This window comes from Kogia breviceps, chromosome 19 (genome assembly GCF_026419965.1).
Source record: "Kogia breviceps isolate mKogBre1 chromosome 19, mKogBre1 haplotype 1, whole genome shotgun sequence".
NCBI classification, from domain to species: Eukaryota; Metazoa; Chordata; class Mammalia; order Artiodactyla; family Physeteridae; genus Kogia; species Kogia breviceps.
The window spans coordinates 38191907-38262920 of NC_081328.1; the positions used below are offsets into that span (position 1 = coordinate 38191907).

General features: G+C 49.3%; 1 protein-coding gene and 1 long non-coding RNA gene across 2 annotated transcripts; one reads left to right on the forward strand and one right to left on the reverse strand.

Moving 5' to 3' along the window:
• Positions 1-17412: 17412 nt before the first annotated feature.
• LOC136793208 (uncharacterized) lies at positions 17413-21457 on the forward strand. The gene is made up of 4 exons (XR_010838187.1): positions 17413-17815; positions 17901-17989; positions 18567-18635; positions 18933-21457. It is a non-coding gene; the product is annotated as an uncharacterized lncRNA (long non-coding RNA).
• A 12181-nt stretch (positions 21458-33638) lies between these two features.
• CCR7 (C-C motif chemokine receptor 7) lies at positions 33639-44446 on the reverse strand. The gene is made up of 3 exons (XM_059046485.2): positions 44391-44446; positions 38529-38578; positions 33639-35666 (listed from the first exon to the last, which is right to left on the reverse strand). Exons 1-3 carry the CDS (start codon positions 44398-44400, stop codon positions 34587-34589), a joined length of 1140 nt encoding a protein of 379 aa, XP_058902468.1. The 5' UTR covers positions 44401-44446; the 3' UTR covers positions 33639-34586.
• Between the last annotated feature and the right edge of the window lie 26568 nt (positions 44447-71014).

A 71014-nucleotide genomic window follows, 5' to 3' on the forward strand; every position in this document is an offset into this window, starting at 1 on the left:
TTTATTCTTTTCTCCTCTGTGACTTTTGGGGTCTGTCCATCTAGAATACGCTGCTGGGGCCTGGGGACGCAGGGAGACAGCCAGTCTCACATCCTCCCCTAGTCTTTGCAACCTGATCCCGCAATCCCGCCCAGTGGTGGCGGCAGCATTGGACACAGATGGTGTGGACCCGTCCCAGGAGGATGCCCCTGTTTTGGGGTTTCCAGCTGTCTCCGGCCGGGGGGTGGGGGGGGCGCCCAGCTGAATCCATTAAAAGCTGGAGCCCTTCTCTGGTGACAATTCTGAGGTCACACGGGGTGGAGAGGCTGCTGGTGGGGGAAGGGGCACATGGCCCCGGGAGCTGAGATCGCTCAACCACTGGGGCCGCAAGGTAGTGGGAGTGCAGCCTGGCACCGGCGAAGTGGGCTCCACGCCCAAAGAGATGCTTAGATCTTCACTTGCGGGGCCTGTTTAATTCCACAGAGAAATTTAATTCCACATTGTTTGTTCTCTGCTCCGCAGACGCCTCAGCTGAGGAAACCACGGAAATCTCATTTGAAAAAGAATTTGGCCCCTGGAGACCCCTCCCCATTTGCTGGTGGGAGGGGGCCAAGACTTCGGTTGCCCTCCCACCAGCAAACTCCAAACCACAGGAATGAGGTGGGGTCACCTGGGGACAGAGGGAGGGTGGCTGGACAGTGGGTGGGCAGTGAGCCAGTGGGCCTGTGTCGCACGGGGGTCTGCTGTTTTGAGACAGGAGTTCTGGGCTCGGAGCCGCCAGACCTCAGTGTGGATCCAGGCCCTGCCACTCTGGTCTGGGATCTCGGGGGGTCAGGTCTGTGGTTGATCACGCTCACCTGGCCACTTGGGGACTCTGCCAGCCTCCGGCGAGGAGCTGAGCTTGGCGGTGAGGGAAGCCACAGATGGGATTGGGGGTGAGGCGGGGAGGGGACGAGGTGAGCTGGTCTCGGGCTCTGCACCCACAGGCGTCTTCTAGTACCAGGGGACAGAAACCGCATCGATTATGGCATCAACCAGGGGTCAAGTAGTTCAGCAGGCACGTTAACCTCGTTCAGGGCAAAGTGCGGAAGGTAAAGGGACTCACCTAGGGCAACAGGTACTGAGGGCAGAGGCTGGGAAGTGGGCAGCCCGAACACTGTGTTCTTCTACATCATGTCACTAGTCCCTGGTTTGGCCCTCAGTCTTGTTTCTTGGGGGGGGGGGGGATTACAGTCAAAATCATTGTGGTTTTGTTTTTTTTTTTTTTGACTTTTTTTGGCCGCACCACGTGGCTTGCGGGATCCTAGTTTCCTGACCAGAGATTGAACCCACGCCCTCGGCAGTAAAAGCGCAGTGTCCTAACCACTGGACTGCCAGGGAATTCCCCAAATCACAGTATTTTTGAGCGAGAATGGACCTGGTTCTAGTTGCCATTTTACAGGTGGGGAAACTGACGCCCACGAAGGGGAAGCGACTTGTCCAGAGTCACCCACCAGACAGCAGATCACAGGCCCCGATGCTCACTGGCCATTTGGGTAGAGCCCAGTGGCCCTGAAGTCAAGACCGTCTGTAGTGTCCAGTGAGATAGAAACTCCTGGCTCTGCCCAGGTTCAAAGCTTGTCTATTGGTCGGACCCTGCCTCTGGTCCTGAGAGAGCGTGGACGGCTCAGTGCAAACTGTCCCCACTGTCCTGACAACTCCGAGTCCTGCTGACGAGGTTCAGCGCCGTGCAGGGAGATGAAGGGCCACTTTGTGCTTTCTCGTCTTAACAGGTCAGTGTCACCTGTGTTGACGTGAGGGTGGGAAAGAGTCCAGCTTCCCATCTCAGCTCGGCCACTGTCCAGCAGTGTCACCTGAGCCTGGTCACTTCATTGGTTGGCCAATATTTATGGAGGGTTTTCTGGGAGCAGTCTGTGTGCTAGTTTCTGGGGAAAACAAAGATGAAATAACGCCTTGCCCTCAAAGAGCTCTCACAGGGGAGGCAGATCTGCGGTTAAACAACAATTTCACAATTTCATGACGTCCTTGCTCTGAAGGAGGACGTTTAAGATATGGTGGGAGCGTGGGGGGAATCAGGGTGGGCTTTCCAGAGGAGGCAGAGTTGAGCTGAGACTGAAAGGATTATTTGCCAGATGGACAAGGCAGAGGATGTTGAGTTTAGAGAGTGGATTTAGCAAAGGAATGGATTTGTGTCAGGGGAATTAGGAATAACTTAGAATAGTTGGAGCGTATGTGGTGGGATGGTAGTCATGATGGCGTGGGAGGTTAGGTTGGCAAGAAGGGGATGGAAAAGCCTTTCTACCACTCAGAGGTGTCTGACTTCATCCTCAGGGCAGCTGGGGAGGCATCAAGGATTTCGATCAGGGGACAAACCCAGCCAGATCTGTGTTTTGGAAAGTTCGACTGGGCTGCATCAGGGATGGCCTGTGAGGTGGGGAGCTGGGAAAGGCAGCCAGGGCGCCAATGTGTGGATCTGGGTTAAAGCAGTGGGGACCCCTCAGGCTGGGAGTGATGGAGAAGACCAAGGGGTGATGGGATTGAGGGGCTGTGATCAGCTGGTTGTAGGCAGTGGGAAGAGCGAGTTGGTTTCTGGCTTGGGTGACTGGGTAACTGGGGTTCCATTCATACCAATAGGGAAACTGGAGGTGGAGGTTTGCTGGTGGGGGTGGAGATTCACATGAATTAAGTTTAGGATCTGATGACTTGAGGTGCTCATGGGACATCCAAAGGGAGAGGTCAGTCTGATGGTTGGTTGATTTAAGGATTTGGAGGCCAGAGGAAAAGTGAAAACTGGACTTAGAGCCTTCGAGGTCCTCACCCTAAATCAAATGCAGATGAGTTAAGGGACCACAGAATGCTCTGGACACGCTACAGGTTGATTTTGGCAGAAACGGTCAGCGCCCTGTCCATATCCCCTTGGCATTGCAGCCCTGCAGCTTTTCCAGATGGCTTTTGCTGCAGTGGAAGCAGGCCCGGCCTGTGCAAGAGACAGGCCAGGAGTGTCCCCAGGAGCAGGCTCAGCCAGTGAAAGATGAGACCTAGATGATGGAAACCAGAGCTCTTCTCCCTTAGGAAGGTCTGTTCCTTGCGGTCTCCTGGAGGTCCCCGGTGGGAGGCGCTCATCAATCCATCTCTATTGGCTCCTACCCTTCTCTGTGTCATTTTCCATTTTCCTACCAGTGTTTCCTGAGATCACCCCCCAAAGTAAGTGACTGGCACGCTCATCCTTTTTTCTTTTTAATTGGAGTACAGGTGATTTACAATGTTGTGTTAGTTTCAGGTGTGCAGCAAAGTGATTCAGTTATACATATATATACGTATTCATTCTTTTTCAGATTCTTTTCCCACATAGGTTATTACAGAATATTGAGGAGAGTTCCCTGTGCTATACAGTTGGTCCTTTTTGGTTATCTATTTAATATTAGTAGTGTGTGTATGTTAATCCTAAGCTCCTAATTTATCCCCTCCCCACCCCATGTTTCCCCTTTGGTAACCATAAGTCTGTTTCCAAAAACTGTGAGTCTGTTTCTGTTTTATAAATAAGTCCATTTGTATCATTTAAAAAAAAACATTAGATTCCACACGAGTGATATCATATTTGTCTTTCTCTGTCTGACTTACTTCACTTAGTATGATAATCTCTAAATCCATCCATGTTGCTGCAAATGGCATTATTTTGTTCTTTCTTATGGCTGAGTAATATTTCACTGTATATATGTACCACATCTTCTTTATCTATTCCTCTGTCATTGGACATTTAAGTTGCTTCCATGTCTTGGCTATTGTAAATAGTGCTGCAGTGAACATTGGGGTGCATGGCATACACATTCTTTTTTTTTGTTGTTTGGCCGCACAGAGCGGCATGTGGGATCTTAGTTCCCCAACCAGGGATCGAACCCGCGCCCCCTGCAGTGGAATCGCTAAGTCTTAACCACTGGACTGCTGGGGAAGTCCCTGGCATGCACATTCTCGTTGTAGAGTCTGCCACGGGGAAACCCAGCCCAAGATACCAGTTTGCTCAACTGGGATGAGAGTCTGCCTTGACCACTTCCTACCTGTCTTGACGCCCCCGCTGGCCTGGAAGCGTCTTGCAGGTGCTTTTACCTTTGTGTCTCCAGAATCAGGACAGCCAGGTCAAGGGATGACCTGGCAAGCTTCTGTTGAATAAGGCATGACTAAACCCTTCAGTGGCTTCTTGTTGCCTTTCAGAGGCCAAACTCTCCAACAAGCCCCACAAGACTCCTTCCTGCCTCTCCATCCTCAAGTCATTCCATCCTCCTCTCTGCGCTCCAAACTGCAGGCTTCTTCTTTCCTTCCCTTAGAGTTTCCATGCTCCTTCCTCCCAGATGGCCCACATAATTCTCTCTGCCTGTCTCTCTGCCCCACACTGGGCCTCTCGAGGTAGGCCTATTTAACAGCTTCTCCCCCTCCCCCTCCTGCACCCCTTCCCTCTCCTCCTCCCTCAAGCATCTTCTCCACAGGGAAGTCTTCCCTGACCACCCTTCTCCAGCCCCGACCAGATGGGGGTTGTACCATTCCATTCTCCGTAGCACTCTGTCCCTGCAACGCTCCCTATTACAGACTTTAGTTATGGGCTTATGGAATTAGTTAAATAATATTTATTTTAGACTGGTATTTCTCAAACCTTTTTGATCATGACCAACGGTAAGAAATACATTTTATGCTGGTATCCAGTTCACATAATACATATACAACCGAAACAGTGCTTTTCCTTTTCCTTCTACTATGTGGGATACAGTGATATTTTCCATTCCATCCCATCCCATTGCCTCCCATTGAATCCCATCCCATTCCATTCCATTCTGTATTTCATTTCTAAAACTACTGGCAATGACTCACTAAATGGACTGCAACCTTGCCACTTAAAAGCTCCTCTGGAAAACTGCTTGTAAATTCAGGAGAATAGAGGTCCAATCCACTTTTACTCATCACTGTAGCCTCCGGGCATAGCACGGGGCCTGGCACAGAGAACGGTGCTCCATTAATATTTGCTGAATGACCTATGATAACGTAGGAATCTGGATGAATAAGTGAATGAATTGCCTACCCCACCCAGACAGGAAAGTGTGGCTTTGATCTGATTCTTCCGTTACTGAAAAAACCAGCCCACTTCCTGTGGCTTTGATCTGCAACCTTCACTCTAAACTGCCCTGCCTCAAACCAACAGCTCCCAGCAGCTCATTTCCTGCTTTTTGGCCACCTTATCTCCCCCTCTAAATATTCCTCAGCTTTCCCTTTCCCGTTTTGGTGAGAATGCATGCCTCTCCCGACTCCTGTTCCTCCTCCCCACACCTTTGGCACAGGGTGGGGCTCACCTCCTGGGTCAGGTACTTCCCAAATTTCAGCCCACCTAGAACATTTCTAGGTCAGGTGTGTCCCTCGGCTGGGGCTGGGCAGTGGTCTATATCCTGCTGACAGACTTTAGGGCAAGAGGGGAATAGACATTGATGAAAGTACCATGCATATGTATAATTACAAATGGTGAAAGACGCTATGAAGGAAAAGCTGTGGTTGCTTTGAGAATATGTAATGGGAAACCTGCTTCTGGGAGATCCGGGAGGGCTTCTCCAAGAAGGAGACAATTAATCTGACGTCCAAAGACAATAGGAATTAGGCAGGCAAAGAGTGTGAAGGCAGAGAGAAAGAGCTGGCAGGTGGAAGAAACTGTAAGTGCAAAGGTCCTGAGGTAGAAGTGAGAGCAGTCCACTTGAAGAGCCAGAGATGATCAGCGCAGCTGGTACACAAAGAATGGGGCTTACAGTGACGAGGCTGGAGAGGTAGCCAGGGCCCAGCCCTTGCAGACCGGGTTAGATATTTTAGATCTCTCCCAAGAACAGTGGGAACAACAGTATTCGAAGAAGCATGATGACACTGTTTTGAAAGGTCCTTTGGCTGTGGTATGGCTGAAGGATAGGACTGGTGGTCAAGAGAGGAAGCTGGAAGACTAGTTCCGAGGTTGTGGCAGGTCCGAGAGGGTGCAAGCTTTAGGGTGGTGGTGGTGGAGATGAGGGCACGTGACCGGCCTTAAGAAATACGGTACCTAGTAGGTTTTTCAACACTTGTAAACACCCATCGTGAGTCTGCTCTGAGCAAAGTGCCCTGGGGAGCCGGAGCCAGGCTGGGCTCTGCCTTCAGGCAGCTCATTGCCTGTCTTGGAAGACAGGCTGGAGGCAGACCAGGCAGGGTGAAGTGCCGAGTGCCCGGGAGAATCAGCTGGCACGTGTCCAAGGCGCATGCCCGGTGGGGAGACCAGGCACCCGCAGTGGGTGCTTTCCTGCAAACGCTCTTTGAGCTCATTTGAGCTCCGGGCAGAAAGAAGTCAGGGCTCTGGGAGAGGAGTTCGTTAAGGTCTCCTCCCGACCCTACCAGCATTTACAGGACTCTTGGCCCTGGGGATCTTCCCTGAGCCACACGGGGGCCTGTCTCCAAAGGCCCCTTTCTGGGAGTAGTGGCGCCTGAGGGTGTGCGAAGGCACAGGAGTTTCCCAGGTGCCCGGGCAGCTGAGCCCACTAGGCCAGGTGAGGGCTTCTCCTCTCTCCTTGCCTCTGAGTCACTTTCCTCGGAATCGAAGCACCCTCGGGAACCCTGCTTATTCACGAAGTCTCCACCCTCCACCCTCAGCCTCGCCCTGCCCTGGGGGAGGGAGTCGTGGTGGAGCCTTGAGGTGTCTCCGTGAGCAAGCCTGACCCAACCCCTGCTACACCCCAAGTAAGGTCTGGGTCTCCCCCTTGGAGTGGAGCTCCCTAAGGGCAGGGCTGTTTCTTTGTCTTGAAACTGGGGCCTTGAGGAATGTTTTCTCCTAGAGTCCTGGTTGCCAGGTAACTCCCTGCCACCCGCAGGCCCCCCAAGAGGCCCTGAGGAACCCTCCTGCTGTACGACTGGTGATTGCGGGGTGGGGGGGGTTGTGGGGCCGCAGCTCTGTCTCCCCGTCCATCCGTCCTCCTGGTGCCGAGGACTGTCTGTGGTTCTGGCAGGGCTCAGGGCTCAGGCTGTGGGGCACATTCACTGGCTTCGAGGTGCTTCTCCACTCATTTCATTCATAAAGCCCCAGGGCCCACTCCCTACTGTGGCTGGCGTTGGGGTCTTGGATTTATGGGGATGCTGGGGACACATGGAGTTCAGGCCTCTGATCTCGGGCTGGTTTTCCCACTGCCTTTCTTGCCTCTGGCTCCCTCCTTTGCCTCATGGGTTTGCCTCACAGACCAGTCAACGGACCTGCACAAGGAGGGGAAGAACGTCTTCCTGGAAGGTTGGAGGGAAAAGAGACTCTGCTGACCCCCACCACTGATCTTCAGCACTGAGGGCCCAAGTTCATCCAGTCCAGCCCCCTGCCTTCCTTCCAGGGTAGGATTCTCCAATGTGAGCTGTGAACTGAACAGCCTCAAATCCTTGCTCTGGTCTCACTACCTCTGGGTGTCCACTCAAAGTGCTCGGGTCACAGGGCAGGGCGCATGGGGGACTAGAACACCTGCTTCCCCTTAAGTACTCTTGGTCTTTGGATGCAGTGTCCCGGTGGGGTAGGAGATCGATAGGCCCCAGGCTGAGCAGTTGCAACTGGTCTCCTGCTGACACAAGATACCAGCAGGAGCATCGGGTCCTGATTAGGTGAAAGCCCAGCCTGACGCCTGCGCAGAAGGGGTCCTCAGTCTAGGGGAGAGACAAAAGGAGGAAGGAGTCACCAGCCCATAATATGTCCTGCCAACCTCCCAGAAACCTTTGTGCTGGCAGATGGCACGTGGCTGAGAGATGCACGTGTACACCAGGAAGGACTCTGAGTCAGAACAAATATGGAAACAAGCAAGACGATTAGCCAGAGACAACCCAGAAAACCCATATGAGCCACTTAAGCCACCCTTATTGTGAGCAGCTCACTCCAAGTTCACCCGTGTGCTCTTCCTCGTGTACTTTGCTACTAATAAACGCTGTCTCAATTGCACAATCTTGAACTCTTTGCTGAATTCTTTCTTCAAAGAAGACCAGGACCGAGGTCCTTCTTCCAGGCATTCCACCGCCAGAATCAGTGGAGCTAGAGGGCTTTAAAAGAGGCTGTGGAGTTTAACAGCTGTGCAGAGGTGACAAGAGAAGAGAAAAGGCACTTAACAGCCAACAAGCGTCATTCCGTGGCATCTTCTACCTTTGACATGGAACCGACGTGCAGGTGAAGCAAAATCCCTCCTGGAACCCAGGGATGCTCAAGCGGCTGTGAGAAGGTTCGAGGGCACGGGGGCAGCTGATGTCTTTGAGGACCTCAGAGATACCCCACACAAACTCCCTTGTAGAAGAACTGGGGAGATAACTCTTGGTAGTAGCATCTGAATCGGGCCGGGGTCGAACCACGGTGGGTAAAAGACAGAGGAGGTTCAGAAGATTCAGATACTGAGCAGGGAGAGGTGTCCAGTGGCAGAGGCTTCAAGGAGAAGCCAGATTTTCAAGACTTCTGGGGTCAAGAGTCGCGGCACCCAGGAGCAGTGAAGGGGAGAGAGCTCCCCTGGTCTATTTCATCCGCCATCTAGGCGCCTCCTGAACGGAGAGGGAAATCCCGATTTAAACACACACACACAACAGAAAAGGCTTGCAAACAAACCCTGTAAAAAGATATTCCTAAGAACGAAGGGAGGATGCCGGACCCTTTCGTCAAATGGAAGCTTGCCAGTCAGTGTAGACAAATAAGACAAAGGTAATCCAGTTAAAGGGGGCTGGGCATGGAGGAGAGGGGTGAGTGTCTCAACTGTTCAGGACCCTCCGTCCTCCTGTCCTCTCCCCTTCCCCCCACCGGGGTTCTATACCCTGTGATATGTTCCCACCTCCTCCTGGGCAGTGGAGGAAGACCGCCCTGCGTGTGGGCTTGTGGCAGAGCAGGAAGAGGTCACCAGCGGCCCCCTGCCCAGCGTTCAAATCCCCACCCCACCGTGTGGTCATTGCCGGCATCCCTCCATTCGCGGAGCCCGGGAAAGAGCCAGCTGGACAAGCTCCCTGGATCTACCCCGACGAGCCCATGTGTCCAGAGTCACTTTTGGGGCTCCCGAAAGAAAAGAGGGAGGTGTCAAAGGCCGTCTGAGGCACCATTTTGGGGTGGGTTGGGGGCGTGGGAGTGGGGGTACAGGTGTGTCTACCCCTTCCCAGCAGCCGGGGTGGCTGCAGGTTGTGGAAGGAGTCAGAAGGTCTGGGTGTCAGCCTGGCGGTGAAACTTCTTCGGGTCTCAGTTTTCTCAGTTGTAAAATTGGCAAAATTCTCTGCTGCACCAGCCTGGTGTTGCTGAAGACAGAACCTTCATGTTCTGCAACAAGACGCCCGTGAGTGAGTTATGCTTTCAGGCTGGCCCCCAGGAGCCCCCGGGCCCACTCTGACCCTGTGTATCTTCCTTAGCGTTGGAGGCAACTTCACAGGCCTCCGTGAACCTCCCCTGGATGAACGGCTCCTTGTGGAATGTCCTCCCACACTGGGAAGTGTAGGCAGTGGGCCACGGCGGAGGGGAACTCCCTGTGGTCACCTCACCGACTCCCCAGATGCACAGACACAAACACATACGTATCCTGAGGTACTGAAGAAAAATTTGCCTCACCCTGGAGATGCTTTCCACAAAGCCATGAGTCACCCGACTCCTTCACTCTGGGCACCCTGCTAGTTGATATTGGTCCTTTCAGGGGCCACATGTCCCCTTGCACAGAAGCCAGAAGGCGTGGGTTCCTCGCCTCTGGAGGTTCCTCGCCAAGTCCCTCTCGCCCCATGGATCAGTGGCATGCCACTGGTCACGTGTTACTTGCTAAACTCAGTTTTTTCAACTATAGAATAAGGACAGATGTGTCCACCAATATATATATATGACAGGATGGAAATTATTAGCGTCTGAGTGTTCTCTCCGAGGCATTCCCTTCCCCCTGCCCGTTGGAGAAAATTCTGGCTTGGCTGACTCGGTGTCTTTGCCTCCGTTGGCCTCTAAGGAAGGGGCTGATTTGTCAGAAAAACCCTTGGGCTAAGGTGGTAGAGGGTTGGCAGGATAGAGGGAGGAAAGAAGGAACAGGGGCAAGACTAGGAGAGCGGGGAGGTTGGGGTGCAGCTGCAGTGTGTGGGTGAAAAGAGCAGATAAGAGCAAGAAGACTGAAGAAGCATCGCTGTGATCTATGAAGCCCTTTTGTTCGGGTTCAGGCACTTCAAGTCAACAAACCGAGTTACTTTGAAATTGTTATTTTTCGGTTGCCACCTTTGGTGATAGCACAGCTTTGAGACCGCACCCCTGGGGTATGACCTTGTACGTGATCCATACGTCAAATGCTTGGTACACAGTAGGTGCCATGACTGGGGCTGTATCTACTGAACTTTGGATGATGCTTGTGTGCGCCTGCGCAGTCTCCCACTCTGGACGGGGTATTCCCTAGTGTGGGTGTGACCGCATCAGCTGGGGAGCAACTCGAGGGCTGGGACTATACTATATCTCCCTACCCCACCCCTCATTAGACTAGGGGTTCCTGGAGGACAGGGACTTTTCATTCTTCATGACACCAGTGACCCCCAATATGGGCAGTCTGTGTGAGGCCCCAGAACAGGGTCCCGCTTACAGATAGTGTCATAAGAGATATGACACAAAACAGAGGTTTTGCCTGATTCATGGCCTGACCCTGCCTGTCTCAGAGGTTAAAGCAGAGGGAGGAAGAGGAGAGAGGCCAGAGCCCCAAATGTTTTCTTCTGTCATGTGCTTCCCAAGAAGGCAAAGGAGAATAACAGAGAAAGCATCCTGCCCCAGCCCAGCCCCAGAGCTAAACATGTCATTCTGGAGGATGCAGAATCCTATCCCCACCCAGTGGGTTCCCATAAATCCAGGTGAGCTCTGTCTGGTCCTCCTGACTCTGTCTCATGGGGTGGGGAAAGGGCCGAGCCAAACCAAAGTTCTGTCTCCCGGAGTTGAACGTGTTGTGTTTGGCACACGGGCAAGACTGGGGGTGGAGGTCATGATGACAACAGCTCAGAAACTCCTACAGGAAAGGAACAAGGTGTCTGCGTCATGGACAAGTTGGAATCTGTCTTTCTGGATCACGGCTTGGTTTTTGTATTTCAGCCTGGCAGTTGTTTCAGGCTGTCCCTAATTCAGGTTAGTTTGTTGCAATTCAATTACATTCCAACATTTATTGAGTGCCTACTATGTTTCAGCTACCACAGTGGGTGCTGTGGGGAAACTTAGGAACAAGATCAAGATGCTGCCTTTGGGGAATCCTTCTCCAGCAGAGGGACAGGTGTGCACACAGCTCTCTCTGTCACAGAGAGATTAGAACTACAACGGAGGTGTGAACAAGTGCTAGGGTTGGATGGGGGCACAGAAGAAAGAACTGTGAACCTTCTGGAGGGTGGGAGAAGGCTTTGTAAATGTGGGAATGTGTGATCTGAACATTAAAGACTGAGCAGGTGCTCAAAGAGGTGGAGAAGGAGGGAGGTGGAAATAGTGTAGAACAAAGTGGAGCATGGTGAGAAGCTCAGTATGAAGTGGGGAGAAAGAATAGTCATCAGCATTTACTGAGCACCTACTAATCACCAGGTTCTGTGCCAGGTACTTTGCATGTATACTGTCTCATTCATTTCTCCCAGTAATGTAAGGAGGTAGGTACCAATGAGTGAAGTAACATTTGGAGAGAACGATGGTTGAGCCAGGATCTGAATCAGGTTTATTTGACTCCCAATTCCATGCTCTTTTTACTAGGCCAGTGGTTTCTTGAGTATATTCTATGAAATGTTTAAGATTCTGAGGAGATGCTTTAGGGACATGTCTGATTTTAGTTTCATATTTAAAATATATTTTAATCAACACACTCAAATGTGTTATGTAATTAAAAAAAAGTTTTCCTTGCATCTCTGTGCATATTTTTGAATTTCTTGTAAATGTGTCATCTCTTAGAAAGACTTCGCACTCTGCTCAGTAAAATTGTAAAAATGTAAAATTGTAAAAGAGAACACAGTCCCATGCCCACCCCCCACCACCCCCCATTACAAGCTAGGTGGGACTTCCAGTTTGTGATGGCCAACCAAATGCACATGGGTTTATCTCCCCCTCCTCAGAAATGTCTCAGAAATAAATAATAAACATATAAGTCTTTCCAAAGAAAAGAGTTGGGGGGAGGGCTTTTGTGGACAAGAGAAGTCTCAACAAATTTCTGGATGAGTGGTTTGATGGAAGAGTTGTGACTGAGGAAGAAGGATGGAGATGCTGCAGGCTGGTTGCACATGGCAGGATCTGCAGCCAAGATGGGAGCTGACCTATCCATGGAAGCCTAAAGAAGTTTGATATGTGGATATGCTGGGTGCAATGGAGGGTGGGAAGTGGGTATGTGGCTGAAAATGGGGATCTAATTGAATGTCTATAAATGGGACAAAAAATTTCTCTGCCCCTCATACACAGAATACTCAGCCAGGTATGCAGAGTACTGAGCTCTGCCACTCCCTTCTCCATATTCCTCCTCCCCACTAAAAGGGAGGGTCTTCTTTAAAGAAATGAAACTGTCTGAGGAAGACTAGGAGAGCTGGTTTTAAGGTGGTATCCTAGAGTAAAGCACATTGCAATTTGACATTTAGAAGTCCCCAAACACAAAGACCAGCTCACTCTGAAACAAAGCCTGCCATTCAGTTCCTCTTATCTGTGTACACAAAGCTTTCAGGAAACTTTTCTACTGCTTCATTCTTAACTATGAATGGGCAACCGTAAGCCAGAAGCTATTTGAGGAAATCTGAAATACGAAGTAGAAAGAACTAAGATAAACAAAGTGAACTAAGATAAACAAACTGAAAAAGAGACCTCCAAGAAAACAGAAACAATTTATAGGTAGAAGAGAACTTAAAAAGAGAATTCAAGAAGACACTATATCTATGAAACATGAGTAGTGCTATGAAAAAGGAACAATTAGAGAACAAAAAAAGTCCCTGGACATAAAAAATATAACTAAAATTCAGTGGAAAGATGGAAAGTTAAGGTCAAGGTAATCTGTCAGAAAATAAAGCAGAAAGGGAAAGAAACAGAATTTCATTAGAGAAAAGATAAGACACAAAAAAGTGCTGGAGGTCTAGGATTGATTAATAGGTATTTTAGGTAGAAGAGAGAAAGCAGGAGAGAATATTCACATAAATAATTGAACAGAATTTCCCAGACCAAAAAAACTCAAGTCTTCAGATTAATAAATCTCCTCTAGTCCCCAGCATAAAGAACAAACAAGATTTTGAAATTTCAGAATACCTAGGAACATGAGAAGATGTTCACTAAAAGTTCCCAGAGAGAGAAAAAAGTCACCTACAAAGGAATGAAAACCAGATGCCAAAAGACAATGGAACAATATCTTCAAAATTCTGAGGGAAAATGACTTTCAGTTTAGAATTCAATACCCAGCTAAACTGTCCATTAGGTACCAGGGCAGATCAAAGACATTTGTAGACACAGAAGGACTAAGAGTTTACTTCCCACATACTCTTTCTTAGGAAGTCATTTGAGGATGTGCTTCGATAAAGCAAGGGAGAAACCAAGGGGGGGGGGGGAACATGGGATTTTTGTCAGCTTGCAGGTTAGCTTGGTATGTAGTTTTAATTAATTAGTTAGTTAATTTGTTTATTTAGTGTGTTTTCTCTTTGTTAGGTATCAGGGTTATGCCAGCTCTGTAAAATGAACTAAATTTTCTATCTTTTTATGCTCTGAAAGTATCTGCGCAGGGAATAATCTCTTTCTTGAATGTTTGCCAAAAAATAAAAATGAAATATACATACACACACACATACACACAAACCCAACCCACTTAGATCTTTTTAAAAAAGCAATTCTTTGACAATATTTTCTATGTTTTCTTTCAGCATTGTTTTGTGACCTTTCTGGCAGGTCATTCTGCTATCTAATATTCATTCTTCTTCCATAATTTATTCCTAATTCATCCATTTCCCCAGTTATGGGTTGAATTGTGTCCCCCCAAAAGATATGTAGAAACACTGATTCCTGGTAACCATGGACGTGACCTTGTTTGGAAATAGGGTCTTTGCAACTGATGAGTTCAGATGAGATCATACTTCATTAGGGCAGGTCCTCATCCAACAAGACTGGTGTTCTTACAAGAAGATGAGAGACAGAGACACAGGGAGAATGCCACATGATGAAAGAGGCAGAGACTGGTATGATGCCGCCACAAGCCAAGGAACACCAAGGACTGATGGCCACCACTGGAAGCAAGGAAGAGGCAAGGAAGGATTCTGCCCAGAGTCTCAGAGGAAGCCTGGCCTTGCTGACACCCTGACTTTGGATTTCTAGCTTCCAGAATTGTGAGACAATGAATTTCTGTTATTTTATTTTATTTTTATTTATTTTTATTTATTTTTTTTATTGCAGTACATGGGCTTCTCACTGTTGTGGCTTCTGCCGTTGCGGAGCACAGGCTCCGGACGCGTAGGCTCAGCGGCCATGGCTCGCGGGCCAGATGCTCCGCAGCATGTGGGATCTTCCCAGACCGGGGCACGAACCCGTATCCCCTGCATCGGCAGGCGGACTCTCAACCACTGCGCCACTGGGGAAGCCCCTAATTTCTGTTACTTTAAACCCCCCAGTTGGTGGTATTTGTTACAGCAGCCCTACGAAACTAATACACTCTTCTTGAAGGATATTTATGTTGATTCCAATGTGGAACTGTTACAGTAGTGATTGACTGCTGCCATTTTTGGAGCCGTATGGTTGGGGCCTGGCCTGTTTAGAGCCCTAGGATTTGTTCTTTTCTCCAGAAATCCCTTGGAACAATCACGGACCTCAGCCTTGGTGCCTTAGACTCAATTCATACCTTGTCAGCGTTGCCAGATGAAACACAAGATGCCCGTGTCCTATTTGGGACATACCTATTCTAACAAATTATTTGTTGCTTACCTGAAATTCAAATTTAATAGGCATTTACATGTTTATTTGCTAAATCTGGCAACTTTAGATCTCGGGCTCCCGGTTGTAATCCCAAAGAGTGGCTCTGTGGGCAACCCACACTGTACCCGAAGGAGTTCAAAGGTCCTGGTTTTCTGCAGGACCTCTGGAAGATCTCTCCAGCTCCTGGATCCTGCCTCTCCCCTAGCACCCTGATGTTCCTAGTGGAACCTAGATGTCCTGCAGTGCCTGCCTCTCTCAGAACCAGGCTGAGCCCCTCTCCTGCCCATATCAGAAACAAGGTACTCATTCACTCCACGCTCCCTTTACACTAGCAGTTCAAGTTCACCTCCTTCCAATCTGCCTCTCCCTTCACTACTCACCCCCCACTGAGCTCCAACAAGACAGATGTGTACCTGGCCCGAAGGAACTAACTAACCGGTTCCAGGTGTGCAGAGTGAGACTGGAGGAGGAAGAGCGCAGCGAGAGCCTGTGACAGGGGTGGGAAGGGTCTCCCAAAGTGCGCTATTTAAAAAATTGCCCAGGGCTTGTAAATACTATCCCTGGTCTGAATCAGAAATCTCCAGGGAGGGGAAGCGGCCTAGTCTGGAGACTCAGGCAAGGCGTCTGAGAGGAGATATGTCCAGTTGAGGCTGAAGGCTCAGTAGGAGTTAAGCAGGTGAGGTTTGGGGGCAGGACGGGGAGCCTGGAGAGGAAAGAGCACAAGCGAAGGCAGGGAGGATGGGGAGAGTCTGGCCCGAGACCAGAGAAGAGGCCGGTGTGCTTGGGGTGTTGAGAGCTGGGAAGAAAGAGGTGAGTTGAGCCTGGAGAGAGTAGATGAGGCCACTTCTGGCCAAGCCTTGTGGGGCTGGTTAAGAAAAAAAAGCAATGAGAAGGAAAAAAAAAAAGAAGTAGTGAGAATGAAAAATAAAAGCACTGAGAATGCGCTCCGGGCAGGGACCATCTGGGCCTTTTTCGAAGGTGGAGCCCTGGGTTGCTGCCCTCCTCTGACTCCTCTGGCTTCTGCAAGTGCCTAGTTGCCCCTGTCCTCCCACAGCTACCCCCTGCCCTCCAAGGTTACTCTGCGGGGGTGGGGGGTGGGGCTCTCTGCTAAGTCTGATGCTGTGGATATTCCTTCCATGGAGGCAGGGGACAGGGGGACTGTGGCTGGCGAGAAACGGGAGTTCACAGACAGATTTAGAAAATCTCCATGTTAGACAAGTAATGTTTTTGTTATTGAGAAAATTCTATAAATGTTGAAGTATGTGGTAGGCATACCACATGTCCTGTATGGTCCCCTCCTTCTGAGGGTGGGCTGGACCCAGGGACTTGTTATCAATGAATAGAATACGGCAAAAGCGAGAGGGTGACTGTCTTGAGATTGGGCCACTGAAGACTGCGCCTTCCGTCTCGCTCGCACGCTCTCTCCATGACTCTCTCCTTTGCTCTGGCGAAGCTGGCTGCCACGATGGTGCTGCTCAATGGAGAGGCCCGTGTGCCAAGGAACTGAGGGTGGCTTCCAGCCAACAGGCTGCAAGGAAATCGAGGCCTTCAGTCCAGCAACCCACCAGGAACTGGATCCTGCCAGCAGCCACGCGGATGAGTTTGGAAGTGGACCCGTCCCCAGTGGAGCCTTGAGATGACTGCAACCCCGGACAACACCTGGATTGTCCCCTGCGAGGGACCCTGAAATAGACTAAGCTGCACCTGGATTCCTGACTTTCAGCACTTAAGCTTTAGGATGGTTTGCAGCAGGTAGGTAACGAATACTTAGTTTAACTTGGAAAAGGCCAGCCATACCTGTCAACATCCTAACACATCTATTCACGTAGTTTGAAATCATGGTGGGCACCCTAATTTTGAAGTTCTCTTTTTTCCTTATCAATGTGGGAGAGGGTCCATGGACTGTGTATGTGTCCATCAGGGTCCAGTCAGAAAACGAAAACCACATCAGTTATCTTTAAAGAATTTAATGTGAAGAATTGCATCACAGTACAGTGTGAAAGGGGAAAGTCACCAATAACCAATCATGAAAATTGCTCTCAGAAAATCTTGTAGATTGTCAGGAGCTGGGGCCTTGGAAACTCCAAAGCCGAGGATTGTTTAATTTGATGTTGGTGTTGTATTTCAGCTTCTCTTCCATTTCTTTGGGGGCAGTGGAGGCTAAGAATCTATTTTGAACGGGAACAGAGATTTCTCCCTCTCTCTCCCTCTGCGATAAGCATGATTTGTTGAATTAGCTAGTTCGGGGGTAGCACGATGGTGACGCATTGTATAGTAAAAGCCTTTACCCTGTTCCCGTCACAGTCACACAGCTGCAGTTTTCCAGGCCTGATTGCCCATTGTGTGGACGTCCCAGTTTACTAAACCACTTCCCCAGTCTGGTTCCCAGTTTTTGACCTTTAAAGAAAGACTCCAGTGCATGTATTTATGCAGATAACACTTGGCTTCCGTTTGAATTATTTCCTTGGAATAAATTCCCAGGAATGAGATGATTGGGTCCAAGGGGGAGGAAGGGCTTTATGAGTGTTGCTAGGAATTGCTTTATTGCTTTCAAAGGAGCTAGGCCAACTCAACATCGACAGTTTAGAGCGTATGAGGGGGTAGCTTCAGGGCAACAAGTTATTCATGCCTATGAAATCAGCTTCCAGGCCCTTCGAAAACTACCAGAAAGAGCTCAGAGAGAAGTACTGGGTTAGAAGTAGGAAGTCTGAAGTCCCGCCAGTGCCCAAGGGAGCAGAGTAAGCAGTTATCAGAGTCCGTGGTGGCCAACAGGTCCTGAGTTCGAATTCTGACTTTGTTACTTAATCTTTCTGAGTCATTTGTTTTTATCATCTATAAAACAGGAACTATAGTAATATTGCACCTTGTGAGGTAAGATGCAGATGAAATGAGTTATTACACGTTAAGTGATTACAGCACATGGGACAGCGCAAACATTGATCAGGCAAACCTTGAGTAAGTATTAAGAGCAACCATTATCAGCGTTTCTATTATTTAGTGGCTGAGCCTCTGTTTCCATCTCTCTGTCCTGTTCCTCCAGTGGCTGACCATCTCTTCTGGGCTCCTGCACGAGACCCCAGCCAGGCTCCTCAGCTTGTCCTGTGGATCTTCTCTTCTCTCTGAGGCCAAGTAAGTAATACACAGAGTCGATGGTCTCTGGATGCCCCCTTGTGGACAGCTGGCTTTCTTTCGCTAACCCCAGCTAAAAAGGAAAACTGGCCCTACACTTGCGAAGGACCAGGTGTGTGTGTGTGTGTGTGTGTGTGTGTGTGTGTGTGTGTGTGAGAGAGAGAGAGAGTGTGCGTGTGTGTGTGTGTGTGTGCACGCGCGCGCGCGTGCGGGGTTGTGGTCGGGCAGGCCTCTGTCTCTGTAGATAAAACAGGAAATGGCATGTCATGGCATCCTCCTATCCTCCTTGCTGGTTAGGAAGGGGATGGGTCTGTGAGTCTCTATACACTTACACACATACCCAGGTTGGAGCTGCGCGTGCTGGTTTGTGTGTGTGTACGTGCACATGTGTGCGTATACTTGATGCTACTTTTCTTGTCATAGGGGTCTTATGGGGTTCCACTGAGACTATATGGCTTGATAAATGAAAGCACTGTGAGGGTGTGAGGCCATTATGTATATAACCATGTGCTTTATCCATGCACTCATTTGGACATTGAGTTCCACAGATATTTATCGAGTGCCTACCATGTTCCAGGTCTCCTGAGGTCGGGGAAGGCACCAGTGACAAAGACAGAATCGTTTCTGCCCTCTCCCAGTCTAGTGGGTGAGTAAACCACTGAGGTGCAGGGGAGTTGTAGAGATGCCAAGGAATGCTGCCTGGAGGAGGTGACCCCTGAGCTGAGTCATGTAACAGTGGGTGCTCTGGCTCTTCCCTGCTTTGGGGCAGAGGGGTTGGTGCAAAGAGCACTGGTGGGGGTTTTAGAAGTGCGGGTTTTAACCCCAACTCACTGAGCAAGTTTGTTTCTTTGGGGCCCTTTCCTCCTGGGTGAAGCCAGTGGGTTGGCCATGACATCTATAGTCCCTATGGACTATGATGCTTTCTGATCTTTTATTCCCTCAGCCTGAGGAATTCTCTTTCCTGCCACTCTTCTGTCATACTCCACCCCCTTCCCTGAAGAAGTGAAAACCACACTGAGCGATAGAAAGCGGAGGAACATTGATACACGCAGGACATGTGCGTTTACGTACTGCACGCATGTGCTTCTCCGCCCTCACGGCCGTCCTGCTGGAAGCCCCCAACCCCACGCCGCCTCTGCCTCTCCGGTCAGAAAGGAACCGACAAGGCGGAGGCGTGGGATGGAGGACGGAGGTGAGGGCTCAACAGACCTCGCTCCTTCTTCACTGGGCTACTTGGGCAGGTCCCTAAGCTTCCCAGAGTCTGTTTCCAGATCAGCAAAATACCCACCTGGTAGGGCTTCTGGGATGATCCAAGTGACATCTGTGACATGCCCTCCACTCTCTGTAGGACCTAGCAGTTTCAGAAGATGGGAGCTAAAAAGCAATCACATTAAAAAATATCTGGTGTGGGTCAGACCCTTGTCTCTGCAGGGGGGAAACGTGTGACCATAACACCACTTGGACCTTCCCAGTGACAGTAATCGAGGGCAGGATATCAGACGTGTACCAAACTCACCATCGGTGGCTCTGCACTCTGGTTCCAGTGACAATGCAGCTTATTGACTGGAGAACTTTGGCCAAGTTCCTTAACCTCTCTAAGCCTCAGTTTTCTCATCTATAAAATGGGGACTTAACGGTAGCTCCCTCCTAGAAGTGCTGTGAGTATCAACTGAGATAATGGATGTAAAAGCACTTCATATTTTTCCCGGCATATTGTAAGTGCTCAGTAAATTGGCAGCTACTTGTATTGGTCAGGATACGCTAACTGGTGTAACAAATAGCCCAGAATGTATAATGGGTTAGAGATGATAGAAATTTGTTTCTTGTCCTTGTAATGGTCTTAGGAAATGCCAGATTGGCAGTGGTGCTCATCCAGAGACCAGGTTGCTGACAGCTTTGCCCTTTTTAATATGTGGCTTCCAGGATCGTTTTGGCCATTGGCATCCAAGCGGTGGGTGGGGAAGAGAGAGTGGAGAAGGTGCACCAGCTTCTTAAGTGCCTCTTCAGCTCACATTCTATTGGACATTTATTGGCTTTGCTCACTGTTCCCAGATTTCTCCTGATTCCTGGTGACAGAGCTGGTACCTCTGAGCAGCTCCGGAGAGGCATAGAGCCTTGCTTAAGAAAACCCCACACCCCAGGAAATCCGAGTCTCTTTTGAGCCGCCCCACCACTCTAGGTGCAAGACCTGCCTCAGAGAGATGCTCTGGTGATTCCGTTCCACCTGGCCTGCTGGGCACCTGCCCCGAGCCGGCGGCATGAGAGATACACGGAGGAACAAGACAGGACTCTGCACTCAGGAGCTCATAGTCGGCTGGGGGAATGAGATATTCTTTAGAGAACTATAAACTCTGTGAAGGGGACAAGTTCAAATGAAAAGGGTACTTGGGGGAAGCGGCATCTGTAATGGGTCACAAAGGAGACGTGGGATTCTAACAGGTGACAGTGGCTGGAGGGGGCTTCAGGGGGAAGAAGGGGCAGGTGCAAAGGTGGAGGGAGAGGGAAACACAGGTCTCCTCGGGGGAATCCAGGTCACCAGACCGTGCTACACAGTCTGGCTTGCCATCTCCCTTTCCCTTCGTTAACTTTCTCCAGAAGGAGAGACGGTAGGAGGGAGCCTTCAGGATGAAGGCTCATTTTGCCAGTGGTTCGTCCAGAGTCCACGAGGAGGGACTCCTTCCTCTGAGTGCGTATCCCGAGCAGAGCAGCTGAGCTGACGCGCCTTCCTCTGGTCTTGGGGGAAGAGCAGACAGACTCATGGCCTCATCTCTCTGGACCTGGCAGCTGGTGGGAGAGATGGACAGATCTTGGTTCTAGTTCTGGCTCAGCCGCTTAGTAGCTGGGTGACCTTGGACACATTATTAACCCCTTCCAGTCTCCGTTTCATTGACTGTAAAATGGGAATAATAACAGTACCAGCTCACAGTGTTGTGAGTCGACCTAATGAACTGAATGACCTAATGGTTACACAGTTAGCACGTGACTGACACATATTGAGCCCCTTAAATATAATTTTCCTCCTCCCTTCCTCCCTTCCTTCCCTTCTCCCTTCCTCCCTTCTTCATGGGGAATATGATGGCTACCTTAAAAGCAGAGCTCTGAGACGGGTGACCCATAGGTAGATGGAGGCAACCCCCGCTTTCCACAGAACCCTCAGAATCCCAGGCCAGAAGACTGGAGAAAACGGGAAACTGGCAATTTCACCCACAGGTGCAGACCTCTGGGGTGGAGACTCTTCCTGCATCGTTGCCCTAGGACGGAGTGGGGCTGAGACAAGCCAAGGGGCCAGCTGGAGTAAGGTGGGAGGGGTGGGAACGAGCTGGACCTGTGCTTTCTCCTTCCTGAGGCCAGCTTCCTCTATCGAAACTGGACAGTCCAGATGTCCCATCCCACTCTCTGCCAGCCAATTGAAAAAGAGCCAGCAGTTAATTTGCACTAGGATGTTATAGCAATAAATGAATCAATGATATTCACACCCTAGGGGTGTTGATAGCTGTTAATGGCTCTCTGGTTCAGCCAAACTGCCTTCTTACCAGCACAGCTCTCCTCCCTGAAGCCGGCTAGGGCTCAGCTGGAGTGCTGATTGCCTGCCGGGAGCGGGAGCCGAGGCCCAAGTCTGGGCTCTAATCTGGGGTCTGGAATAGGGCTAACCAGGGGACACGAGCCAAGGGGCAGGGGCAGGCAGGACTGGAACCATTGTGACCATCAGCTGCTAGAGAGTGGGTGAGCCAGAAGACCTTAAACGTTTAGGTCAGACCAGATGAGACCTTGCATATGGCCCACCGCCCACCACTGCCCTTTGATTAAGAAGGGCAAAGTCTAGAAGGTGGAAGGAGGTGGGGTGAGAGGCAGGAGAGGGCCTGCAGCTTCTCCACGCTCAGGACGGGGCTATTGCATCCTGCCCATCTTCCGCACGGGCAGCTAGGACCCTCCGAGGTTATAACCACGCCAACCTCATCTGACTGTCTTGGCTGGGAGAGGAAAGCAGTGGTGCCTCAGGTGGGCTGGCTGCAGCCACTCTTGGCCACGGCTCTGCAGCTCTGGGCAGAACGTAGCTCCTAGGAGGCCTAGGCCTGAGCTGAGGAATCGGCTAGGGATCTTGTCAAAAGGCAGATCATGAGTCTGAAGGTCTGGGGCCTGAGCGTCTGCATGTCTTATAAGCTCCCGGCTGCTGCTGGCGCTGCTGGTTGAGGACCAGCAGCTTGAGTAGTGAGGGTGGGTAACCTGGAGTGGGGGCTAAGGACTCCGCAGGCCTTAGGCATGTCCCTAGGGAGCTGGCCTGTGACATCTGGTGTTCCTTCTACTCTGATGCTGTGCATCTCTAACTGGTGGGTGGCCAGTGCTGAGTTCATCCCCTCAGCTGCTCCTCTGGGTGCTGTCCCAGGCCCGGAGGAAGGTGGCTGCCTTTGTGGGTGATTGATAAGAAGACAGTTACCCATCCGCGAGAACTTGCTGTGAGACCTCAACCCTTACAGATGGCAGAATCTGGCCCCAAGATATTTTTGAGGCCCGTGGGACCCCGGGGTTTAGAGAAAGTGCAGGAATGAGAGACATTTGTTTATTTAGCAAACATTTCCACCCAGGACCTCTCTGGTCCTTTGGGGAGGGGGGTTGAAGCTCTTATGAATCCCTCTGTGGGCACCCAGCACAGTGCCAGAGCTGGGGGGTCTTCAGGGGCCTGGTCCTCGGCCCTACCCTGTGGGAGCTTATCACCCTTGTTGGAAAGCAGATGCCTCACAGAGACTCAGATCGCTTTAGAGGCACTTTCCCCTGGCAGGAGGGCTCCGGAAACTCAGGCCTCCTATCGCAGGTAAACACCTAGCTTTGTACCCCAGGAAGCTCCCGGCACAGATGCCTCAGCCTTTCCCTCTCTCTCTCAGGGCTGGGTTCCTGTCAAGGAGACAGAGAAAGTTTCCACTGTGTGTGTGCGCGCGCGCGTGTGTGCGCGCACGTGTGTGTGTGTGTGTGTGTGTGTGTGTGTGTGCCGCCCACGTGGAAGTGCCCTATTATCTTTTCCCTTTTGCTGAAAATCAGGTCAGTGGTATGACTGCTGTTGCTAACCGCACGGTGCAGTGGGGAGGTGGCCAGAGCTGGCGTGGCCTCAGCAAGCGCTGATGGCTGAGGGCAGGAGGGTGAGGCCCGGGTGCCCCCACCGCTTGGCTCCCCAGCCACGGGGTCCCCCGAAAGCAGCTGCCAATCTGAGGGACAGGACATCGTCAGCCGCGTCCCGTTTCCCTTCCAACATTCGTCTCCCGCTCCTGCTGGCTGGGTCTGAAGGCTCCCTGGTGGACCCTGTTGCGTAGCTGGGGAACAGGGCCTGAGTGCCCTGGCTTGTGGCTGGGGGCTCCGCAGGAAGGCGTGGGCAGTGTGGAGCCTGGGGTTAAACCGGGTGGGGTGGAACTCTCCTCGCAGGTAATAACAACAACAAGGGCTCCGGGCACCGAGCACTTTCACGCCGGTTTCCTCACCTCACCCACAACACAGGCTTGGAAGGGGAGAGGGTGAGCGTTATTGTCATGTTTGCTGAGGAGGGTGATCTGAGTGAGAGTGAGGTCAAGAGCCTAGTTCAAAGGCATCTAGACTCCAACCCCGGGCTCATACTCCCCTCCTGGGGCCTGCGAGGGCCTGGGCCCTTCTACCCCCCCCCCCCGGGGGGGGGGCGGAGGAGAGAACTTTCCCTGTTGCCCTTGCAGATGTAAGGAGACGCGGCCACCGGCCACGGCCGCCAGGGGAATCCGAGCAGCCTCAGCTGGGTCCTGCGGCTCTGCGTCTCCCGCAGGCTGAGGCCAAGGCTGTGTTCTCAGGGATCAACTGGGGAAGGACCTGCCTCCCCAGGCCCTGAGCCTGAATGGGATAAGGGACAGAGAGCAGAGGATCTTCCGGGAAGGGCAGCCCCTTCACCCTCTTCTCATCCTGCCCTTTAAGTTCACCACTCCTTCGTCCACCAATCACTCCCACCCTCCCAGCGCCCCAAGTCCCCCTCTCCGCTCTGCTTTTGCTTCTGTGCTGTTTCCTCAGAGGCTCAGACAATAGAAGCTGATGATCCAACCGCTGAGAGCACAACCTCCCCTCCCCCTGCAGCCAGAAATCATATGTTACCCATTGCTGGGGCCCAGGCTGCCAGACTGAGACCTTTTGCTTCCCTCCCACTTTTTACTGGAAATGAGCCCCCGTCAGCGCTCCCCCCTCCCCCCGCCCCGCCCCGGCCAGGCCTCCCTCAGGAAGGTTCAAGGACTCATCTCTGGCTTTGCATGCTCTGTGAGCCTCTTGGGGAAGTGAGCGGGGGCTGGGGACCACGGCCACTGGAGGCCCTTCCTGTGTGGTGGAGGGGGGAGCCTTGTCGTGACCTCTCCGGGTCAGCTCAGCTGCTCTGCTCGGGATACGCACTCGGAGGAGGAGCTCACCACGAGGTTAGGATACTGACGTTACACAGACCAAGCTGGAAATTACAGAGTGTCTTAGAGGGAAAAAACCCCCAGGGGTTTCAGTTCCCATGGAAACGGCATCTATTTGCAAAGGAGCCCACGTCAGAGCTGGACGGCTCTGACCGGGTGCTTGTGTGGGGTGGGGGTGGACGTTGGAGGTCAGGGTCATCTACTTACTGCCCGGGACTCTCCCAGGGCAGCAAGTCTGAAAGCGCGCCCTTACCTTTGCCCTTGACCAGCACTTTTCCCATAGCGGGACCCGTTGGCCCCAGGCATATCTCTACCATGCAGGGGCTTTTGGGTAGATTGAAAACTTATGAGTCAAAGGTGTGGGAAGACCCCAAATTCGCTATTCTTACATTGACTCCACAAACGTTTTCGATCTATTCTGTGCCAGCACTGGGCTAGGCCAGCCAATCAGGAGTTGGTATGTACCTGCGAAGTTTGCTAGTTGAAACCTCCTTTCCTGGAAGGAACTGTGGTCAAAAAGGGCCACAGCGGGGACTTGTCGGAGACCACATGCTATTGGAGCACATAGGTGCAGCAATGCCACTCCCCTCCCCCTGCAGCCAAAGCAAGTGACTTCTGTTCTCATGTGTCAGGGGAGCTAACTCCTACATCTCAGGGGAAAAAATTACCCTTAAGAGGTCAAAGCTGGCACCCACGGCTTGAGAGGGGATTATTCCAGTGATCGATTGTCATGGGAAGAGCGTCTATCTTTACCATCCCCAAAGACTGATGTCCAGGCTGGAGGCTTTCATGTCTGGTCACCACCAAGATGAGGCCCTTGTTGTGTGTTAATTTCCCAGTTAGAATCATTAAGCGAGCCGATACAAAAAAAGAGGTTTTTTTTTTTTCCTTTCACTTTGTGGTCACAGAGAGCTCCTCCATCCACAATCTCATTGAATGGAATTCTCCCGACAGCTTTACGAAAGTTGTTAGGACCACATTGTGCCCGTTTTCAGATGGGGAAACTGAGGCTGGGGAGGAGAGGGTACTGTTGAGCTTACCCAGAAGGTAAATGGTGAAGCTGGTATGGGAATCGGATGCCAGAGGCTTGGCTTTGCTCCCTCCTCCCTGTCAAGGGGCCTCTGATGACCAGACCCCTGCCCTGGCTGGCCTGGGGAACAGGAGCTTGCTGTGCGCTGGAGAGGCTGGGTGGCGGGCGGGTACCGCTCTGTGTCTGGTCTCCTAGGGGCTGCAGATCAGAAAGACCACAGATCCCAACTGTGCTGCTTGCCCACATCCTTTTACTCTTCAATGCCTCCGTTTCCTTCTCACTAAATCGAGGGAGTATGTTGGCGGGGGTGGGGGATGCGGTCTGAGCAACCTACGGCCTTGTAAGAATTTCAGTGAAATCAAGGTTCTTATGGTGGCCACTTGGGTGGCTATTCTTCTCTCCACGTGGGTGACTGCAATGGGGACGGGGCACAATGACACGGTAGACTCCCCTTAGAACTGATCCGTTTCCCGATTAACTGCTTGGCGTCTGGTACCCCCTAACAGATTGTTGGGCTCTCAGGGAAGGGGTAGAGCCTGGAACAGTTTTAAGTAGGGAAGGTTAGGTTTGGGGGTGGAAAGTAGAAGAGGAAGAAAAGAGTTCCAGGTCTTGGGGTCCTCTTGGCTTGGGGTGGGGGGGGGGCAGTGGTCTCAAAAGGAACCTAGGGATGCTGACGGTACCCGAGAGGATGCTGGGCTAGGTCCACCTCTAACGTTTGTATCTGGCTGGGAAGGGACAGACGGGTCTGGGGTTTCTGAACCCAGGATGAGATCGCAAGTACTGACGAGGAGACCAGATGTCCAGCACTGGGGAGAATCCAGGAGGCGAGGCCGTAGTATCCGTGCCTACCTGACGACCCTGCAGTGAGGACGTGAGGAGGGGGCTGAGGCTGGGAAGTTGAGTGCCTTGCCCAAGGCCCTGTGGCTGGTAAGAAGCAGAGGTGGGGATCTTAGGACTGCCTCTCTTCTGGGGTGGGGTGAGGGGTGCTGTACTTTCGGGAAGGTCAGGGTCATTGTTCTTACTTCTTTGGGTCCAAGACCTTCTAAACTCTCATGGGACCCCCGCTCGGGCTCACTTGCCGGGAGACTCGGCTCTCCCCCTGCTGTTCTCTCTCCGTCTCCCCCCATGTGGCCTGCCCGCTCCTCATCAATCCCTCCATTTTCCACACTCTTCCTTTCTTTTTTTTTTTTTTCGGTATGCGGGCCTCTCACTGCTGTGGCCTCCCCCGCCGCGGAGCACAGGCTCCGGACGCGCAGGCGCAGCGGCCACGGCTCACGGGCTCAGCCGCTCCGCGGCACGTGGGACCCTCCCGGACCAGGGCACGAACCCGTGTCTCCCGCATCAGCAGGCGGACTCTCAACCACTGCGCCACCAGGGAAGCCCTCTTCCTTTCTTTTGGTCCCAGGCTGATGAGAGCAGCCAGCTGTAGCTGTTGGGAATGTTGGGGAGTAGAGGAAATCAACCTCTTTTCCCCCTGGGCCCCTTTCCTAGTGCTTTGTTTCATAGCCCCCAATGTTAAAGTCGATCAAACTGTGCCAACGGGGCTGCAGGTGTGTGAGCGTCACTTGTGAGTGTCCGTGGCCCTCTGGCTCATGTGTGTGCGCTACAGTGAGTGTGTGTGAGGGATGAAGGGGCTGTTGCTGGATGTGTGGGTGTGTGTGTGCATGTATTTGTACTTCTCTGTGTATGCGTGCAGTGTACGTACTCTCCGATATAAATGTTGGTATGCTTCCTAAACATTTGGTGAACTCACGTACTTATGAATGCATACCCGAAGGACCAGCTGCAGAGCTTGCAGGGCCCAGCCCGCAATGAAAATGCTGGGCCTCTTGTTCAAAAATTATTAAGAATTTCAAGACAGAGACAGCTGAGCATTAAACCAGGTGTGCGTCCTCCTGAGTGCACGCCCTGTGTGGTTGCACGGATCTCAGACCCATGGAGCTGGTCGTGTATATGAGTGAGTGTGCTGTTTGTGTGTGTGTGTGCGCTTGCGCCGGGCGGGGAGGGTCGGGGGGGGCAGTGTTAGGGGTTGAGGGGGTATGGGCTGGGCATGAAATCTGAGCTCTTTCCTTGCAACTCCCAGGCCAGGCCCCTCCTCAGCTGGGGTCTATCAAAGGAAAGGTGTGTGTTTTATTTTTGGCGCTTTGGCCGCCTGCTCCCACAGTGCCCCAGGAGGCTTTTGTTTTACTGTCTTTGTTGGATGGGTGACAAGCACTTCCCTCCACCTGCTGCCAAGGTGGCCCCACCAGGAACCACAGCTGGGGGTGGGGCAGCTTCCTCTACCCCCTCACCCACCCACTCTGCACCTCTTCCAGGCATCAGCGTGCCCAGAGCCCTGCTGGCTGACCCCACCCATTTAGTCCAGCTCCCTCATCTCACAGCTAAGGAGACAGACGCCCAGAGAGGGGAGACGACCTGCCAGTGTCGCCCAGTGAGCCTCCCAAGCGTACAGCCCTGCAGGATTAGCCTGTGGAGGAAGTCTGTGGGGAAAGCAGGGCCCAGAGGAGACAAGGGGAGACAAAGCTCACAGGGAGCAGCAAAGACCTGGCTGCTGCCCAGCTGTGGGGTTACACCCCTTTGGGCAGAGTGGGCTGTGTCTTTGTCATTTGATTCTCCCTCTTCCTGGGTCAGTGCTCTGCATCCACTGTGTTGGAGGTACTCAGCACAATGACTGGAACAAAATAGGGGCTCTGTATATATTTGGTGACGAATAAAGAGCTATTTAGTTGGTCAGTATAGTGGAGTGGCAAGAGTGCGGGCTTGGAAGGCCAGCTAGAACTGGTTGAATTCACTTAGTAGCTTTATCACATGGTAGCTGTGTGACATTGACAAAGTTGCTTAACCTCTCTGAGCCTCAGTTTCCTCTTCTGTAAAATGGAACTCGAGTTGGGTTGTGGTGAGGATTAAATGGGATAAGATGTGATGCTTAGTACAGTGTGTAGCACATGATAAAATCCTAATAAGGTCGTCGTTATTCTTGCCAGCTGCGTTACCTCAGGTAAGTTACACAAGTTCTCTAAGCCTCAGTTTCCTCACCTGTTGTCGTAAGGATTCAGCAGGAGGCGGTGTACCTAGCACAGTCCTGGCACATCATAGGCACACGGTACATGTGAGCCCGTCTCCCCTCCTATGATAGGCCCCCCTCCCCTCCCTCGAGGTCTCTTCCACCCCAAGGCTCCGTGTTTCCTGCAATCACTTGCATGACCCTCCCCTCCTCCACTCACTGTCACCCAGGCTCTGTCTGAGTCTCCCAGAGTCACAAGCTCCAAGTAGTCCATGGCCTCCCCAGGTTTGGGGGTAAGGGGACCTGGGTGGAGGTGGGGTAACTACGAGGGAGGCTGGGGGCTGAGCAGGTGTAGCTCTTGGACAGCTATCAGAGCTCTGCCCTTGACGGGATTGGAGGATTCAAGGTGGGTCTTGCTCTGGGAGGTGCAGGCAGAGGGGTGTGTCTGTGAACCGCACAGGTCCCATCCTTCTCCCTGCTCCCCTTTCCCTGGACTCCCGAGTCCAGAGGTTGCCAGCAGCACTGCATGGGCAGGTGAGCATCCCTGAAACGGAGGTGAGCAGAGCAGGTGGAAAGAGGGGCGGTGCCTGGGGAGTCAGCTGTCAGGGAGGATGGGCAGCAGGCCACAGGTGGTGCCACCGTGGGTGATTCTTTTGTTTGTTTGTTTTGCGGTACGCGGGCCTCTCACTGTTGTGGCCTCTCCCGTTGCGGAGCACAGGCTCCGGACGCGCAGGCTCAGCGGCCATGGCTCACGGGCCCAGCCGCTCCGCGGCATGTGGGATCTTCCCGGACCGGGGCACGAACCCGCGTCCCTTGCATCGGCAGGCGGACTCTCAACCACCGCGCCACCAGGGAAGCCCTGTGGGTGACTCTTGGTGCCCGGCTTGACCACAGGCCTTTGGCCACACCCCCCTAACACCCGCAGCCGGGGAAGAAGAACACACCCTTCAGCCTTTGCATGTCATCGCGTTCCTGCTCGGCACTGAGTGAGGTTTGCATAAACCATACAAGATAAATGTGCACCGTTCCCAGGCCTCTTTGTAAACATTGCGAAAGAGTTTGGGGGCATTTCATCTGCGGCATCTGTTGAACTTCACAATGTCAGATATTTACTTAGAACAATGATCAGCTTTTCTGTCCTAAGCAAGTTCTGACCCAGGCTCTGGAGGACTCTGGGACCAGATGAGTTTCCTCACCTGCCCTCTTGCCCTCTTGCTGTCTGACCTTGGGACCTACTGGCCCGAGAGGGAATGGGGCCTTCAGCACCGGGCAGGGCCTACCCCCCACCCTGCCCTGAAGGGAGATGTTTATTTACCCAGAGATGAGAACCCAGAGGCCACACTGTGTAGTGGTCACTGTGACGCATAGAACAGCCCAGCAAGTGAATTCCCTGGGGTTGATGAACAATAGACAAAAATAAGGTTTTATCCACCTTCAAAGTGAACGTGGGAGGGAGGGAACTGACAGCCACGGAGAAGTCTGAATTGAGACACATACACGGAGGCTCTGCACACACACAGAAGAGCCCGAGGGAGAATTCACATCCCCTCACATCTGAGTTTGGATGAGACCAGTTTGATTCATTCGTTAGTCTAAAGCTGCGCTGGCTGGTGAGCGGGGGCTGTGACTCTTCTCTGCAGCAGACCCCTTGTCTGTGTCTCTTTCTGGGCCTGAGACAAGACAAATGACAAATGACAGGGTGTGGTGATGGTGTGGGGTTGGGGTGTGTGTGTGGCTTGTGTGTCTGTACATGCTTGTGTGTGTGTGTGTGTGTGTGTGTGTGTGAGATGAAACTTCTACTTCCTGCAGTGCCTCTCCCATGGGATGGGGGCTAGGAGGGCTGACAGGGTTGCTCTTTTGAGTTAAGGGAGTGATCCCCCCCTCCTTTTCTCCCTGGGGTTTTTCTACAGACTCAGACCAAGGACACTGGGCCATTTCTACCCCCCTCCTGGCAAAGAAGGCCGTGGGCCCCCCTGTCTCTAAGACTAATATAGCCCCTTCCTCCCCACCTGAGATTGGGAGATCCTGGGGAAATGTGGGCACGGTGTGTGTGTGTGTGTGTGTGTGTGTGTGTGTGTGTGTGTGTGTGTGTGTGTGTGTAGGTGGCGACATCTTTCTACACACTGAGAATACTCTCCAAGTCTGGCCCCCAGCTGTGTCAGCCTTAGGACCCACCCCTCCCCTCCTTCCCCTGCCTCTTCGGCTTCCCACTCAGAGTTGCTCCCTCCCCATCTCATGGGCCTTAACCCCCACCCCCAGAGGCCAGTTTTTCTCCGTCCAACTGTTCACCCTCAACACAGAAATGCAACTGAGAACCTAACTCCCAGAGAGGATCCTTTCTTAAAAAAGATCAGTTGCCTGATTTCCTTTGGACCTGCTACCATATTTCTTTTGCATGTCATTTTCCCCGGCCCAATGTCAAGGACGGGAACCACTGAAGGTGGGGAGGGAAGGTTCTCTTTAAGGAGAACAAGGACAAGAGGGACAGTGCCTGCCAGAGAAGAGCTGGATGGTCTGGGATGAGGCTGGTGTGTGCCAGGGTGGATGTGTGCAAGTGAGTGTGGGAGGGCTGGGGCAGGAGCTCTAGATGGAAGCTCGGGAACCAGGGTTCAAGTTTTAGCATTGCCTAGAGCTCGTGGAAGACCTCAGGCAAGTCACTTCCCTCTCTGAGCCTCAGTTGACTCACCTGTACAATGGGAGGGAAGCAGAGACTAATTCAAAAGTTGCTCTCCAGCTTAAAACACAGGAAGCTCAGCTCAGTGCTCTGTGATGACCTAGATGGGTGGAATTGGTGGAGGGGAGGTGGGAGGGAGGTCCAAGAGGGAGGGGAGATATGTATACATAGAGCTGATTCACTTCACTGTACGGCAGAATCTAACACAACAGTGTAAAGCAATTATTCTCCAATAAAAAAAAATTGTATGGGGATGGAAATGAATTTGGTTTCCTTGTTGGCTAGCAACTTTTTTAAGGCTACCGTTTATTAAACATCTTAATGATTACCAACAACACTTTTGTAAGGATTTCTAAGCATTTTGCGTATAGGAATTCATTTACTCCTCACAGCAATCCTAGGAGGTAGGTACTATCATCATCGCCATTATACAGATTAGGAAACCGAGGCACAGAGAGACTAAGTAACCGGCCCAGGTGGTGCAGCTGAGATTCAAACCAGGCAGCCTGCCTGCAGAATCTGTGCGCCTCGCACTGCACTCAACATTCCAGGCCTTGTGCTAGATGTTTGCCAGATCATCTCCGTTTTGCAGTTGAGAAATCTGAGACTCAGAGCAGTCGAGCAACAGCTGAAGGTTACACAGCTGGGAAGCAGCAGAGATGAGATTCCAAGTCGGCCGGGCTCCAGAGCCTCTGCTCTCCCCCTCCCGCCTCCTGCAGTCCTGCCAGATCCTTAGGCCCCCAAAGCAAGTTTATCCATTATCCCCATGTTGCAATGTCTCTTTAGGCAAGTCAGTTCCTCCCCCTGGACCTCAGTTTCCCCAACTAGAGAATGAGTTGGGGGTGGGACCAGCTGATCTTTGAGGTTCCTTGCAGCTCCACTAGTCCATCGTTCTAGAGATGTGGGCCTTTTGGCTACAAGGGCAGATTTGTAGCCTGAGGTTATATAGCCTGGGGAGGAAGAGGGGACGAGGGGCTGGTGATGGAAAGAAGGGGAAATTTGGAGGGCCCATGGCGCCATGCACCCGGGAAGGTGGGCCGGTTGTATGAGGCAGATGAGAGAGAGAGAGAGAGAGAGAGGCCCCGGGGGCTCCCCAGTGAGTCTCTTCCTTCTTCCCAGGGCTCCCCCAAGCTCAGGGTAGGCACGTGACAGCACTGGGCAAGGGAGCAAGGGCCGGGCCAGCAGTGAGCCAAGGTCAGAGCTTCTGAGATACAGCACTTCGGGGAATGAACATTGCTGGGGGTTTTGTAAATACTTGGAGGTGTCCAGTTATTATAGAAAAATGCATTTGAAGCTGAGGTGGCATGTTTGTGTGGTTGGCCCGGCGTCCTGTTCATAACTGCTCTGTTACATCCCTCCCTTCAGGAACGAAGGAGGAGGATCGTCTTCCCATCTGTAAGCTTATTAGGATGTGCATACCAGCAGTCCCCACAGCCACACACACCGGGCACGTTCCCCACAGGGCCCCAGTCATTCTGGGGTCACCCCTCGCGCCCCACGGCTCGTGCACACCCCATGAGCAGCTGCACCTATTAATGTGAAAGTGGCTGCAGGTGCCACGTGCCAGCCTCACCCTTCTCAGGGCGCTGGTTCCCCGCTTGAGCCCAGTGCCTCCTGGGGAGGAGGGTAATGCAATGTGCTCCTGAGATGAGGGAATGGGCTTCATTTTCAGGCGGGCTCCATTTTCAGTGACGCTCTTTTCACTTCAGAAAATGGATGGAATCACCTTTTCCTGAGTGTCTCAGCTCCCTCCCACCTCCAGACCCTGAGCTATGGCAGTGCTGGGCCCTTCAGAAACCTCCTCTTACATCACAGGTTGGACTAACCTCTCTGGCTTGGACAAGGCAGGGACTGGGCAGGCATCAGGGCACCCAGTGACATGGATCCTGGGCCTGTGGTGGGGACAGTGGCTGTTCCTCCATCCCTGCCCCTCCGGGATGGGTGTCCACACCACAGAAGGCCATTGCCGCAATAGTGGCCAGGGAGGGTCAAGGGCAGACCTAGCTCTTAAGCATCCAGCAGAGGGTGCAGCCTATCACACAGGTCCCATCCCAAGCCCCCTGGATCCAGGATGCCGTGGTAGATGGGTGTCAGGGAGAGGCCCTCCCTCTAAACACCAGTTTTGGGAGCCCAGGGGCACTGACCAAGGGTCATGGGCTCCAGTTCCAGACTGAGTTGGGACAGATGAACAGGACAGTGTGTAAATGCTGCTAAGGGTCAGGGAGAGTTCCCAGCCATAGAGGTTAAAGAGACAACTTGGTTCTTTGCAAAGCTCAGCTCTGACCGTGTCTCTGGGTCACTGCTGACCTCACAGGCTTGGGTCCCGTCCTGTGAGCTCCAGAAGGGTGTTTGCAAGCTGGACACCCTGCCTTTCTCCTCTTCCTGCCTTGTTCAGCCTCCTGGGCCTGTGTCATTGGAAGGGCTCAGAGCATAGCTCAGCAGACCTCGTGGCTCTGAGCATCTCTGAACAACGAGGCCTGGGGGAGGAAAGGGATGGGGGTGGTCAGCTGGGGCGTGGGGTTTGCAAAACAAGAACACACTCGTTTGCCATTTACCAAGAATTTTTTTCCCTTTCTTTTCAAGCTGTTGTTTCCTCAAGGGAAAACTTTTATTTGTGTATGAGTAAAATGTGCTCTCTTGATGAATTGAAAGCAGAACAGGACGAGAGATTTTTGTCCCCGTGGCAAAGAACAAAGAAGGAGCTCATTGGCTGGCGGCAGCCAGCGTCGTCCCCACCCCTGGCCCCTAAACTTTCTCCCTGCCTTCTCCCCCCTTCCTAGCAGAGCTGAGACCTGAGAAGGGCCAGCCACGCGTCATCACTGCCCCAGCGCCCTGGCTGGGAAAATGGCTGTGGCCAGGCCTGGCCTGCGGGAAACACCACACCCCTTCGGCGTGGAGAGCCTGAGGAAAGGTGCTGGTGAGGGGCCATGGAGGCTGCCGTTTCTTGCTGGCTCGGGTGACAGGAGAAAAGAGAGATAGATGGAGGGGGGGATTCAGAGCGTTAGTTTGACCCACTGGCATCCCTCTTCCCCTGCACAGGTGAGAAGTTGCCCCAGTGTCTCTGGTCTTGAGGACAAAGCCTTGCTTTCTGGAAGCCCTCACCCTGAGTCTCAGGGAGGACTTCTTTCTAGAAGATTGACGGGAACGATGGCCAGGCCCCTTCCACCACCCTAGATCTCACCGACGCCTGCCCTTTCACTCCAGGAGGTGTGAACCGTTTCCTGACTTTCGCCTCTCGTTTCGGGTTTGGGGGACAACGGTCTTGGTTTTGGAGTGTTGCAGGATCTGGGATAGCTTATCAACCACGTCTCTTTGCAACCTTGGTTGAGGTAGCTAGCTAGGGTTGGGCTTCATCTGTCTTCTGTGGCTTGGGTTTTCACCACGAGATAAACCTCGATGGCCAGAACGGCCTTTCCCTCAGCAGCTGTTGGGTCATCTGTCCCCAGTCTGAGGGGCCCCGGGAGAGGTCCCTCTAGTCCAGGCAGAGGAGCCTCCTACGGGGAGAAGGTGGTGGTGGTCTCAGCCTCCACGCTCATGGAGGACCGCCGGGCGTGCCGGCAGGCAGACCACTGCCGGAGCTGCTCCTGGCTGAGGCAGCCTAGGTCCTTGAAGAGCTTGAAGAGGTCGCTGCGGAACTTGACGCCGATGAAGGCGTACAAGAAAGGGTTGACGCAGCAGCGGATGCAGGCCAGGCTGTAGGTGACGTCGTAGGCGATGTTGAGCTGCTTGCTGAGTTTGCAGCTGGTGCCGCTGGTGATGTTGAAGTTGGCCACCGTCTGGGCCAGGACCACCCCGTTGTAGGGCAGCTGGAAGGCTACGAAGACCACGACCACGGCAATGATCACCTTGATGGCCTTGTTGCGCTCAAAGTTGCGTGCCTGGAGCAGGGTGCGGACGATGAGGAGGTAGCAGAAGCTCATGGCCACCAGGGGGATCAGAAAGCCTACCACCATCTGGGCCACCTGGACGGTGATCAGGGCCTCCACGTGCTCGGTGACGAGGGAGCACCGCAGCGCTTGCTCACTGCTGCTCTTCTGGATGCCGCTGTACAGCAGCTCTGGGGTGGCAAGCACCACGGCCAGCAGCCAGATGCCCACGCAGGAGAGCTTGCTGATGAGAAGGACGCGGGCACGGTGGCGGTGGGCCGAGACGGCCTGGACGATGGCGACATAGCGGTCGATGCTGATACACAGAAGCAGAAGCATGCCGCTGAAGAAGCTTATCTTGTAGATGCCAAAGATGAGCTTGCAAACGTGGACCCCGAAGACCCAGGACCTGGCCGCGCTGTACGCCCAGAAGGGAAGGGTCAGGAGGAAGAGGATGTCCGCCATGGCCAGGTTGAGCAGGTAGGTATCGGTCATGGTCTTGAGCCTCTTGAAATAGATGTAGGTCAACATGACCAGCCCGTTGCCCAGCAGGCCCGTGAAGCAAATGATGGAGTACATGACCGGGAGGAACCAGGCTTTAAAGCTCCGCACGTCCTTCTTGAAGCACACGGACTCGTACAGCGTGTAGTCCACAGTGGTGTTGTCTCCCATGTAATCGTCCGTGACCTCATCCTGGCACAGGCATACCTGTGGGGAAGGAACACAGTCCAGCTTAGCTGAGTGGGTCTAAATCTCACCGCTGTGGGATTGGCCAGAGCAGTGGGGTCAAGGTGCAGTTAGCATCACCTGCAAATTCTCGGACCCCGTCTGAGACCCACTGAACCAGAATCTCAGGGGCTGGGGCCTAGGAATCTGTTTTTCTAAACTCTCCAGGTGACTCTTTCATTTGAAATCAGTGCTTCTCATATTTTAACACGCACGTGAACTCGGGGATCTTGTTCAGATGATTTAGTATGCTGGGGTGGAGCCTGGGATTCTGCCTTTCTAATAAGGAGCAAGTGTCTGATTTTGCTAACTCTTCTGAGAGACTTGACCTTACAGGTGTTAACGGCGGACTAGAAATAGTCTGGGCTTTGGGGCCAAATGAGGCTTGGGCTTGTTAAATACACTTCGTTCTCCCTAAGACTCAGTTTTCTCATCTGTGAAATGGAGATGAATACTATCTCCTCCGTGTGGTTGCTGGGAGGGTCCTAACTCGATGCTGGCATCATTTTGCCTCCGTGGAGGTTTTATTTTGCCCGTTGGAAACTCCAGGAAAGTGGGATCGTGTGTCTTTCTTTTTGAGCCTCCTTTGGAACCTGGTAGAAAGAACTTTCCAGGGGAGGGGGCCTACAAAAATACCCCAGTTTTTGAGGGAAAATCCACTTGGGCTAAGGTTGAGGAGGGCCCAGAGTGAGAAGAGAGGAAGGCAAAGCTCCATTAAGAGGCCAGAAAGCCCTGGTTTGGGGCAAGCTTCCGTGATCATGGGTGGTGAGTGACTCGAGGACTTATGGATCCCTGCGGCCCGGGGCAGGGCACAGCACCCAGCATGAGGCAGAAACTCAGGTGATGCAGGCCCAAGTGGATGGCGGGGCCACGGCCTCAGCTGTGACTGAGTCCTCTCGGGCCCAGGAAGGAAGCACAGCCCTGTCTCCACCCTCCCTCCATCCTCGAACCCTCTCCCCCCACCTCTCTCCTCTTTCTTCCTTGCTGTATCTTCTGGCAGATCCCAGTCAGCAGGGCTCAGCTGCTCAGGGATTTTTTTTTTAGCCTATCTGCGGGGCAGGGTGAAGGTTCAGGCAGCCCGCTGTGATTTTATCAATGAAGGAGGGCACTCGGGCTGGCTAAGCTGTGCAGGGCTGGGAGCTGGGCTGGAAGGCTGCCTCAGGAAGCTCCTGGTCCCTCCTCTGGGAATGGGGCCCCGGGCAGCACGACATGATGGATTTTCGTGCAAATTGGGGAACTGGAGGGAGTGTAGAGATGAGGAAAAGGGGGCTCTCGGAGAAGCGATGTGGTTGTTCAAGGTTGTTCAGCCAGAAGGGGAACCCAGACTCCTGACTTCCCTGTATCCTGTCTCTTTCTCACTTCCAAATTCTAGATTCATCACTATTCTGCTTGGCGACAGGGTGAGGACCAAATCATGTCCAGGAGCTTTTCTTTGGGCATTGCTATCTCGAGAAGAAAAGTCAGTGGCAACCACTTTTTTCTCTTCTGGGCACGATTGCAGCCTGGGAGGCCTGGAAGAGGCTGACTGCCCTTGGCCGCCCAGGATAATACCCAAGGCCTCAGGTCCAGGGTTCCTGGACATAAGGGGGCTCTGGGCCTTGGAGGGCAGTATATACCCAGCCTCTGTGAGCTGTGCTTCCCACCACCCCGTTCTGCCTTCTCTTTCCCTGCTTAGTATCCGCCCCCTGTACCGGGGCCACCAGGCTTGATGTGTCTCTGCAGCCCAAAGCCCCACCACATCCTGCCCCATCTGAGCCAACCCCATCCCCTCAAGTAAAGAGAAGGATGAGCCCAGCTGTCCCTTATCCCCTCCCCAACCTTCCAGACCCTCCGGAGTCCTGGAAACAGGGGAGAGAGAGAGGAGGGAGTGGTGCTGGGGAAGGGCGCCAAGCTGTGGGCTACAGCCCAAGCTCCAGGGGGGCCTCTGGGATGGGGTTTTGGGAACAGTGCCCAACTTGGGGCCTGCCTCTGGCCGGAGCTCCTGGAAAGCTGCCCCTTTGGCCTCCAGACCTGGGGAAGAGCCAAATTCTGAAGCGCTGCCTCTCCAGCTCCTACCTCAGCGCCCCCCCCCCCCTTCCCCCTGCAAGAGAGCTCCCAACCCCAGCAAATGGGGGAGAGTCGACTTCACGAGTTAGTTTCTTCTAACTCTGGCACTTGATTGGGGCAGATTTTCTGTCTCCACAGCTGGGATTGAGATGCTGAAACCTGTAAACTGGAGATCTTTGCTCCTACAGAGTTCTGGGCCCCTCGGAAGGATGTGCTCCCATCCTTCCCACCAGTGAGGCTCAGGCCAGTCTCTTTATTTCACAGAAGGGAACTGGGGCTTCGAGGGGAGCCTTTGGCTGGAGGGTGGGGGAGGGAGACAGGTTTGGGGTGATAGGATAGTTACCAGCCGCCAGGCCACGGGTTCTTTTCTCAGTTCACATATGAAGATTTACATGTGTGGGTGTGGCCACATGTGTGCCAAACCCAGTAACCTCACAGCCTTTGCTTTTTACAAAGCAAAGAACTCTCTCCAAGAACTCAGGAGTCCACCTGTCTCCCGGATGGGGATATTGGAAGTGCGGTGGGGAAGGTGGGGTGGGGAACTTGCTTTCTCCCATGTTTTAATTGAAATGGAGTAAAGGAATGTTGGAGAACATCCGTGGCTTTCTAGGGTCACTCAGCAGATGGAGGGGTGGGTGGCCATCAGCTTAATGAATGACAAATTTATGTCTGGGTCTAATACTTTCCGGCAGATGCCCAGCTTCTCCACCAGAACCCGGGGCTTGGGCTTCAGAAGGACCAGGCTTGGGGAGGGGCGTATGGGAGAGGGAACGGAGCTTTCCTTGATGGGACACCTACCTGGAAAATGACGAGGAGGGCCACCACCAGCACGCTCTTCATTGGCTTCCCTGCAGGAGACAAGGTGAGACAGTTATTGCTTGGCAGGGATGGCTCTTTGTTATGACAAAAAGCCACAGAGCCGGGGGGGCTTCCATCACGTTCTCTAGACACCATGTTTGAGAAAATGAGAACCAGACTGTGCCTTGAAGCACCTGGCCAGCTGCCCAGCCTCCCTGTCCTCACCTCCTCTTCCTCCTCCCCTCCATAAGGGGTCCCAGAAAGGAGAGGGATCGGAATGCAGGGCAGCACCTCCCCTCTTCTTGGCTCTTCAGGGCCTCTTCTGCAATTGGAAAGTCCATCCTGGCCCAGACCACCCCTCAAAGCTGAATGGCAGGCTGAGGCCCCAGATTCTCACAAGGCCTGATGTGAGCCATGGCTGCTCAGTCCTGCTTTGTGGCTGAGCCGAGGGCTGGACCTGGAACTTATTTTCTCCAAAGGCTGAGGAGGGGGGGGTCACAGTTCACAGGGTGATTTATATAGAAGTCGTATCTCACTTAACCGTCTGGGAGCTGTGCCCTCTTCACCTTTGTAGCCCTCCTTCCCCTCACTGGACTAGACCCCAGGAGAGAGTCAGTAACTGTGATGCCAGGAATGAGTACAAGGCAGGACTTGTTGGTCCACCGCACCTCCAGTCTCAGGAGGGTCAGTAGACAAATGCTTGGGACCCTGCTTCTAGCACCTTCTGGAGGCTGGGGGCCTCCCTCCAGCAAACACGGGATTCTGCTTCCTAGAGGCAACAACAGCACAGGCCCAGCGAGTCTGTGTGCTTGGCCACAGCGCCACCTGCTGGAAATTTTATGGCACGACACCCAAATTGCCATTGTGCTCCAGGGAGCGTGCCTAGGGCAGGGATTCTGGGCTTGGGGGAGACTTAGGGGAAGGAAGAAGGGCATCGAGCCACGTAAATAAACAGGCATTTCTCCCAAGTTATACTGAACGCTACTGCTAGCTGCATCTTCCTAAAGCGTAGCTCTGATGCCGACCCCCACTCTGCCCTCTTCCTAAATTAGGACCTCTCTACCCAGCCCCAAGGACCTCTCTACCCAGCCCTAAGGATGACGCCCTGATGCTGAGCGTGGCAGTTAAGCCCTCCACTGTCTACTTGAACCTGCCTTTCTAGTTGTGTCTTCTATTTCTGGGGACAGGCATCCACCGTCCCATCGTCCCCAGCTTGCACCCGAGTATTTGCAGTCCTGGGTGGGAACGGATCTCTGTACAACATCACGGCTCCCCTCTCTCATCCCCCTTCCTTGCCAAATTAACCCGTGAGCCCCTGAGCTTGAGTCCACATCTCTACCCTTAAGCACACTCTTTTCATGGTCCAGTGAGCTGCCCATCCTCCATTGACTCATCTTGATGTGAAGCGCTCGAGGTTTCTTTAAACACATACACGTCTTTCGGTTACTCTAGAGAAAGCCCGCTCTGACTGTCAGTGGAACTGAGAAACCTCAAGGTTTTGATGTCACAACGGTGAAATACGAGGAGTTGTGTTTCTAGTTCACTCCATCAACCCCCTTTCCTGGCCCCGTCTCAGTCCTTTTGCCATTGGCTGGGGGAGGGGTAAGGAGTGGGGGTTGGAGGGTGTGTGTAGGTGAGGTTTCCTTCCGGGTGTGTTGGAGAGGGTCGTCGAGCAGGGATCTTCTAGGACCAGAATAGGTCGTTTTCAAGAAAGGTGACCAGACAGGAACTTAGGGGAACTCAGGCGTGTGGCAGAGGCCGCGTGGTCAACAACCTTGACTCAATTTACTTCTGTCTGTTACAAAGTCATAAAGTAACTCGCCTTGGGTGGCAGCTTGAGTGGGACCAGAGAAGTTGGGAATCTCAGGGACGGAGGAGTGGTTGACTTATGTGTTGGGTATTTTCTGAGTTCTTGAGTTTCTAGTAATGATCACAACGAAAAGGAAATTCCCTAGAACTCCAACCTTAGCTGCCAGTGAGAGAAACTAGAGATTAGTAACTTTCCCAGAGTCACACAAGCATCTGGTAGTGGAGCTGGGCTTTGAATCCATCTAATTTCAGAAACCACACTCCTAAATGCTCTTCCATGCTGCCTCTCAGGTTTTATGTTCCTCTCCCTCCTAACATCCTGTGAGTTACCCCTTGTGAGTCTCATTCCATATTCCAGAAAATAGGGGCTCAGAGACATTAGGTCACTTGTCTGAGGTCACACAGCTGCTAAGAGATGGAGCTGAGATTTCTGAATGAGCTCTCATTACTTCATTTCTGTTGAGGCTGCTGTGTATAGGGACCTCTGTGGAGCATAAAGGGAATCCTCACTCTCCTCCATCCCATTGGAGGAGAGTGAGGATTGGCCACCCAGTTCTGCTGCTTCCATTACCTAACATCTCAGATCTGGCCCCCCTTCTACCCCAACATAAGACTTTGCTGCCACGGAGCTCCTCTGAAACACAAATCACGTTATGTAACTCACATAATTGAAAAAGAAAAAAAATCTTCACTGGCTCCCCATTGCTTTCAGCAAAAAACCCAAATTTTTAGCAGTGCCACATGGAATCTTAAGGATTGGCCCTTGCCTGTCCCTCCTGACTCCCTTTCTCCCTTCCTCCTTGGCACGGCCAGGTTCTTTTTTTTTTTTTTTTTTGAGCTACGTGGGCCTCTCACTGTCGTGGCCTCTCCCATTGCGGAGCACAGGCCCCGGACGCGCAGGCTGAGTGGCCATGGCTCACGGGCCCAGACGCTCCACGGCATGTGGGATCTTCCCAGACCGGGGCACGCACCCGCGTCCCCTGCATCGGCAGGCGGACTCTCAACCACTGCGCCACCAGGGAAGCCCACGGCCAGGTTCTTTACACCCTCCTCAACTTGCTTCTTTCTTGTCCCTATTAGCTTTTGTCAGAGCTGACCAGCTGGGAGCCTGCAGGCTGAGTCCCCAGGATATTCTGTTTGGCTACATGGAGTTTGCAAAAAATTGGATTTGGATACCTTTAGGTGGGGCTTGTACCCTCTGAATCACTTCACTGCCCTCCACTACATCTACTCCCATTCCCTCATTTACAATTGAGCCATTGAGTTTGCTATCCCTGCCACATCCTGGGCCCCTTGCTCCTTGTTTTCTGGTTTGATAACTCCTACACGTCCTTCAAAACCCAACTTAAATGCTCCCCTGACTCACATTCATTGTTCATTTCTTTAGATATCACAATCACACTGCTCTTAGCCCATTAGCACTCTCTCTCCCTCTCTTGCAGTGGCTTATTGACATATGTGTCTCTCCCCCACCAGAATCGGTCCTGCCTGAATTCCTCCATCAATGGCAGTTGACTGAAAGCACCAAGCAAAGAGGAGAGATTTCCCAACAGCTCCCCCAGGCTGCAGGGTTCCCCTCCTCCTCAGCCAGGCTCCCCAAAGGCCAGGAGGGATTGGCCCTGACTTTCTTTAGCATCCCCATCTGCCCCCATCTCTGGCCGAGCTGTGAGAGATGAGTATCTTAACAGCTCATTTTTCTCTTCTCTGCTTTGGAAAATTCTAACCAAAGTCTTAGGCCCCATTTCTTGAAGATGGGGACGGTGTCTTGGGGCTGCTCATTCAAATCATGAAAAAGGCCAACTCAGCCCGGGTTCGGCGATTTCATTTTGTGTAATGGAAACTTTGCCCCTCACCCACCTTGGGCTCCCTGCTGGGCTGACAAAGAGAGAGAGAAACAGATCCTTCGTGGCCCACCCATCCTACCAACGGCCCCGGAGTCTGATCTGAGCAAAATGTCTCAGTGGTGTCCCCTCCTACCAGTATTTAGGGCTTGGCCAGCCATTGGGGCTTTCTTGGATTGAGTGAAGCAGTAAGAACATCCCTTTTCCTGCACCAGAGGTTTCCTGCATTAAAGGGACCTCCCTCCCTGCATTGACACCTGTGAGTCTAGCACCCCCAAACCTAGTCCTGGGAGGAGACACCCCTGCCCCGTGCTGTGCTGGGGCTGCTCTCATGGGCTCATTGAGCCCGTGGTGTACATCTCTCTCCGACTCTGTGCTCAGTCATTTCATGACTTGAAATCGGCTGACGGCTTGAAGGCAGCTATGGTGGAAGAATTTACACTATAGAAATTGGCAAGCACTACATATCAGAGTCTTTTCGGGGGAGCCGGTTCTCTAGGCTTTACCAGCGCACCACAGGGACCTGCTTGGTTTCCTTCACAGAAGTCAAACCGAGAGGCAGGATTGGGGTCTCCAGGGGATGACGGCTGGATTCTGGGACTGTGGTTAGTGGGGCTGGTTGTCTGGGGAGTGGGATTAGACGGCAGGCTGCTGGGAGGAGAGGAAGTTGGAAGAGATTTTTAAAAACTAAAATCAGAGTTATTGATGCCATTCATTCATTCACTCATTCATTCCACAAGCATCTTCTGCTCATACCCGCAAAGCACCTGGGAATCAGAGGTGCAAGAATCAGACCCTGGCTTCCAGGAGTTCTCAGTCGGTGTGTGGGACGGCCACTTTAGCCCTTTAACAGCTGTCTGCTGGGTCCACCAGCAAACAGTTCCGGGTGGGTGGAAAAAGCAGACATGAAGGCAAGCGGCTGTGGTGTGGTGGGTCGGGTTGTGAGGACAGCAGAGGGTGAACGGGAACCTTCACTTTTTAAAGCCAACCCCTTGCGGCTTTGAGGCTGCCGTGGTGCTTTGTTTGCTGGTGAGAACAAGCAGTCCAGGTACCCGGCCTTCGTAGCCTCAGCTGGGTCTGACGCCTCAGCTGAGATTTCTAAATGGGGTGTCTGGCGCTAGATAAACACCCCCAGAACCTCCTCGGGGCTTCCCTTGGACTCCCTCTGGGTAAGGCCTCTCTAGACCAGAGGATGGACTTTTGAAAGGGATGAATCATCTTCCTGGGTAGAAAAAGTGATGAAGTGAGGCTGGGGGCCGTGCTGGAGGCCCTGGCTGTGACTTCTCCCAGATGAAGGCTCCTTGTGGTTTCATTAAGTGTTGCCCACCCAACACTGAACCAGCAGGAGGCAACAGCTTGCCCGTGGGATGTGCAGCAAAGAGACAATAAGCACAGCTTGCATTGCATTGTGTGTAGTGTCATTTACACAATGCTCTCACCGTTAACCTGCTCCTTGTTATAAACTTAAAAGAGCAGACATTCTCCTCCCTGTTTAGCCTGGGAGAAAGGTGGGAATCGGAGGGCGAGTGGAGGGTCCAGAGCCCTCCAAGGAGAATTTTCCCTGATGAAAGAGGTCCCTGAGAACCTCCCCCATCACCCCAGGCTGAGACAGAACAGGCGCTGTCTAGATTTTCACCAACCCCAGCCCTGCCGCCTTCTGCAGTCGCTACTGTTCTTGAAAGATGGGACCCCCCCCTTATCTTTCCTGGAATCAATGGTTAGCCCCTTCCCCAGGTCTGAAAGGTGCACTGTCCGTGCCTGGGAGAGCAGGGTGGCATTCTCTGGGAGCAGCTACTGACTCCCAGCAATGTCACCTCATTTCTCTGGGAGGCTCCCCTAGGCCTTCCACCCCCATCCTCCACCCCCATCCTCCATCCTCATCCTCCACCCCCATCCTCCATCCTCATCCTTCACCCCCATCCTCCATCCTTATCCTCCACCCCCATCCTTCACTCCCATCCTCCACCCCCATCCTCCACCCCCATCCTCCACCCCCATCCTCCACCCTCATCCTCCACCTCCATCCTCCATCCTCATCCTCCACCCCCATCCTCCATCCTCATCCTTCACCCCCATCCTCCACCCCCATCCTCCATCCTCATCCTTCACCCCCATCCTCCTCCCCCATCCTCCACCCCCATCCCGCAAAGTCAGTCTGGGTGTCCAAGTGACGCTGGTACTGCTCTCTCTCACACGGCGGAGGCTCACTCACCCAGGTCCATGATACTCTCGGTGGCTGAAACCACACAGGAAGATCGTGCCCGGCCTCTGTCTGGGGAGGAAGTGGTACGAGCCCCTTTTAAGCTCTGAGAGGAACCACCCCCTTCCCTGCCCCTCCCACCCCTGCTCCTCCCTCCAATCTGGCTCCACTAAGGGTCTGGACTCAGGTGCCTCCTGGGACCACAGCCCACTCACCGGCCATAGGATCATGAATCATCGGGTCATTTACATTCAAAAAGCCCCTTGTGCAGACTAGGGGCCCAGCCCAAGGCAGGGGAACAGGGACCATTTATTGATTCGACAAATGTTTATAGCCTAGTACCATGTGCCAGGGAATCAGAGATAAGTGAGAGATGTACCCCCATCCTTCCTTTGCCCTGCTCAGTGTCACAAGGGACTACATTTCCCAAACTACTTTGCCCTCTGGGTAGGTTTGGTCAATGGGAGGCACTGACAGATGATTGAAGGTAGAAGGGGAGGGATGTACCAGGATGTTTCTTTTCTCCTTCTTTCTTTTCTCTTCCCTCACCTCTTCTCTTCCTTTTTTTTTTTTTAAATTTTGTTTTCTTTTTTTTTAAATTTAGTTTTCATTTTATATAGGAGTATAGTTGCTTTACAATGTTGTGTTAGTTTCAGGTGTACAGCAGATGATTCAGTTATACATATACATGCATCCGTTCTTTTTCAGATTCTTTTCCCAGATAGGTTATTATCGAAGACTGAGTTGAGTTCCCTGTGCTATACAGTAGGTCCTTGTTGACTATCTATTTTGTATATAGTAGTATGTATATGTTAATCCCAAACTCCTAGTTTATCCCTCCCCCTGCCTCCACCTTTCCCTTTTGGTAACCATAAGTTTGTTTTTCCTTTCCATTTTTAATGACAACTTTATTGAGTTTTAATTCACAAATAAACTCAACCTTTTAAGGTGTACCAGTCAGTTTTTTGGGGATGTTGTTGTATATTCACAGAGTTGTGCAGCTGTCACCAAAACCAATTTTAGAACATTTTATTTAATTATTTTTTTTTAAGTTTAAAAAAAAATATTTATTTATTTATTTAGGCTGCACTGGGTCTTAGCTGCAACACGTGGGATCTTTGTTGTGGCATGCGGGATCTAGTTCCCCAACCTGGGATCGAACCCAGGCCCCCTGCATTGGGAGTGTGGAGTCTTACCCACTGGACCACCAGGGAAGCCCCTAGAACATTTTAAATCACTCCCCCCTGTAACCCTCTCCTCTTCGTTAGCACGACTCCCCATATCCCCTCCAACCCCACCGCAGCCCCTGGTAACAACAAATCTACTTTCTGTCTTTATAGATTTGCCTATTCTGGACACTTCACATAAATAGAATTATACTATATGTGGCCTTTGTGTCTGACTTCTTTCACTTAGCATAATGTTTTCAAGGTTCTTCCAGGTTGTAGTATATATCAATATTTCATTCCTTTTTATGGTCCAGTAATGTTCCATTGTATGATATCCATACATTCCATTGTATGATATCCATACATCCCATCGTATGATATCCATACATCCCATTGTATGATATCCATACAAACAAAACTCCTTTTGTTTATCCATCATCAGTTAGATATTTGGGTTGTTTCCACTTTTTGGCTATGATGAATAATGCTGATAGGAACATTCATATACAAGTTTTTGTGTGGACATTTGCTTCTTTTTCTCTAGAATACATGCCTAGGAGAAAATTGCCAGTTCATATGGTAACTACATGTTTAACATCTTGAGGAACTGTCAAACTTTTCCCAAAATGGCGTCACCATTTTACATTCCCATCAGCAATGTATGAAGTTTCCACATCCTCAACAAAATTTGTTATTGTCTGTTTTTTTTTTTCCTTTTGATTCTAGCCATCCTAGTGGGTGTTAAGTGGTTTTAATTTGCATTATCCTAATGACTAATGATAAAGAGTACGTTTTCATGTGCTTATTGACCATGTATAAATTTTCTTTGGAGAAATGTCTATTTAAATCCTTTGCCCATTTTTAAATTGGTTTTTTTTAAATTGTTGAGTTGTAAGAGTTTTTTATATATTCTGGATACAAGTCCTTTATCAGATATATGACTTGTAAATATTTTCTCCAATTTTATGGATTACCTTCACTTTATTGATGGTGACCTTTGAAGCACAAAACTTTAAAATTTTGAGGTCAAATTTTTTTCTTTTGTCACTTGTGCTTTTTTGTGTCATATTTAACCATTGCCTAATTCATGTTCATGAAGATTTATTCTTATGTTTTCTTCTAAGAGTTTTATCTCTGACATTTAGCTTTGATTCATTTTGAGTATCGTGCATATTCCCTTCTATTCCTAGTTTGTTGGATTTTGTTAAATGCCTTTTCTATGTCCATTGAATAGATTATTTTTTGTCCTTATTCTAATAAATATGGTGTATAACAGAGATTGATTTTTGTATGTTGAACCAACCTTAAATTCCTGGGATAAATCACTTGGTCATGGTGTATAATCTTTTTCTATACGTTGCTGGATTTGGCGAGGATTTTTGAATCTATATTTAATGTGGATATTGGGCTATAGTTTTATTTTCTTGTGATTATTGTGGTTTTGGTATCAGGGTAACTCTGGTTGAAGGTTTGTCAATTTTGCAGATCTTTTTAATGTACCAACTTCTGGTTTTACTGATTTTCTCTATTTTTTTCCTATTCTCTATTTCACTTATTTCCATTCTACTCTTTGTTATTTCCTTCCTTCTACTTGATTTAGGTTTAGTTTTCTCCTTTTGTTCTGATTTCTTAAGGTAAAACGTTAGGTTCTTTACTTGAGATCTTTCTTCTTTTTTCTAGTATAGGCATTTATAGCTGTAAATTTCTCTCTAAGCACTGCTTCAGCTTCATCCCATAGGTTTTTATATGCTGTGTTTTCATTTTCATTCATCTCAAAGTATTTTCCAACTTCCCTTGTAAATTATTCTTTGACCCATTGGTTATTTAGGAGTGTTTTGTTTAATTTCCACATATTTGTGAATTCCTCAAATTTCCTTCTGGTTTTTTTTTTTTTTTTTTTTTGCGGTACGCGGGCCTCTCACTGTTGTGGCCTCTCCCTTCACGGAGCACAGGCTCGGGACGTGCAGGCCCAGCGGCCATGGCTCACGGGCCCAGCCCCTCCGCGGCATGTGGTATCCTCCTGGACCGGGGCACAAACCCACGTCCCCCGCATCGGCAGGCGGACTCTCAACCACTGCGCCACCAGGGAAGCCCTGTATTGTTCTTTATACCTTTATGAATTCAATATTTCATAATATTTAAAAAATAACAGAAGACAAAATTGTAGTACAATCTAATAAGAGCTAACGCACAGGGGTGGGGTGGGGTGGGGAGGGGCAAGGCCAACATGCCATGGGAGCACATAGAAGGGAGTCCGGAAGGCTATGGAAAAGGTGGCATCTGAGAGGAGCAGGGGTGACTCAGACAGAGGGAGGAAAGTAACGGTGAGAGGTCAGTGGCAAGTGCCAAGGCCAGAAGTCTTGCCTGGCACACTTTGAACATGATGCTCACTTTTTCAGAATCGTTCAATTTGGGAGTTCAGGAATGGGGAGAGCCGCACTGCTTAACTTGGCCTCCTTACAGGGGAGATGCCGCCCGTGGGCCAGGTTTCTGACCTTTGTGACTTGTGCAGTGGTCTGTTTGTGTTTGGCACACGAGATACGTTTTGCTTTGGCTGTGTCTTTGGAGTGAATCTCTGCCTGCTGTTGTCACATGTGAGACAGATGGTGTGCAATGTTTTTCCCATAATTGACTATTCCCCACTACTATACCTGTCCATTTGTCCATCTGTCCACTCACTGGTCCATCCATTCAGCCAGTATCCGTTTACTGAGTATCTACTCTGCCGGGTAGTGGGTCAAGTGCTAGGACTTTGAAGACCCAATAAACCATGGTCAGTTAATGACCAAAGAATGTGTCAATTAATGGAAGACAATGTCTCCACATCTGTGTGGGGCTTTCATGTTTCCAAGCACTTTCTTATATCTTATGACATTCAACTCTCAGGGTTTCTCAGTTTGGTAGGTTTCAGTTTTCTGACAGAGGAAACTGAGACTTCAAAGAGAAGTGTCTTGATCTTTGACTCCAGGCTAAGGGGCTTTTGCCACCATGACAGGCTAACATGAGGCATGACATAAAGGGCTCGGGCCACTCCTGGAAAAAATGTTCTCAGACCAGGCTTCCTGCCCACTGCCCTGTTCACTGAGAATGTACACACTGCCTTTGGGGAAGTCCTGCCCATGAGCAAAGGTTTCTGAGAAGGAGCAGGGAACGGGACCTGGAAGAAACTTTTCTTTTTTTTTTCCGTTACACGGGCCTCTCACTGCTGTGGCCTCTCCCGTTGCAGAGCACAGGCTCCGGACGCGCAGGCTCAGCGGCCATGGCTCACGGGCCCAGCCGCTCCGCGTCACGTGGGATCTTCCCGGACCGGGGCACGAACGCGTGTCCCCTGCATCGGCAGGCGGACTCTCAACCACTGCGCCACCAGGGAAGCCCCTGGAAGAAACTTTTATAGTCATTCACGCCATCCATCCACTGATGACCTGGTGACCTTGAGGATAAAGAAAAACTTAGCCTGCCATCACCTCAGCCCCGCTGTTATCATAAGAAAGAACAGGGTAAGTCTTGAACAGGGCAAGGAAGAACAGAGACCTCCTATAGGAGGTCTAATCTCGAGACACCCAAGAGAAAGAAGCAGACCCAGAGTCCACTGACACAGCCTATGGTGCAAACGGAGCCCTTGGTCCAAGTACCAATTTCTTGGTCCAACCCGGAGTGTCCTACAGTTTCCGTCCCTCTGGGCTTGTAATTCAATGCGCAAAGTCTGAGATCATACCTCTTATACTCCTGCCCTCATCCCTGTTTTATTTCACTTGGAAACAGTCCGTCCCCATGTGAAGCCAAGGAATGTGAGTCTCCACCAGTGCTGGGTAACCCAACAGGCAGATTTAGGATAGATTTAGAGCCCCAGAGCCAGACAAGGGGCACCCCCATATTTGAGAGAGTTTTTGCTTTGCCCTCACCTAGAAGTTTGTAATCAGCAAAATCTAAAAGAGAAGTTCTTTTAATTTCAGCCTATGTATACATTTTGTGTTGGTTGGCCGGCCGGTCTCAGGAATTATATTTGGAGAGAGACAATAATCTTTTTAGGGTTGAGGGCCTTTGAAAGTCATGATCAGACCTCAGGCCACCAAGAGGGAAAGGACCAGCAGGTGAGAGGTGAGGGGTTACCCAGCTGCAGGGAGGAAAGAGGTCACTCTCCAGGAGGAAGAAAAGGGAAGGAGGCTGGCGGGAAGCCTCAGGTCACCCTGACACCTGCTGCTACGGCCCGGTGGTGGTTTCCTGCCACTTGTCAGGACGCGCCTGCACAGAGAACACAACGACAAGAAGATGCTTCCTGTTTTGCTGCATGGTTCATTGTTGGGCATCGACAGGCAGGGTTTATAGGTTTTGTGTTTTTCACGTCGCCAGGTTCCCTGAGGGAAGGTGTGGGGGCAGGTGAAAGGGAAAGCAGGGGGGCAGTTTATTCTTCCAGAATTCCTCAGTGGAACCTCGTGCCATTCTAGTTTTGGCCCCCTAGAGGGTGGGGCTGGCCACAGTGTCCTACTGTCCCCAACAACTCCAAGCCCGAGCCCCCGTGTGTGGCTGAAAGTTGCCAAGAATCCCCTGTGGTTCTTTTTGTCTCTCAGTGAAACACCGTGTTGACTTCTGTGGTGATCCTTGTCTTGGCAGGTGGCGAGGGCGACCAGAAACTTGGACTGAAATAAGCTGTGCGGTGAAAACAGGGGCGGGGAAGTGATGTCTGGTCTCCTGACAAGTGATGAGTGAGAAATCCAGCGCGCCCCCTCCCCACCCCCCAAGACCGGGCGCGCCGTCGGGCCAGTCCTGCATGTTTCACAGCTGAGTTTGTACAGTGTAGGTATTAGAAGGCCCAGGCAGCTTTATGCTTGTTTAGCTCGAGACTGCCTGTTGTGGTGGAAAAGCGTGTGGGGTTCTGCTCTCGGCTCAGCCAGCTAAGCTTCCAGGAGCCCCTCATCTCCTGCCTCCTCATCCGGGTATTGAACCAGATGAACCCGGATGTCCTCTCTGGTCATCCCCATCTGGGGAGTCCATTGATCATCTCCCGGAGGGTCTGGGAAGGAGACCATGTCTGCTTCATCCTCCTTTTGTGCTCTCTTCACGGCATTCAAAGCCCTTCTCAACTGGCCCAGTCGCCATCTCTGGCCTCAATCTCTGACTCTCCACCTGTACCCACTTTTTGTTCCCACCATTCTGGACCAACTTTCAATTCCCTCAAGAGTACCATGCACTTTCATTCTTTTGGGCTTTTCCACATGCTTTTCTCTCAGGCTAAGATGCCTCTGGATCTTTCTCCCCTGTTAGACTCTAACTCATCATTCAAGACCCTGGTCAAAGAGCCCTAGCCTCCTGAAGAATTTTTCTTCTCTTTCTTTCTTTCTTTCTTCCTTCCTTCCTTTCTCTCTCTCTCTCCCTTTCCCTCTCACTCCCTCCCTCCCTCCCTCCCTCCCTCCCTCCTTTCTATCTTTAGGCTGCGTTGGGTTTTCATTGATGGGCGTGGGCTTTCTCTAGTTGTGGTGAGTGGGGGCTACTCTTGTTGTGGAACACGGGCTCTAGGCACTTGGGTTTCAGTAGTTGTGGCTCACGGGCTTAGTTGCTCCGCGGCATGTGGGATCTTCCCAGACCAGGGCTCGAACCCGTGTCCCCTGCATTGGCAGGCGGATTCTTAACCACTGCACCACCAGGGAAGTCCCCTGAAGAATTTCTGATGCCTCAAGCCCACAGCATGCTGTTCACACTGCTGTAACATCCCTCAGTCTAATTTGTATCATAGGCACCTATACATTTTCTCCCCCCTTCAGATTGCAAGTAAGTGGCACCTTAATTATTTCTTGGGCGCTTAACACAGCACCTGGCTTATTCTTGGTGCTCAACCAGGGCGCTGAAGCATTTTTTGTTGCTTTAACCCCCAAAAGGCTCAACCTAGAGCTCATGAAATAGTGGTCACTCCTTAGTACAGCCAGAGAGGAGCTGGGTAGAGGAGGGAAGCTTCATGGGCATACATCTCTAACTACCTGCACAGCTACCTGCTCCAGCTCCTCAAAGGTTAGTGTCAGCTTTGGCTTCTGAATAAAGCTCCTGGGGTCCCAGCTCTGGGAAAGCTCCCAGGCTGTTAAGGCAAGTTACCAATTTTCAGGATCTTACCTACTGTTTCAGGGAGGACGGGAGCTAATACTTATTCAGCATCTACTGTCTGCCAGACCCTGAGTCACTTTATTTAATTTCACAACAATTCTGCGACATAAGCCCTGTGATGCCCATTCTACAGATGAGGAAATATAGACTCAGAGAAATCAAGGGCTTTCCCAAAGGAGTCTCAGAGCTAGTAGCAGAGAACAATGCATGGAACTTCCCCCTCCCATCCCTGACCTACACACATTTGAGCTGGTAACCGGGAACTCAACCATTGAAAGCACCAAAGTCAATTGCCTCTGCTGTTGCCACATCAGCAGATATGGAAGGCCCCTGCAGCCTGGTCCAAACAGTATTTGCTACTGAATCAAAGTCTCTATGAATGCTTCTGATTGGTGGAGAGTAGGTCATAGGCCCATGCCTAGCTGCAAGACGGCCGGGAGTTTGTGATTTTGACTTCTACCTGGGGAGGCAGGACCATAACAAGGTAATTTCCTCCAGAAAGAAAGGCTATTCACATAAGAAGATGGGCAGCTACTAATGTGACAGATGTCCTCTACACTGACTCACCCTAAATTTCACACCAAAGGAAGTTATTTTAGATGCCTGAACACATTCCTCTTTCAAATCTTGCTCCTTTCTTAGAATGTGGTTCGAAGAATTTTTATTACATAACTTTTTGAGATATAATTTACATACAGTAAAATCTACCTGTTTTAGTGTACGGTTCTAGGGATTTTTACAAATGCATACAGTTGTGTAACCACTACTATAAGCGAGGTACAGTATATAACAGTTTCATCACCCTCCTAAATTCTCTCATACCCCTTTGTAGTCAAACCCTTCCTCCACCCCAGCCCCTGGCAACTACAGATCTGGTTTCTGTCTATCCTTTCTGGCTTTCTGGAGAAAAGACTTTTTTTTTTTTAAGATTTTTTTGATGTGGGCCATTTTAAAAATCTTTACTGAATTTGTTACAATATTGCTTCTGTTTTATAAGGCATGTGGGATCTCAGCTCCCCCACCAAGGATCAAACCTGCACCCCCTGCGTGGAAGGCAAAGTCTTAACCGCTGGACCACCAGGGAAGTCCCTGGAGCAAAGGACAAAAATAGAGCTGAGGAGATTCTATATGTAAATATATATTTAAATAAATAAATAACATGTAAATAAATATGTAAATATCACAATATTGTTAGAGTCTCCCCCGCCTTAGCCCCTGTCCTAAGGGTGGGGAAAGACAAAGTTTATTGCAAAGCGATTGAAATAATCAAAAATACAATTTCCTTTCAAATGTCAGGTTTAGGGCTTAACACAGGAAGAAGGATGAGGTAACTGTCGTGGCCCCAGCTTGCTGCATGAATTCCCACTTAGGGTGACAGGCGCACAGCACCTCGGACCAAGGCAGTGCTGTCCACAGAGCCTTCTGACTGCCCTCCTTTCTCTCAGATGAAAGATGGGCCCACAGCAGCTCTGTGTCCCCACTTTTTTGTCACCTTCCAGGTCCCAGGATCCAGAAGAGCTGGCCAGAAGCTGGCTGTGTATGGGGGTGGTGGTGTAGACAGAGTTTAGGCAGGCCGGGGAGTAGGAAGGAAAAGGGACTGAGCTGCAGGCCTGGGGCTGGAGGCTGGTGGCTGGTGGCAAACTCTCCAAGGAGTCTGAAAATTCTAAATTTAAACATGGCCTTTTAGATCATCATCAAAGATATTTTACATTATGGAAACATAGTTTCAAAATGGGATAGAATCTATTTTACTTACCAGTTTATTGGCTTGATGTACAATATGACATAAATATCTGGCATGTGGTATGTAGACCTCTACTGTACCCTTGCCCAGCCCCTGCAAAATGTTGGAGGCTGGCCTTAATAAAACTCTTTTTTTTTTCTTTTAATTGAAGTATAGTTGATTTACAATGTTGTGTTAATTTCTGCTGTACAGCAAAGTGATTCAGTTATACATATATATACATTCTTTTTTTAAAAAAATAGTTTTATTTATTTATTTATTTTTGGCTGCATTGGGTCTTTGTTGCTGCACGCGGGCTTTCTCTAGTTGCAGTGAGCAGGGGCTATTCTTTGTGGCGGTTTGCGGGCTTCTCATTGTGGTGGCTTCTCTTGCTGTGGAGCACGGGCTCTAGCTGCACGGGCTTCAGTAGTTGTGGCTTGCGGGCTCAGTGGTTGTGGCACATGGGCTTAGTTGCTCCGCAGCACGTGAGATCTTCCCAGACCAGGGCTCGAACCCGTGTCCCCTGCATTGGCAGGCAGATTCTTAACCACTGCACCACCAGGGAAGTCCTATATATTCTTTTTTAAATATTCTTTTTCATTATGATTTATCATAGGATAAATGAAATGCATATGGTTCTCCGTGCTAAACAGTAGGACCTTTTTGTTTACTTAATCTCTTGAGCTTCCTCAGAGACAGTTACCAAAGCTTCCTGCAGGCCAGGCTCCCTGGTCGTAGCCCTGTGCTCCTCTCCGGCATTAGTGAGAAAGGAAGACAAGAAGGAAACATTTATTGGATGTCAGCTCTGTGCCTGAATCTGACCTGGGCCCTTTCCCTCACATGATCTCATTTGGGTCTCTCAACTACGCTGCTAGGTGGGTACGTACATCATTGCCAATTTCTAGATGAGGAAGTGCAGGCTTAGTGACATTTAAGTGCCTTAAGTGTCCAAGCTGCGACTCCAACCCAGATCTGTGTAGCCCAAATCCAGAAGCCTCCCTTGTGGCTATTAGAGAGTTGCAACTTGCCTCTGCCCCCCTCCCCAGCAGGATTCACAGGGGGCAAGGAGTCAGTCACTTAAACGGGTTGCAGTGAAGCATATGCCACTGCTTTGGGTGTGAAGGAAAACTTAAGTTTCCAGAACCTTCTCTGGTGGACCTGCTTTTCATTCCAAAGCAGAAAAGGGCAAGGCACAGGTAACTAGAGCAGGAAGCGTGCAAACACTCAGATAAAGAAGGTACATGTGAATTTGCTGTGGGAGTGAGAAAAAGAAAGGCAGAGGGGGAGGGTTTCAGCACAAAGAACTTTGGCTTCTGAGTCAGTTCTGTTTTCAAGTCCAGGTCCCGGTACTTGATTTTGACCAAGTTGCTTAACTACCCAGAACTTCAGTTTCAATACCTATGAAAATAGATCAATAATGGGTTTCTTCTATGAGTCTATGTGAGGCCGAAACCAAGTGGAATCAGTAAAGCACGGGGTGGGGTGGGGGGAAGGTGTTGGTTGGCCAGGAAAGGTTCTCCTAGCTCACCCCCCCTCCCTTGACTGAATCACACGAGCCGATTTTGGCATTTTGCAGACTTCTACAGCTGAGAAACCTAAAAATAAATTTGAATTATCGTGGGTTTAGCGCCCGAGGTGCCCTGGCAGGCACTTCTGTGTAAATAGCAGAAGTGAAAAAAAAAAAAAAGGCTATTTCATTTGTAGTATTTGAAATCCAAGTTAACGAACCCCTACTTTGTGGGCGACTCATTGTGGAGGGGTGGCTGGCAAGGGGGAAGGTTTGGTGTATTTTTTCTTTGTTGTTTTGTTTTTGTTCTGCGATGATGTAGGGGACTCTCCAGGGATGTGTGTCACAGAGCAGGATGGGGGAGATGAAGGCAGGGAAGGGGGGAAATTTAGTTCTGTCCCTGATGTAATAGGGCAGGACTGGGGGAAGGGGGCGTGTCGGTCAATGGGTGGAAAAGGGGACCCGACACTCAAAGGTCCCGTGGCTGTCATGCCTTTCCAACATCACGCTCCGAATCACGGTTGGGCAAGTCCCTTAATTCATTTTCAGTGAGCTTCTGAAGAAAGGCCATCTCTAGGGATTTGTCTTATTACTGAAATGCAAGTATGTACGTCAGAGTCTTGGTTTAAAGGGTGTGTGTGTGTGCGTGTGCATCTCTGTGTGTGTGTTTGTGGGAAACGGACTCATGAAGAGGGAAAGTAAGAGACTGGCTAATCTGACCATGGCCCACATTGATGGGAGTCACAGCTTATTCTTATTCTTGTTACTTTTTTTTTTTTTTTTTTTTTTTGTGGTACGCGGGCCTCTCACTGTTGTGGCCTCTCCCGTTGCAGAGCACAGGCTCCGGACGCGCAGGCTCAGCGGCCATGGCTCACAGGCCCAGCCGCTCCGCGGCATGTGGGATCCTCCCGGACCGGGGCACGAACCCGTGTCCCCTGCATCGGCAGGCGGACTCCCAACCACTGCGCCACCAGGGAAGCCCTATTCTTGTTACTTTTAACAAAATGCTTTCCCACCCTTCAAATCTAATTTTTCACTATTCCTGCAATCCATGTTTTATAGGCTCAGTGAGATGAAGCAAACTGCCCCACAAGTCCTAAGTGGGAGAGTCAGGGCTTGAAATGGCTGCCTCCTTCTTTATACAAGTCTGGCACTGGCCATCCTGCTAATGGTGTGCAAGTTGGGCTTGGGACCTGAGGCTTGGGGAATCCAAGTCTCCCTAAATTTGCCCTATGACCTTGACTTCTGCAGCTCTTTTAAAATTTTAATTTATTCAAATGTATTTATTTTTATTTTTAAATTTATTTCTTGGCCACATCATGCAGCTTGTGAGATCTTAGTTCCCTGATCAAGGACTGAACCCAGATCCCAGCAGTGAAAGCACCAAGTCCTAACCACTGGACCACCAGGGAATTCCTTGCAACTCTTTTCTAAAATGGACATACTGACATTGTACGTCAATGTCTTTTAGAAAAGGAATGAGTTATCCAAATAAGAACATACCGTCCTATGTTTGGTATTTGTGTCGATCTAGAAGTCTCTGAAGGTGACTTTATGGAGAAGGCGACCGAGCTGTCCCCTGTTCCCACCACAAATAACCAGAGAGAAGGGAGTTAAGTGGCAAAAAAAAAGGCTGTGGGATAGATCCAAGGGCAAGCTTCCTGACTGCAGGGGATTGATAAATGCAGGAGCCTCTGGAAGATAGAAGGGACGGCTTTCCAGTCCCCTGAGTCTCTAGCGCCTTTTGGTGTTGGCCAAACCACCACCTCCTAATGCTCGCCGGTGCCCGTATTCATCCTTCTGGATGCAGCTCAAACGCACCCTCCCCCACCCCCCAGACTTCCCAGCATTGCTGTGAAGCATCATGGGCTTTTCTTTTCTACTCAGCACTGTGACTCTGGTACCTCTATTTAGCACCCATGTCGTTCTCCCTGACTTACAGCCAAGGCCTTGAGTTCCCCCCTTCCCTGAGCTCTCAGAGGGCAGGGTTGGGTTCCGTTTATCTTTATCACCCATACCTCAGGCAGCACCTCACACAGAGTCAGTGCTTTTTTTTTTTTTTTTTTTTTTTTTTTTTTTCGGTATGCGGGCCTCTTACTGTTGTGGCTTCTCCCGTTGCGGAGCACAGGCTCCGGACGCGCAGGCTCAGTGGCCATGGCTCACGGGCCCAGCCGCTCCACGGCATGTGGGATCCTCCTGGACCAGGGCACGAACCCGTGTCCCCTGCATCGGCAGGCAGACTCTCAACCACTGTGCCACCAGGGAAGCCCAGTGCTTATTAAATGTACGCTGAACTTCACAACAATGAGTTATTGCCTGTGGGTAGTGGTTTTTTTTAATACCTCATTAAATTTGGCAAGCATAATTGATAATGCTTATCAAATGCATTCTGTGCAATGTCAGCATGCATAAAAATAGGTACTGTCACACTCTGTTGGTACGAGTGTAAACTGGTTCAACTTTTCTGGGGAGTAATTTGAATTACTTAGAATTTTGTATGCCTCTTGGCCTAATTATTTTTGTTTTCTCTCTTCTTCCTTCATGTCCCTCCCCTCCCATCCCTCTTCTTTCCTCTCCTCTCCTCCCAAGGGTTATTGAATGGCTTTTCATCAAGTATTGCTATTGTTATATATATATATATTTTTTAAATTATATTTTTTTGTTTTTTAAAACACTAGCAAAAAATGGGGCTAAAATTAATATGGATTTTAATACACTGTAGTTTATATTTATGATAAACTACCACATAACCATTACAATTGATGATATATGAATATTTGTTAATCATATAGACACAGTGACAAAAGATACTTACAAAGCAGGACTCACGGTATGACTCCAATTTTGAAAAAACAGAAGGCTATATCCATGGGAAAATGTCTGGGAGGATTTATACCTAAACGTTCTAACCCTTTATTTGAGTGGTGGGATTTTAGGGCATTTTAACTTTCTTTTTATTTCTCTGAATTTTCTCAATTTTCTACCATGAATGTGTATTATGTTTAGAACATGGAAAAATAGTTTTCAGTGACTTGAGTGGATTCTCTGAGTAAACTCCTTGGTCCTCAACTTCTGCATTATAACTAAAAGCTGGTTCTTTGAGAAGATACACAAAATTGATAAACCATTAGCCAGACTCATCACAAAAAAAAGGAGAAGACTCAAATAAATAGAATTAGAAATGAAAAAGGAGACGTATCAACTGGCACTGCAGAAATACAAAGGATCATGAGACATTACTACAAGCAACTATATGCCAATAAAATGGACAACCTGGAAGAAATGGACAAATTCTTAGAAAAACACAACCTTCCAAGACTGAACCAGGAAGAAATAGAAAATATAAACAGATCAATTACAAGCACTGAAATTGAGACTGTGACTAAAAATCTTCCAACAATCAAAAGCCCAAGACCAGATAGCTTCACAGTAGAATTCTATCAAACATTTAGAGAAGAGCTAACACCTATCCTTCTCAAACTCTTCCAAAATATAGCCGAGGGAGGAATACTCCCAAACTCATTCTATGAGGCCACCATCACCCTGATACCAAAACCAGACAAAGGTGTCACAAAGAAAGAAAACTACAGGCCAATATCACTGATGAACATAGATGCAAAAATCCTCAACAAAATACTAGCAAACAGAATCCAACAACACATTAAAAGGACCATACACCATGATCAAGTGGGGTTTATCGCAGGAATGCAAGGATTCTTCAATATATGCAAATCAATCAATGTGATACACCATATTAAAAAACTGAAGGAGAAAAACCATATGATCATCTCAATAGATGCAGAAAAAGCTTTTGACAAAATTCAACACCCATTTATGGTAAAAACCCTCCAGAAACTAGGCATAGATGGAACTTACCTCAACATAATAAAGGCCATATATGACAAACCCACAGCCAACATCATTCTCAATGTTGAAAAACTGAAACCATTTCCTCCACGATCAGGAACAAGACAAGGTTGTCCACTCTCACCACTATTATTCAACATAGTTTTGGAAGTTTTAGCCACAGCAATCAGAGAAGAAGAAATAAAAGGAATCCAAATTGGAAGAGAAGAAGTAAAGCTGTCACTGCTTGCAGATGACATGATACTATAAGCAGAGAATCCTAAAGATGCTACCAGAACACTACTAGAGCTAATCAATGAATTTGGTAGAGTAGCAGGATACAAAATTAAGGCACAGAAATCTCTTGCATTCCTATACACTAATGATGAAAAATCTGAAAGAGAAATTAAGGAAACACTTGCATTTACCATTGCAACACAAAGAATAAAATACCTAGGAATAAACCTACCTAAGGAGACAAAAGACCTGTATACAGAAAACTATAAGACACTGATGAAGAAATTAAAGATGATACAAACAGATGGAGAGATATACCATGTTCTTGGATTGGAAGAATCAGCATTGTGAAAATGACTCTACTACCCAAAGCAATCTACACATTCAGTGCAATCCCTATCAAATTACCAATGGCATTTTTCACAGGACAAAAAATTTCACAATTTGTATGGAAACACAAAAGACCCCCAATAGCCAAAGCAATCTTGAGAAGGAAAAATGGAGCTGGAGGAATCAGGCTCTTGGACTTCAGACTATACTACAAAGCTACAGTAAAAAAAGACTGTATGGTACTGGCACAAAAACAGAAATATAGATCAATGGAACAAGATAGAAAGCCCAGAGATAAACCCATGCCCATATGGTCACCTTATTTTTGATAAAGGAGGCAAGAATATACAATGGAGAAAAGACAGTGTCTTTAGTAAGTGGTGCTGGGAAAAATGGACAGCTACATGTAAAAGAATGAAATTAGAACACTCCCTAACACCATACACAAAAATAAACTCAAAATGGATTAAAGACCTAAATGTAAGGCCAGACACTATAAAATCTTAGAGGAAAACATAGGCAGAACACTCTATGACATAAATCACAGCAAGATCCTTTTTGACCCACCTCCTAGAGAAATGGAAATAAAACCAAAAATAAACAAATGGGACCTAATGAAACTTAAAAGCTTTTGCACAGCAAAGGAAACCATAAACAAGACGAAAAAATGACCCTCAGAATGGGAGAAAATATTTGCAAATGAAGCAACTGACAAATGATTAATCTCCAAAATTTACAAGCAGCTCATGCAGCTCAATATCAAAAAAACAAACAAGCCAATCCAAAAATGGGCAGAAGACCTAAATAGACATTTCTTCAAAGAAGATATACAGATTGCCAACAAACATATGAAAGGATGCTCAACATCACTAATCATTAGAGAAATGTAAATCAAAACCACAATGAGGTATCACCTCACACGGGTCAGAACGGCCATCATCAAAAAATCTACAAACAATAAACCCCGGAGAGGGTGTGGAGAAAAGGGAACCTTCCTGCACTGTTGGTGGGAATGTAAATCGATACAGCCACTATGGAGAACAGTATGGAGGTTCCTTAAAAAACTAAAAATAGAACTACCATATGACCTAGCAATCCCACTATTGGTCATATACCCTGAGAAAACCATAAATCAAAAAGAGACATGTACCACAATGTTCACTGCAGCTCTATTTACAATAGCCAGGTCATGGAAGCAACCTAAGTGTCCATTGACAGATGAATGGATAAAGAAGATATGGCACATATATACAATGGAATATTACTCAGCCATAAAAAGAAATGAAATTGAGTTATTTGTAGTGAGGTGAGGTGGATGGACCTAGAGACTGTCATACAGAGTGAAGTAAGTCAGAAAGAGAAAAACAAATACTGGATGCTAACACATATATATGGAATCTGAAAAAAACCCCAAAAAACGTTTCTGAAGGACCTAGGAGCAGGACAGGAATAAAGATGCAGACGTAGAATGGACTTGAGGACATGGGGAGGGGGAAGGGTAAGCTGGGATGAAGTGAGAGAGTGGCATGGACATATATACAGTACCAAATGTAAAATAGATAGCTAGTGGGAAACAGCCGCATAGCACAGGGAGATCAGCTCCGTGGTTTGTGACCATCTAGAGGGGTGGGGTAGGGAGGGTGGGTGGGAGGGAGACGCAAGAGGGAGGAGATATGGGGATATATGTATATGTACAGCTGATTCACTTTGTTATAAAGCAGAAACTAACACACCATTGTAAAGCAATTATAGTCCAATAAAGATGTTAAAAAAATTCTGCATTATAATGACAATTTTACCTCTTCCTTACCAATTTGGATACTTTTTACTTCTTCTTGTCTGATTGCTGTTGCTAGGGTTTCCAATACTATGTTGAATAGAAGTGGTGAGAGTGGCCATCCTTTTCTTGTTCCTGATTTTAGTGGGAAGGCTTTCTGCTTTTCACCATTGAGTATTATATTGGCTGTGGGTTTTTCATAAATAGGTTTTATTATATTGAGATGTGTTCCTTCTATACCCAGTTTCATAAGCATTTTGATCATGAATGGATGCTGAATTATATCAAATGCTTTTTCTGTATCTATTGAGGTGATCACATGGTTTTTGTTTTTTCTTTTTTTGATGTGGTGTATCACATTGATTTGTGGCCCTCAAATTCTGAAAACCCTAGAAATCAAATCAAAATATAGGGAGATGGGGTTGGAAGAGCAGTTGGGAGTCCTTTGGGCCAGAGGTTCTCAAACTTGGCTACACACTGGAGTCACCCATGGAGCTTCCCAAACTCTGCAGCTCAGTCCACACCCTATGCCAGTAAATGAGAATCACTGGGTTGGATGCAGGCATCCAAGTGTTACATCTCCCTGGGTGATTCTGCTGTGCAGCCAACTGTGAGAACCGCTGCTGGTGAGCTGCTCTATCTAACACAGTGGCCACGAGCCACATGTAGTTATTTAAATTTCACTGAAATTAAATAAAATTAAGTAAAATTAAAAATTCAGTTCCTTAGTCACACTAGCCACATATGATGAGTGGCTACCATCTTGGGCTATGCAGTTCTAGATCTACTCAGATTTCAGCAGAGGAGACTGGAGAGGTTCCTGGCAGGTGGGCACCCTTCTTCTAGCAGTCCTGATGCTTGTAAAAGGAGAGGTCCCTAGCCTTGTCCTCTCCAGATCTGCCTAGGCCATCAGTACCTGTGTGCCTAGAAAGTTCCTTCTGCTTTGTCAGGTCTCCCCCATCCTCCTCCTTGAGCATGGGGGCATTTTCTGCCACATGACTGTTCTCAAAGGCTCCACAGGCCCAGGCCCTCCTGAGCAGGCCAGTAGGTGAGCTGTTTACACGGAATCCAAGGGCTCAGTGGAGAACAGAGCGGGGCCGAGTGTTTTCCACAGCTGCTGAGAAAGGTGAGTGAGCCGAGGTAGAATAACAAAAAGCCACTTCAAAAACACACCAGAAGAAGTCAGAGAGCAGAGACAATCAGAGGTTTGAGACACACACACCCCCTTAAAACCCTGACAAGAGAGCAAAAACAAGTCAAGGGGGAGCTTCTAGACCTTCTAGTTTCGAGACCGTCGCGGTTGCTGACTTTGAGAATGGGGCCTGTCCCAGCCAGTTCTGAGAGGAGCTTGGAGCTGAGGCCATGGGGGCTCAGAAACCTCACCTGAGTTCTGAGAACTGTATGGCCTGGTGATGGGACAGTCCCTGAGCTCTCCGTGTCTCTGGGAAGACAAGGTGTGTGGGAATGGCAGGGCCAGGCTGGCTGGGTGAGAGCCTGGGAGCTGTTTTAGCTTAAGACTAGCCACTGGTTAGAAGCAGAATCCCCCCTGGCCTGGGCTCCTGGGACCTACCTCCTGGGAAACGGATGGATGGAGACAGACATAGTCCGTCAGGGAATTCCCATGCATAAGCCACCTGTGTCCAGGAAACTCCTCTTTCAGGACTCAACCATGAAGACGCCAAGCCAGAAGGGGAAGCCCGGTGCTCCCTCCCCCTCCCCCCCATTCCCTAAACTCTGACGTAGGGAAGTGAAGTAGAGTGAAGAGAGCCCTGGGATTGGAGCACTTGGCTCAAGTCCCAAGCGTTGTTACTTACTTGCTGTGTGGCCTTGGGCAGGTCAGTTTACCCCTCTCGACCTTAGTTTCTTGACCAGTAAACTGTAGGGTTGGTCTAAACCAATGGTTCTCAACCCGGGCTATATGTTGGAATAAGCCTGGTGAGCTGCAAAAATAAATGAGACTCTGATTATTCTGGGATACAGCCTGGGCATCAGGATTTTTAAAAGCTCCTTAGATGATTCTAATGTGTAGCCAAGATTAAGAACCTCTGGTCTATCCAGCTTCTCGAGTGTATCATGCCTGGGAGTCAAAATTCAGATTCAGACTCCACAGGCCTGGCGTAGGGCTGAGAGTCTGCATTTCTCTCAAGCTCCCAGGTGATCCCCGTGGGCCACATCTTGAGTCATAGCGAGTCTGTCTTTAACGTCCAGGAGCTGAATTCCAAGCTCCAGCAACTCAGTCTGGTTTTTTTTTTTTTTTTGGTAGTTGGCAGTAGTTGCAGATCTCTGCCCACAGACATCATTCTTCTATGTTCTTTCTTTTTCTTCCCTCTCATGTGAGAATTGTCTAAATTCTCACCATTTGAGTTCTGACTAGATGCTGTGGATATGAATCAAACAGGGATCTTCCCTTCCAGGGCAGAAAATGACAGATAAAGCCAGACTGAGACATGAGTTCAAGGTGGGGCAGAGGCCATTTTTACTGGAAGGATCAGGAAAGACTCCGTGTAGCAGATAACAACAGTTAACAAGTACTGAGGCTCCACTTCTGCTGGGCACTGTTCAAGTGCTTTACACAGTTGTCTCATTTAATCCTCACAACAACAGCATGGTAAGTACTGATCAGGTCCCCAGTTTGCACATGAGGAAGCTGAAGCTTAAAGGGAATCAGAGACTTTGCCAAGCAAGGAGCAGTCCTGGGACTTAGACTCACATCTATGTGTTGACCACTGGTCCATAGAGGTCACGGGCGGTATTTGAGCTGCATGCCCAACCAGACCCAACCAGACTCAACCAGACTCAATCAGACCCAAAGAGACTCAATGAGACCCAGCTTCTTGGCGCCAATTTATTTTTGGTGGGGAGACAGGTGGGATGGGGTTTGCATAGTTTAGTCTACTTAAGCAACCTCTACCCTTACCTTCCATAAACGCCACCCCGCCGCCATCAGAACAGGGCAGATGGTAAGTTTTCCATCCCCAGGCCATGGACCCAGGCTTTAGCGCATTAACCTGGCACGTGGGTTCATACTTTTTCCCACTTGGCTGCCTTTCTCAACATAGATCTCTGCTGCCTCCATCTTTTACTACTTGTATCATTTCCTTTTCTCCAGGGGAGCAGGCAGTGTGTCCAGCTTTGTGATCGTTTTATCTTCTTTTTTGTAGTCTTGTCCCTCACTCGGAGCCTAGAGTATTACCCCCCACCCCCAAATAGTGCTGCGTGGAAGATCATCTGAAGCTACCACGATTGCTGCAAATTTGAAACATCTCAGATTCCACTGGATTCTTGGCCAAGATGGTAGTCAACAGCCCAACCCAACAATTTTTCCAACTTGACTCAACCCATCTTGTCTCACTTCCTGATATCAGGGTTGTGGGGTGGGGGTAGTGGGTGAGAAAGCAAGCATGGAGGCCTCCGTGTGCCCCCACTAGGTCTTGAGTTCCTGGAGACAGGGGATTTGTCTTCTCCTTTTTGTATCCCCAGTATTAGAATATGGTGCTGGGCAGACAGATGCACACTCATGTCTATCAGATGAGTGGATGAAGGTGACTTGGGTGCACGTTCTGATGCACCGAATGAATTGTCACCCTGATGACGTGTCCTACTTGGCCCTCAGGCAGGAGTCACTGGGCACAGACTTCAGCTTGTGAAGTCCCCAGAACCCTGTGGGCACAGTTACTGGGAAATCTTTCATTTTCACCACATCTTCTCAGCTTCTGTAACAGCTCAGGAAGGGGAGGTTTCCTTACAGAGCCCAACCCCTTGATACGCTAGGTGAGTTGTAGAAAGCCAACTTGGAGAGCAATCAGAAGGGACCCACTACCCTTTAGGTAGCCCCGGGATTGCAGAATGACGGGACCCAGGGAAGGGGGAGACCCCTCTCTTCTTTACCTTTCAGAGAAGGGCTCATCTTACTGTAGTGGATATTTCTTAAAACTGGGATGAAAAAGGTGAAGAGTTCAATTCACATGGAAGAATTTTACTCTGCAGATAGTTTTTCTCCTGTCATTAAAAAAGAAGTAAGTAAGAAAGATAATATAAAGGAAGGAAATCAAATATGCACCAAGATGCTAAATGGCTCAAGAATCTAAAGAGACTCAGAGGAAGACAAATATCGTATGATATCACTCATATGTGATATCTCTCATATGTGGAATCAAAAAAAAATGATATAAATGAGCTTATTTACAAAGCAGAAACAGATTTCTTTCACATCTTCTTTACTTTTATTGAAAAAAAATGTTAGAAAATGACAGCTAATAAAGGCCACAAACAAATCAACAGGGATATACTAGTGGAAAACACAGACAAGGTAAAACTAAAAATGCTATTGGTTAAGAGCACAAAATGTAACAGGTAGAAAGTCTCTTTTAAACAAATTAAAAAGCTGTGTTTCTTTCCCCGATTCTCCCCAAGTCAGATATATACACACCCACAAAAATGGTGTGTGAAAGAAAACTGTCATACACAGCAAGTTGTATCCTGAATTAAGGGAAATAGCTGTTGAACTGGGAATTAACACAATAAAGTCAGCAACAGGCTAACAATGTTAAAAATTGAGTCTTCAAATGCTGCATGGCACAAAGCTATACTATATAAACAGACTCACATATTTCGAAAACAAATTTATGGTTACCAAAGGGGAAATATGGGGTTGGGGGAGGGATAAATTAGGAGCTTGGGATTAACACACACACACACACACTACTATATATAAAATAGATAGCCAACAAGGACCTACTGTATAGCACTGGAACTCTACTCAATATTCTGTAATAACCTATACGGGAAAAGAATCTGAAAAAGAATGAATATATGTATATGTATGACTGAATCACTTTGCTGTGATTCTGAAACTAACCTGAAACTAACACAACACCTGAAGCTAACACAACATTGTAAATCAACTATACTCCAATAAAATAAAAAGGAAGAATCCAAAGAGACTTTGTGTTGGTCAACTGGACCCACCAGGGGAATGTTTCCATTTTTTCAACTTGTGTCCTTAATAAGAAAATGTTGCCCAGACAACTCCTTAAGAATCCCTCTGGTCTCTTGAGTCTTACAAGAAATAAGCCAATGAGAAATATGCCGCCACTGTCGAGGTGCCTATTCCGGCGGGAGAGGTTCAGGCACGAGGGGCTGAAGTTAGGAGAGGCCCCCACAAGTTCTAGCGCTGGAGTCAGATGGGTGCTGCTCTTGGCATCACATATTGCTGTAGACCCAAGCTTCTTTCTCTGGCTTCCCTAGGAAATGGTTAATCCATTTACAGCATCTCTTCTGAAAGCATCTTTCATCCCAGGGGGATGTAAATTGCGATTGGCGCCGTTTATATCCCCTTCTTCAAGAAAGGGGATATAAATTAAACTTTTGTAAGTTTAATTGCCAGGGTTAGAGTTTTTGATTGTGTGGAACTATGAGGTGGGCCTGGGAGAATGGATTAATTAATCTTGTGTTTAACAGACATCTTTCTTGAGTGTCCAGTGACTCCGGTGACTTTTATCTGTATGTTGTTTACTTTTAAAATGATGTCTTTGCTTTGACCTCTTTCTTTAACATTAAACTCGTATTTTTAACAAAAAGAGAGAGGAAGAGAGAGAGAGAGGGAGAGAGAGACAGAGAAAGAGAGGAGAAATTGGATATAAATAATAGAAGTTAGCCTACGGGAGTCATTCTCTAATACATATTCAGTGATTCTGTTTCCAAGTGCAGAAGTTGAAGCCATGAGATGGGTTGTGATTTGCCTAAAGTCTCATAGAAATTTAGCGGCAGAATTTGAACCAGGGCTTTCCCCTCAAGGCCCTGGATAGAACCTTGAAGCCACGACAATGTAACTGATTCACATCTTCTTGGGTCCTATTATTCTGCACAGTCTGCCTTCCCCAGGAGACTGAGCTCCTCATGGGCACGGACCTCCTCTTTATCCTCTCTACATCCCTGCACGTCCCAGCCCCTTGGCTGGCACATCTTGGGGGCTCCAGAGGAGTGTGGGCAGTTGAGTGGGGTGGTTTAATTTCACTTGTGATACTCAGCGTAAACAGCCTAAGTGAGGCAGCCGGGCCCCACCTCATCCTCTCCACTCAGCTGTCTGTAAAGCCTTAGCTCGGATCTCACCTTTAAAAAAAAAAAAAAAAAAATTTATTTATTTATTTTTGGCTGTGTTGTGTCTTCATTGCTGTGTGCGGGCTCCTCGTTGTGGTGACCTCTCTTGCCGCAGAGCATGGGCTCCAGGCATGCTGGCTTCAGTAGTTGTGGCTCGTGGGCTCTAGAACGCAGGCTCAGTAGTTGTGGCACACAGGCTTGGTTGCTCCGCGGCATGTGGGATCCTCCAGACCAGGGCTCAAACCCGTGTCCTCTGCATTGGCAGGTGGATTCTTAACCACTGTGCCACCAGGGAAGTCCCGGATCTCACCTTATTTAAGGCGACTCTCTAGACCAACTCAAGTCTCTGAATTTTGGAGCAATTCCTGTCTGCTCCCCTCAGTTAGGACCCTTTATATATTAATTTATGTTGGGAGGAGGCAGTATTGGTTCTAAGTGTGGGCTGTGTCTATACAACCTGAGTCTGAGTCCCAGCTCCACCATTTTTAGCTGTGGTGTGTGATCTCAGGTAACTCCTCTGAGCCTCAGTTTCCCTCCCTGTAAAATAGCTCTAGTAACGATGCCTCCCTAACAGCCTCCTCACGAGGATTAAATGAGACAAGCCACACAAAGTGTTTAGTGCGGTGCCAGGCACTCAATACATTCTCTCTATTATTGTAAGTTTTCACAACGAAATGTTTTGTTTTTCTGCCTCTGTTGAGCTTGGTTACCTTACCTGGGAACTGGAGGAAATAATGGGCAATCGTGGTGGATTGTTATGACAACCAAATGAGAGGTGACATATGAAAATGCTCTGTAAACTCTTAAGGTTTGGGTGTGAACTGTGACTGCCCCCAAAATATCACACAGCTGGTAAGAGGTGGTGCCCTCCTAGAATAACCACACCCACCCAAACACAGACACACACACACACACACACACACACACACCACACACACACAGCAGCTCCACCAGGAAATATCTGGGTGGTCTGACCCCCAGTGACATCCTTGCTCTTTGGTTATTTCAATGGTCATTCACTGAGAACCCCCAGGCCTTCTGAACCAGCAGGGGTGAGATAGAAAAATATGAATGACACGTGGACTTCATCCTCAGGAAGCTTACAATGCAGCAGCAGGGGAGTGTGAGCAAATGTTATTCTAAACAAGGCCAAGTGACACTAAAGCAGTAGCAAAGGGAAGGCAGAGGGAAGGGAAGTTTGGGGGCAACAGGAGGTTTCATGGCAGGGCTGGCCTTGGGGCTGGTCTTTGGTGGCTGGGTAGTGTATTAGTTTGCTCCGGTTGCCAAAACAAAATACCACAAATTGGGTCACGTACACGATGGATATTTATTTTTTTCATAGTTCTAGAGGCTAGAAGTCTGAGATCAAGGATTCAGCAGGATTCGTTTCTTCAGAGACCTCTCTCCTTGGCTTGCAGATGGATGTCTTCTTGCTGTGTCCTCACATGATCATCCCTCCGTCTGTATCCTAACACCACCTTCTTTTTCTTTGTTGTTCCCACATGCTTATTGGAGTATAAATGCTTTCCAATGTTGTGTTAGTTTCTGTTGTACAACAAAGTGAATCAGCTACATGTATACATATATCCCCATATCCCCTCCCTCTTGCATCTCCCTCCCTCCCACCCTCCTTATCCCATCCTTCTAGGTGGTCACAAAGCACCAAGCTGATCGCCCTGTGCTATGCGGCTGCTTCCCACTAGCTATCTATTTTACATTTGGGAGTGTATATATGTCCATGCCACTCTCTCACTTCGTCCCAGCTTACCCTTCCCCGCTGTGCCCTCAAGTCTGTTCTCTACGTCTGCGTCTCTATTCCTGCCCTGCCGCTAGGTTCATCAGTACCGCTTTTTAAAATTCCATATATATGCACTAGCATACCGTATTTGTTTTTCTCTTTCTGACTTACTTCACTCTGTATGACAGATTCTAGGTCCATCCCTCTCACTACAAATAACTCAGTTTCGTTCCTTTTCATGGTTGAGTAATATTCCATTGTATATATGTGCCACATCTTTTTAATCCAATCATCTGTCGACGGACATTTAGGTTGCTTCCATGTCCTGGCTATTGTAAATAGAGCTGCAGTGAACATTGTGGTACATGTCTCTTTTTGAATTATGGTTTTCTCAGGGTATATGCCCAGTAGTGGGATTGCTGGGTCATATGGTAGTTTTATTTTTAGTTTTTTAGGACCCTCTGTACTGTTCTCCATAGTGGCTGTATCAATCTACATTCCCACCAACAGTGCAGGAGGGTTCCCTTTTCTCCACACTCTCTCCAGCATTTATTGTTTGTAGAGTTTTTGATGATGGCCATTCTGACCCGTGTGAGGTGATACCTCATTGTGGTTTTGGTTTGTTGGCCATCTGTTTGTCTTCTCTGGAGAAATGTCTATTTAGGTGTTCTGCCCATTTTTGGATTGGGTTGCTTGTTTTTTTGATATTGAGCTTCATGAGCTGCTTGTATATTTTGGAGATTTATCCTTTGTCAGTTGCAAATATTTTCTCCCATTCTGAGGGTCATCTTTTCATCTTGTTTATGGTTTTCCATGCTGTGAAAAAGCTTTTAAATTTCATTAGGTCCCATTTGTTTTTTTTGTTTGTTTGTTTTTATTTCCATTTCTCTAGGAGGTGGGTTAAAAAGGATTTTGCTGTGATTTATGTCATAGAGTGTTCTGCCTATGTTTTCCTCTAAGAATTTTATAGTGCCTGGCCTTACATTTAGGTCTTTAATCCATTTTGAGTTTATTTTTGTGTATGGTATTAGGGTGTGTTCTAATTTCATTCTTTTACATGTAGCTGTCCATTTTTCCCAGCACCACTTAATGAAGAGGCTGTCTTTTCTCCATTGTATATTCTTGTCTTCTTTATCAAAGATAAGGTGACCATATGTGCGTGGGTTTATCCCTGGGCTTTCCATACTGTTCCATTGATCTATATTTCTGTTTTTGTGCCAGTACCATATGTCTTTTTTACTGTAGCTTTGTAATATAGTCTGAAGTCCAGGAGCCCGATTCCTCAAGCTCTGTTTTTCTTTCTCAATATTGCTTTGGCTATTCGGGGTCTTTTGTGTTTCCATACAAATTGTAAAATTTCTTGTTCTAGTTCTGTGAAAAATGCCATTGGTAATTTGATAGGGATTGCATTGAACCTGTAGATTGCTTTGGGTAATATAGTCATTTTCACAATATTGATTCTTCCAATCCAGGAGCATGGTATATCTCCCCATCTGTTTGTTATCTTTGATTTCTTTCATCAGTGTTTTATAGTTTTCTGAGTACAAGTCTTTTGCCTCCTTAGGTAGGTTTATTCCTAGGTATTTTATTCTTTTTGTTGCTATGGTAAATGAGATTGTTTCCTTAATTTATCTTTCTGATCTTTCATTGTTAGTGAGTGTATAGGAATGCAAGAGATTTCTGTGCATTGATTTTGTATCCTGAAACCTTACCAAATTCATTGATTAGTTCTAGTAGTTTTCTGGTGGTCTTTAGGATTTTCTGTGTATAGTATCATGTCATCTGCAAACAGTGACAGTTTTACTTCTTCTTTTCCAATTTGTATTTCTTTTATTTCTTTTTCTTCTCTGATTGCTGTGGCTAGGACTTCCAATACTATGTTGAATAATAGTGGTGAGAGTGGACAACCTTGTCTTGTTCCTGATCGTAGAGGAAATGGTTTCAGTTTTTCACCATTGAGAATGATGTTGGCTGTGGGTTTGTCATATATGGCCTTTATTATGTTGAGGTAAGTTCCATCTATGCCTAGTTTCTGGAGGGTTTTTATCATAAATGGGTGTTGAATTTTGTCAAAAGCTTTTTCTGCATCTATTGAGATGATCATATGGTTTTTCTCC

What these genes read in the sequence shown, in the direction of transcription:
- CCR7 (XM_059046485.2), bottom strand. An exon ending in CCCTCCTCGTCATTTTCCAG is followed by an intron (nt 35,667 to 38,528) that starts GTAGGTGTCCCA and finishes CCTTCCCCACAG; the next exon opens with GTATGCCTGTGCCAGGATGA.